General features: G+C 54.0%; 2 protein-coding genes across 2 annotated transcripts; both read left to right on the plus strand.

The window, feature by feature from the left end:
* The first annotated feature begins 20,609 nt into the window (after positions 1-20,609).
* CDC25B (cell division cycle 25B) lies at positions 20,610-41,437 on the plus strand. The gene is made up of 16 exons (XM_065404800.1): positions 20,610-20,794; positions 23,712-23,839; positions 25,630-25,681; positions 30,881-30,922; positions 31,776-31,812; positions 32,490-32,600; positions 33,153-33,272; positions 33,889-34,026; positions 34,577-34,651; positions 35,908-36,084; positions 37,347-37,442; positions 38,085-38,147; positions 38,658-38,756; positions 39,288-39,421; positions 40,296-40,407; positions 41,297-41,437. The coding sequence occupies exons 1-16, from the start codon at positions 20,610-20,612 to the stop codon at positions 41,435-41,437; spliced, it is 1,710 nt and encodes a 569-aa protein (XP_065260872.1).
* Positions 41,438-56,212: 14,775 nt separating this feature from the next.
* On the plus strand, positions 56,213-60,151 carry AP5S1 (adaptor related protein complex 5 subunit sigma 1). The gene is made up of 3 exons (XM_065405321.1): positions 56,213-56,250; positions 57,429-57,624; positions 59,345-60,151. The coding sequence occupies exons 2-3, from the start codon at positions 57,440-57,442 to the stop codon at positions 59,769-59,771; spliced, it is 612 nt and encodes a 203-aa protein (XP_065261393.1). The 5' UTR covers positions 56,213-56,250; positions 57,429-57,439; the 3' UTR covers positions 59,772-60,151.
* The last annotated feature ends 4,340 nt before the right edge of the window (positions 60,152-64,491 follow it).

The following is a 64,491-nucleotide window of genomic DNA, read 5'->3' on the forward strand; positions in this document are numbered from 1 at the left end:
TGCACACCCCTCTGTACATGCTCTTAGTTTTAGTTTTAAACGTGGCTTATTGCAGTTTAGCTTAAACTGATAAGAAAACAACATAAGCCAAATTGCCACAAAACACTTTGAAACCGCCATAGGAATTCCGCACACAATCCGCAGGGCTTTCACTCACCTGCTGATGCTTCACTCAATTCTTATCAAAATACTCCTAGAGCTAAATTGTTGCAAGTTTGGGCAGACCATCCCTGAGAGCCCCTAATCAGTTTCACGGTGAGGGTTTCTTGGTATTTTGTTTTGGTTTTTGGTGCACCCGCTCCATGGCTGGGTTGCAGAAGGCACAGGGGAATGGTTGTGTGTTTATATTAACAACTTCATCCATTGCAACTTAATCTTTTTTTTAAAAAAAAATCATGGAAATCCTTCTAGTGGTTTTCGGTTTTGTAAAAACTGATTTGAATAAACAAAAACTGCACTTCCACCAGCTCTGAAAGGCCTTTGTTATGCCTTGCACCCACCAGCTGCCTTTCCTGGAAATCAGCCCTTTTACATTCGACTAGGGCTCCTGCTGGGAAGCACAGTAAAATGGCAGCTGTTGCAGAGAGAAACCCCCAGCGCCACGGGCAATTGTGGCGAGAAACAGACAGGTGTTCTGAAAAGAAAAACTTCTGAAAAATGACTTTTCATAGTGTGTATCGGCACTGCCCTCTGCGGGATGGACTAAGAATGGCTCAGCTGTGTTTCATAGGTCCTATACTGCTAGTAGCTAATGGAGATTCTCTTTTAGCTCCAGCAGTAATGCAGGATCTGAGTTCTATTGTTGCTCTTTCTATGAAGTTCCAAGGGTGCAGCACAGCCATGAACACCTAGGATCTGTTGAAGTATCTTTTCTTAGGCTTGGTCGACATTTACAAGACTCAAGTATCAGAGGGGTAGGCGTGTTAGTCTGGATCTGTAAAAAGCAACAAAGGGTCCTGTGGCACCTTATAGACTAACAGATGTATTGGAGCATAAGCTTTCGTGGGTGAATACCCACTTCGTCAGACACAAGACTTGCTCACGTGGCTACATCAGTCAGGGGTGTGCTTTTTTACCCCACCCCTGTCCAACATGGCTAAACCAACAAATCCAGTAGTGTAGACACAGTTATAGCAACAAAAGGTCCCTTTGCTGGTACAGTTTACTCCAGGGGTAGGCAACCTATGGCACGTGCGCTGAAGGCGGCACGCGAGCTGATTTTCAGTGGCACTCACACTGTCCGGGGTCCTGGCCACCGGTCGGGGGGGCTCGGCGTTTTAATTTAATTTTAAATGAAGCTTCTTAAATATTTTAAAAACCTTATTTACTTTACATACAACAATAGTTTAGTTATATGTTATAGACTTATAGAAAGAGACCTTCTAAGAACGTTAAAATGTATGACTGGCACGTGAAACCTTAAATTAGAGTGAATAAATGAAGACTCGGCACACCACTTCTGAAAGGTTGCCGACCCCTGATTTACTCCATGCAGGGAACTGGTTTAAGATATACCGGCAAAAGAACTAATATATCCCTACTATGTCTCTAGTATAGCTCTATAAAGGCAAATAGTGTAGACATGGCCTTAGTAAATATCTAACTGCCTACAGTTTTATAACTAGTCCTGCAGTTTTCCTTTAAAAGAGCTTGAATGAGTCAGTTCAAAGGAAAGAGACCTGGTCTGCCAGGCACACATTCACCAGACAAAACAACCCCACTGCATTTGCCCCTGCTTAGCCCAGGAGCTCCGCCCAGTCCAGCCATCTGCCACTGTGATGTCTAGGCCCACACACACACACACACACTTCCCCTCAGCCCATTTCAAAGAAGCCCGAGGCTGTTTGAAATTCACATCAGGATGCCAGTGTGCGGGAAAGCCTCTGACCACACTCCCTGCAGTGCAACGGCCTTGCCACAGTGCCACAAAACGATGACACATCAGTGTCCCCCCAAAACACTCACACTCACACAACAGACTGAAAGCAACAGGGTCTTTCCAAATCGGGGGGTCTGTTTTCAGTGTGATGTGCGGAGCTCCAGGGACACTGGCAGCTGACGCAGGGCAGACTTTACTTTGGGGGAGTTGCGTGCTTGTATGGCCCATGGAGCAAACAGCAGGAGATCATTCTCCACACTCTGACCCAACTAAGATAGAAGGGGAGAAATTGTGATGCAATCAGAATGCAGATAACACACTAGGTCCTAGAGCCTGAAATAACGAGGCCTAACTCCCTGGATCCTCCTTATGGAGTCTTCTCCCAGCTTCCTCCTATGTAAAATGGTAACAATACTACATCCCACTTGTCAATATTATTATTTGTGTTCCAGTTGCACCCACAATGTGCTAGGTGCTGTCTGTATCTGAAGGGCCCTGCCCACAAGAGTTTGTAACCTTGAGCTACAGGAGAATCATTATTAGCACTCAGTAGTATAGGGCCATGGACTCATGGTTGAGCAGCTCCAGTTCCATCCAGTAGAGGGCGCTCGGAACACATATTCATCACCCAGCTCATGATTCTGGAGTGACGTGAGGGTAGATGGATTAATTAGTTAATGTCTGTAGAGTGCTTTGAAGATGGAAGGTACAATGCTCTGTAAGTGCTACTTATTCAATATCCTGCCAAGAGTGTGTCTGTTGGGTGTGATCATTGCATGGGCATTGGAAGAGAAAGTCCAGATAACAGAACACAGCATGCATGAGAATTTGCTCTCCTAGGGCTGGTCCACAGTAGAAAATTAGATTGACCCAGCTACGTTGCTCAGGGGTGTGGAAAATCCACCTCCCTGAGGGATGTAGGTAAGACAACCTAACCCCCAGTGTAGACAGCCCTAAAATTCTTCCTTCGACCTAGGTACCGCTCACAGGGAGGTGGATTAGCTACGGCGACGGGAGAACCCCTCCTGTTTGAGTGGGTCGTGTCTACGCTGAAGCACTGCAGCGGCTGTGCGCCATTTCAAATGTAGACAAGCCCCTGGTCTGCATGGGAACTGGAAAGTGAAACTGACTACAAACAAAAGTGAAGCTGACCAGTCTAGCTAGCAAAGGGCGCCCAGCAAACAAACGGCCCCTGTGCTTATAAAAGAAATGGGGATTTTCCCAATGATGGGAGCTGCACCAATGCGAGATATTCTCTGTAACTAGAGCAGGGACAGCTGTTGGCAAGGAACCGTTCGGCACATTCAGCCGCTTTTCCCATTTGTGGATCATCCAGTAACAAATTTAAAATTCACACATGGTGGAAGTAAAGTGATTTCAGCCTCCTGGGTCGCTCGCAAACAATTTACCAGGACTATTGCTCTGAATTGTCGCAGTCAGTAATGCACTATTCACATGGCCCACCTCAGTCACCCGGCATCGTTTCCATTCTCTGGTTGGATGACCCCCAAACCTACAAGGAGGCTTCAAACTGGCTGCCTGAAGACTTCCCACGTGAACACTCCTGAGAATACAGGTTTGCACAAGCATTGATGGGCGAAATGCATTTGCACAAGTATCCGCCGCACCGTCCCTTGCCTTGAAACAAATGTTTGCTTGTACCAACGTTCCTGGAAAGTGAAGGACCGGGGATCGCAATAGCAAATCTGTGGCCTTTATTAGTTTGCAGATCCTTTTGACAGTACTTGTTCGGCTCTGCAAACAAGGACATTTACTAGGAGAAAATACAGGATTTTTGCCCTGACAGTCTCAGCCACTGTCCTGCTGGGTGACCTTGAGCAAGTCACTTCACCACGGTGTGCCTCAGTTTCCCCATCTGTGAAATGGAGATAATGCTACTGACCTGCTTTGTGAAGTGCTTTGAGATCTGCTGATGACCCATGGTCTATAAGAGAGAGGCGTTCTTGTTGTTGTTAGTGGATATGCTGTTCAGCATGGCTGTGTTCATACAAAGGATCACTGTCTGTCTGTCTTTCTCTCCGTTTCTCCACCTCAGGGCCTGTTTGCCTAGGTTTCCATTAGCTCTCTGGGGCGGAGGGCAACCAGCAGGTGCTGAGGGAGCCTTCGCCGAGTGGCCATGTTGGTTTTGTTAAGATCCACGTGCTCAGAGTGGAGAGGATCTGGGTTTGATCTGAAAGACCCACCCACAGCACATGCCTGGTGATCCATTAGCCCAGAGTGGAGGAAGGCCCATCTGGGCTGGCACTGCCAGGATTTCAATCCATGTGGGTTCCTTACCTGGCAGTTCGACGACTGAGCCACCCCGTTTGGGAATGCGGCGGGATGAACCTTGCCCTAGTCTCTCCAGCCAGGTGCTGGGCTGGAAGGCAGCAAATATTCCCAGGGCCCCATCGCCATTAATTAAACTAATTGTTATGGCAGCTCTCCCAGCACAGCCATTAAAGTGAGACCAGCTCCCTCTGGACCGAGCCCCCTCCCTTCCCACTCAGCTGGCCGCCCTCCTGGGCTGCATTCCCCGAGGAGGGCAAGGGAGGGTTCTGCCCTGACCCCATGGGAAGGGATCTGGGTGCTGGGAGGGATGTAGTGGGAAGCTCAGGGTTGCTGCGTGGGGATCCACCCCACACTGTCGGCGGCCCACTCTGCCCCCAGCCCCATTTCAGCGAGGGCTGGGCGAGTGCTTCAGAAAATAACTTCAAACCCTACCCAGGGCTTGTTGGCTGATCCTGGTTCATGGCCCAGCGAGTGTCTGAGCTGGGCTGCAAGCTGCTTCGTGCTGGCTGAGAGAGCTCTGTGGGGCTGAGAACTGGAGGCCTCCCAGGCATGTCTCCCCCGTATCTCTGTCTTGCCCGGGGCATGGCCCAGTCTCCCCCTCCTCCCACTGAAGCTCCTCCATCCAGTCCTTTCTCAGCTGCACAGCCGAGTTCTGGACACACACAGGGTCTGTTCCCTACGCACACCCTGGGGCTGACCTGGTGCAGGGGTGCAGGCCTTTCCGGAGGCCCCTGGCTTCGCTCGAATCAATCCTGATCACACCCATCCCCAGCTGAGTCATCTATAAATCAGTCCTTTGCTCTAGGTCCTCATCTGGCCCCGAGTCAGTGTCACAGTATCTGAGCAGCTCGCAGGCGTTAGCGTATTTATCCTCATGTGCCTCCGGGAGGCAGGGATGGCCGTGCTGTTCGCCCTGATTTACAGATGGGGGACTGCGCCCCAGAGTGGTTACATGATTTGCCCCAGGTCACACAGGGCATCTGGGGCAGAACTAGGACCTGAGCCTTGCTCTCGCCAGCCGCGGGCTAGCACCCAAATCGCTGGACCAGCCTCGCTCCCTGACCGGGCCGGGTTTGAGTTCTTTGGACGCGAACATCGCAATGTGTGACACCACCACGGAGCAGCCCATCCCCGGGGAGCAGCCGGACGGGCAGCGACTGCTCTCCGGGAGCACATCCCCGGGACGCCAGGAGGGGAAGGTCCCCTCGTTTTGTGGTGGTTTATGGACACCAGGGAGCGGACTGGACCGAGACATCCCCCATCTCAGCTGGAGGCGGCGGAATCGCGGCTGGGCCGGGGCGGCTTTTGGTCCCTCCCGAGCAGCACCGGAAGTGGAAGCGGTGGCCTCCGGGCGAAGGCGCCTTCTCTCATCCCATCCCCCCATCAAGCTTTTGTTTATGAAACTGGAAGCAATTAAACCCCTCGCCAGCAGAACGAGACTGCAGCCAGCTGGCTCCAGCGAGTTTTCAGGACCCTGCGAGGCCTTAGCCCTGGCACGGCAGCCCCGCTGGGTGGGGCCAGGCCGCGCGCCGGGGAGAGAGCTCTGTTTGCTTGGCTCTGTGCTTTGACCACAGAAGGTCCCCCCCCCCCACCAATCCAAGGTGGCTCAGAGTCACCTCTGGTGGCCAGTGCTGCTTGGGAACGCAGCGGAGGGTCTGGCCCCCTGGGCTTTCTGGCTGGCTGGGTTACAAGGGGGGCCGATTGGGAAGGGCAGATGGGGGGGCTGGGCAGCATAATTCATCACATCCTGCTAAGTGCCCAAGCGTGCCTGGCCTTGTGCTAAACGAGGGCCGTGCGCCCCAGTGTCCGAGGGGCCCCCGACCAGTCGGTAAGTCAGTTCCCCTCCGGTCTTGCTGCTATCAGGAGCGATGAGCCACATCCCCACTGCCCGGGAGATGGCCCATGCTGGGGGACTACGGTACTTATGTTCCTCCCTCGCCAGGGCTGCTCCGGCTCCCACCAGCCGAGCAGAGCAGCCTTGGATTATACGGCGTAGCCTCCACCGACTCCACACTGGGGCTGCTCGGTGTCGAGTGGGGCTTCATCAGCGGCCCCGCTGCCTGTGACCACGGCAGAGCCTCGGAATAGGAAGCCTCCCTGTGATGTTCCCTGCTCGAGCGCAAACGCTCTTCCAGCGAGCCGGTGGAGAGCCACGATCGGGCACTCGCCAGTGCACGGATGGGGCAGGAAGCCGGGAGAGGACAAGACCAGGAGAAACCAGGGGTGCTGGGGAGGGGAGGGCGGAGGGGATCAGTGACAGCCTGACTCGTTCTGGGAATGGGGAAGGTGTTGGCGTATTACTGAATTTTAATATTCAAACCTAGGTCAATGTATTAGGTAAGTGAGGTGCCGTCCTCGTGTCCTGGCACACAGAGTCTGTCTGGCTCCAGCCCTGCTCCCAGGAGTAATAAAGAAACTGGGCCAGACTTCAGTGATGCTGGTGTCAATCCAAAGTGTCCCCCTGGACTTGAGTTTCTCTGGATTTAGGGCCGATCCCTGGCCCTATCCAAGTCAATGACTTGAGAGCAGAATCTGGCCTTTACCCCGTGTCCCTGATCGAATCTGGCCCGCTGTCTATTCCCCACGGAGCAAGTGATCTTACTGAACTCTCTGTCTCCTTCCAACCTCCCCCCACTCAGCTTGGTGAGCCGAGAGGTTCCCCTGTGGTCTGTCAACCCAGCCTGCTGTTCCCATCCTCCACTCCCCGCTCCCCACTCCCGGCCCCGGCACAAAGCAAGGCTCAGAGCTCCTGGGCAAAGGCAAAACAGATCCCGCCCCTCTGTCCCCCTTTGGGTCCCCCCTCCCCCCGAAAAGAAAGAATGAAGCCCTCCCTGACACTGGGTTGACAGGAATGCCACCCCCAGCCCTGGGGAGCCCTCGGAGAGCCGGGGTCAGGGGAGTGGAATGCTGATAACAGCTGCTTTGCATGAGAAAGCTGCACACCACTCAGCCCTGGAAACCTCCCAAGTCACACAAGCTCTGGCTGGCGTTGACAGGTGGAGCCCATCCACACTAAACCCAAAAGCTTTGCAAAAGATAAGGCTGCGTCTTCACTTAAACCGCAACAGCGGCAGCGCTGCAAGAATTATTCCGTCAGCCTGGCGCTGGCTGCACCGGGGTTTAGGTCGGCTTAACTCTGTTGCTCAGGGGTAGGGGGTTTTCACACCCCTGAGCGCCATAGCTGGCTTGACCTAACTTTTTAGTATAGCCCCAGCCTAACCCCGCTGCTTGGAAGGTCTTCGGCTTGCAGGAGGTCTGGGCCTGTCCTCACGCAGAGAGCATCAGAGGCATTTGGACATGGGATTGCCAGTCATATGGATGGCGTAAAGGGGTGTCCACTGAAAGTGAAGGGCAACAAACTCAGGCCCTGATCCTGAATTCGGATCCCTGTGGTTAGACCCCTGCCATGGGGCTCCACACAGGCCCGGGGTCCTCCTGCAGGGGTTCACCTGCGAGATTGATTGGGGCCACAGAACTGACAAAAGGAAACACTGCATTACATGCATCAGCCATTAGACTGTAAGATCTTCCAGGCAGGGATTGTCTCTTACTCTGTGTTTGTCCAGCAGCTAGCACAATGACTGAGACACAGATAACATTAATTAACAATAATTGTCCTGTGGAACCCATCGCCACAAGATATTCCTGAGACAAGAGCTTTGCAGGTGTCCAAAAAAGGTTGGATAGTGGGAACAGCCAGAGTCACGCTAGATGGGGTTACAAACTCTCCTACTCTGGGGTTGAAGCTACCCACTAGGGGCCCATCGATAAAGGGGTTTTTGCACCTGCGTAGTTCCCCCGGTGCGAACCCCTGGTGTAAAATGTGCTGCAGCTGGTGGAAAGCAGAGCTTGCAGAGATGCGTCCCACTCTGGTGTCAGAGCTGCACTGGGAAAGCTCAGTGTTAACAACATATCTAGATGAGGGGTTTGCACCAATATATCACTAGCACCACCATGTCGGTGCAGCTACACTCGTGTGAAAACACCCTGGATAGATGGGGCCTCATCGATGGGGGGTGAGGAAGAAATTTGCGGTTATTGTCCTCTTTCAAGCCTATAATGGGCCACAAATGCGTTTCTTGCACCTTCCTCTGAAGCGGCTGGGACTGGCTTGTGGCCTGATCTGATGCACGAGTTGCTCCGTTCTATGCTGATTGCACTCCTTGGCCTGCAATGGGATCGTTAGCTCAGGACTCACTCAACTGGTGTCATCTGCAACAGCTCCCCTTTTGTGGGGTCTGGATGCAGAAGAGCGGGTGCGGCACCAGGTCAGCCTGGCCAGGCCGCCCTGCTCCACTCCATGGCACAGTACTTTCTATTCTAGCCTAGGCAGGTTTTCGTACCACGCTCAGCACCATAGGATGAGCCTTGCAATCGTGTTCAGCCACATGACCACACATCGGTTGCGTGCTGTTTGTTCTCTCATCCTCTCCAGAGAGAGGATGCGTGTGCCGCGGAGTGTCTTGTTTTAGTAGAGTGTGTCTCTTGGCAATTTTTTAAAATATAAATATACCTGTTGCTACCTGTTGATAGTAGAGAGGGGAGGTCCAAGAAAGGTGACTTGCACTTGGAGCGGGAGGAGATGTGGTTCGTGATAGTCCTTCGTTCCTGGGGGAGTTCATGCCACAATCTCAGACCACCCCGGAGAAGGTTCTGTCTCCTGCACAGACAAGCTTTGCCCTCATGGGAAAGTTCCACTGAGCCAGAGGAGCAGAGCTGTCAACTACGGTCTTCATCCCAGACCTTTAGAAGAACCTTTAGGTATCCTGGGCCCAGGCCATGGAGCGCCTTGGAGATAAGGGCCGAGATCTTGAACTTGAGCAGAGGACAGGTCTGATGTGCCCACGGTAGCCCATGTTGCTGAGGAGACAAGCGGCAGTGTTCTGGTCTAGCTTGGAGTTTCCTAAGCACTGCGGGTTTCATGCCCAGGTATATCACGTTGCTGGAGCCCAGCTGCGAGGTGATGAAGGTATGAGTAACTGAGGCCAGGTCATTGTCCGCCAGGGTGGGATGGAGTCTCCTAGCAACCGGAGATGTTGTAAAGCGTAATTCGTGGATGCTGCTGTGCGCAAACTCAGCGTCAGCGAGGAATCCAAGAGTACTCCTAGACTGTGGACTGAACTGATCAATTCAGGGGGTGTATCTTCAGCAAGCTCTTCAAAATACTTCCCTCTACCCATCAGCATCGCCTCTGTCTTGCTCAGGTTCAGCTTCGGCCAGCTGTTCTTCAGCCAGGAGCTGGTCTCATGCAAGCACCAGGCTATCTTGGTGGCAGTGGCGTGGTCGGATGTGGTGCGCATCATCTGCATATAGCTGGCACGTTAGTCTGTGTCCTATAAGTAGTTCACCTAGTGGTTCCGTGTAGATGATGAATAGGACTGTGGAGAGAAAGAATCCTTGCGGGACTCCACAAGGGAGGGGGGTCCAGTGGTGGAGGTGCAGATTCTCATCACTTCTCTTTGGGTGTGTCCCTGCAAGAAGGACTCAACCTATTTTAACGCATGACCCTAGACTCCGGCCACCTCCCTCAGGCAGGTCAGCAGCGTCCAATGCTGCAGAGACGTCCAGCGGGGCAGGAATGGATGTCTGCCCTGTCCATTGAGAGCAGGAGAGCATCCCTCAGTGCCATGGAAGCCGTTTCGGTTCCGTGTCCTGGCCTGACTCCCGATTGTGCTGTGGCTAGATGTGGCTAGATGTTGGAAGTGTTTGGAGTTGGCCTTTCTGGCTTCTCCACGAGATTAGACACAGGGTGGCAGTGGCCTAGGACTGAAGTGTCCAGGGTGGGTTTCTCCAGTGGTATTTGGACGGTTGTGTGTTTGAAGAAGGAAGGGAGGAATGACTCCTTGGCTGTCCTGGTCAGGACCGGTACCAGTCGTTACGTGACTCTCTTTCACCAGCCAGGCAGGGCGTGCGTGGGAGGCGCAAGTCTTGGGTCAGGCCTCCTTTAGCGCCCGCAGAACTCCCTGAGGAGTGGGGTGCTGAGCTCTGGGAGCGCAGGCAGGCTGGTGGTTGGTGGGGAGAGTCAGGACGGATCCCAGCTGGTTGAGGTGGCTTCTCAAGCGTGCATGATCTTTTCCAGCATCTTTTCCTTAGCATTTGGGAACTCGCCTCCACAGCCCTGCTCTTGCCACTAGTGCTTGGCATTGTGGGATAGCTGCTGCAGGAGCCCCATGATGCACTGGGGCAGTCGCCCATGTTGGGGCCAGATTTGTACCTGTATTTTGGTGCCTGAAGAGGCAGTTTGGTGGGATTTTTAAAAGCCGCTGGGCGCCTAACTCCCCTGATTTCCCAGTTCACTGTGGTGAATGCCGCCATCCACAACTGAGCAGCGGAAGGGTGAGTGTCACAGCCAGCCGCGTCATGCAGCGTCCCTGTAGGCTTCCTCATTCAGGCCCGATCCCACGCGCATTGATGCTAATGGGAGCCTTGCCATTGACCTCGGTGGGCTTTGGATCAGGCCCTGGGTGCAGGCGTAGCCACACACAGATCACCCAGCACCCTCGGGACTGGACAGTGATACATCCCAGCTCAGACGCCACGGCAACGGACACGATAGAGATAGATAGCGGGGTGTGGATGGATGGATACAGACTCCGTTTTTAGCTCAGTCCTTACTCATTAAATACAATAATAATGAATAACACCTAGCTCTTATATAGCGATTTCCATCAGTAGATCTCAACGTGCCTTACGGGGGGAGGGGTCAGTATCATTAGCCCCATTTTACAGATGAGAAAACTGAGGCACTGGGAGGGGAAGCGACTTGCACAAGGCCACCCAGTGAGCCAGTTATAATTTATTGTTATTGTTAATTGTTATAATGTATTTGTATTACAGTAGCACCTATGAGCCTTGGTCATGGCCCAGGCCCCATTGTGCTAGGCGCTGTACAAACAGAATAAAAAGACAGTCCCTGCCTGGGGTCACCTGGCTCTCATCTCTTTATGTCCCTTGTCCCTGGATCCCCTCTGGAAACCCCAGTCCTGGGCACACTCACTGTTCCCTGAGAGAGCTGGGTTCACTCCGGTCTTTTCCCAGTCTAGTTACCTCCAGCCCTTGGGGCCACACCTCAAGTCCAGCTGCAGGGCACTGACCAAGCCGAGGTCCTGAGCCCCGCTCAGGGCTGCGGTGTACGTCTGCCCTACGCAAGGGAGGGAAGGCGAGTGGGCTGGGCTGGGCTCTCTGGCAGCCTCTCTTCCTGCGCAAACTTCTCTCCAACTCTGTGGCCAGCTTCACCGTCTCAAGCTCCCCTTCTCCAGACACAGCACGCTCTGCGGGTGCGCCAAATTGCCACGGCCGGAGTGCGAGGATGCTCCTTGGGCAGCTGGCTGTCAGGCACGGGGGCGTGTCCCACCGCGCTGCCCCCCAGCAGCTGACAAGCTAAGTACAAGACAAGAGGCGACAGATGGAGACAGGCAGACAGGGGAGTGCAAGGAAACCGGGAGACAATACAGCTCAGCATGATCAGCCGGGATCTCAGCACAGCCACAGCCTAACCGGGGCCAGTTTTTTTGCTGGCGTGGCGGCAAAGGAGAGTTTTAAGGAGGGATTTGGAGGGGGACGATTAGTGTTGTGGATGTTTACCGGGAGCTCCTCCCAAGCACCATGGGTCATGTGTGAGGAAGCATGAAGGGGCTTGTCTGAAAATTTTACAAGTGGGTGATGGAGGCCGATCAGAGGTGAGGATCCACAGCTTGACAGCGAATGAGGGATGATAGGTATGGTGAGAATAGACTGTGAAGTGCCCTGAAAGCATAGTCTCCTGTGACCTAGGTTCAGTGCCCTATCCACTAGGCTATACTGCCTATAAGAGAGTTTGCCTGTGTACTACAGGCTCTGACCCTATGGGGAGGAGAGGTGTCTACACTAGGCTTTTTGACCCCCCCCTCCAAAGTCCAACCACGGCTACCACCAAGTTCAGCTCCATTGGTGACTGCAATTGTGTGAGCCCTAGTGTAGACAGGTCTCCGGGTGGCCACCATTGTTTCAAGCACCATGCCGTTTAACCCCACTCAGACTAGGTCTACGCGATGCAGTGGTTCAAACACCAGCAGCCACCATCTATACTGGCACTCCCATCGCTGTTGCTGTCATGGGTGGAGTTGAACTGGTGGTAGCAATCGGGGGATATTCAAGCGAAGCTCTCCAAGTGCAGGAATGGCCTGGAGTTTTGTCTGAGTAAGGACTGGGTAAAAATGGAATGAGGACTCACTCCTAGTTTGTAGGACCTTGTCCTACGTTGCCCAGATATCAGTTATCAGTGCAGCTGCACTGGGGCATCCATCAGTGCAGACAGGCAAAGCCGCTATTTGCACACCTGCAGGACAGGTTACCCCCCTATTTCAAGAAGGACTAAGCACCATCAGTGCAAATAGTGGCTTTGCCTGTCTACACTGATGGTTGCACTAGGCCAGCGACACTGATAGCTGAAATCGGCGTAACCCCGTGTAGACAAGGCCTAAGTCAGGGTGCATAGGGTGCTGAGCCTTGTCAGAGGCTATAGAAATGTCCGGGGTCAGGCAGACTTGGACTCTGGTGACTAGCCCGAGACGCTGCCCAGGCCATAGTGTCCACACTGCTGTTAGCACACTGCCAGTCTGTCTACCCATGCTGGGAATTACACCTGCAAGCTGCAGCACAGACATGCCCTCTGTGCCCCATCCAAACCTCCCTGAAGTCAATGGGAGGCTTTCAATTGATTTCAGCAGGCAGTTGATCTAGTTCTCTGTCTGGACACTGCAATCACCCCAGCTCTGCATAACAGTCATAATTAGATCACTCTGCCCTGGGAGGCTTGGACCAGGGATCAGCCCAATTCTCTTCATAGGTTCAAGTCACAACTGGGCAGCCCTTGATTTGTGATAATGACATTTCTTAAGTGTTCATTCACTGGGCAACTGCCTCCAGTTTATGAGGAACGTAAATTTCCTGAAAACTGGTTGCAAAATGCAGCTTTTATCCCTCCAGATTCAATCTGCAGGCGCATTTGAGCAAAGATAAATTCAGGGGGATGGTGTGAAAACTTTCCAGTTGGACAAACCAAGTAGAAAGGCCATCTGTCTTCTGAGCTCCTTCATTAGAAAAATAATCTTCAGCCTTTCTATAGCACTTGCCATCAAAGCACTTCACACATGTTAATTAATCAGTCCCCAGATTCGCCCTGGGGGATGGGTCAGCATCATGTTCCCCATTTTACAGCTGGGGAAACTGAGGCAGAGTGCGAGGTGCCTGAGCTCCCCCAGCAGCTGGAACAGATAAACCCACCCATCAAAGGGGAAGTGGCATGAAACAACAAATCAGGCACAATTGCAGTCTAGGGTTTATCTTCTTTTAGACTATAAGCACTTCATGTCCTATATGTTTATACAGCACCCAGCACGCTGGGGCTCAGTACGGACAAAGCCCCTAGGCATTACTGTAATATACAATATATACAGTATTGACAATGTTAAAGGCTCAAAAATCATGAGCAAGGACCCCGCAAAATCAGATTTTTTACAAAAATGAACATTGGATCTTTTTATTTGCCTGCAGGTTTTTGAGCCTTTGGGGTCGGGGTGGGACTGGTCATGTTTTCGAGCTTTTATTTGCAGCCATGACTCCAGAAATTCACATTTTAAAAAGTAAAAGCTGAGACTCGGCTAACCCCATGACTCCAGGAGCTGGGGATTTAAGAAAACCAGGACAAGCCTTTGGAAAATGATTCAGAAAAAACATCCAGATATCATGGGAGTCACGACGAAATCCCAAGAGCTGCCGATGAGACAAACTCTGGCTCGAGCTGAATCCCAAAGGAGCGGAAGCACTGGAAAAATATCAGCAGTGTTGTGGCTGTGTGCACCATATTACATCCACACACACTCCCACTTTGTCACACGCACCCAGACTACCCACAGTAAATTGTTCAATGGGGCTTTTTTTTAAAAATCTGACATGTTTTAAAGCAAATTCACTCCCAACACAGCTGAGAACGCTAACAACCACTTGAGCATATTGCTACTAACTTTGAATGATGAGGGGTGTTTTCACCCTAGTTTTGTCTTTTGAAGACTAGAATTTGCCTTCACCATGCTTTTCCTAATCAAGATTACCTTCCCCCACACCCTCTCCCAAGATTCCTGTTTTGAGGAGGACAAACAAATAACTGAAATCAGGCATTGGAGAGAACATTACATTAACTGCATTTAAAATGTGCAGCCTCCTTTCTCCCCTGCCCTGCTGTGGCGTCTCCTTTCAAAGGAATCCAAACGCTCTGGGGTATAGCGCAGTACCTGAGCTCGGCATGAGTGATTTCAGTGTGACGCTTGCTCTGGCTAAAAGAGCTAACGTGATCCTCAAATGTATAGTAAGTAGAAAGAGGGAAGAGACCTTGCCTCTGTACACTGCGCTGGTAAGACCGCTACTAGAATACGGCGTCCAGTCCTGGTGTTCAGACTTGAAGAAGGATGGGGAGAGAGTTCAAAAGGAGAGCTGGAGAAATGATCACGGGGCTGGAAAAGAAGCCTTGCAGTGGTGGAGGGACTCCAGAGCGGTTGAGAGGTGATTTGATCCCTGGGTATATGGACTTGCACGTGGACAAGAGATCTGATAGCGGAGGGGCTTTGCAATCGTGTTGACAAAGGCATAACAAGATCCAATGGCTGGAAGCTGAAGTTAAACAAATTCAGCCTTGAAATAACATGCAATTTCCTAGCAGCGAGGGGTGATTAAACATTGGAACAGCTTATCAGGGGCGTTGGTGCACTCACCATTGCTTTGGGGTCTTTAAAACGCGATTGGATATCTTTCTAACAGATAGGCTTTAATCCAGCTCCGGGAAGGATTCTCTGGCCTGTGTGATGCAGGTTGGACTAGACAACCACAGTGCTCCGTTCTAGCTTTAGAATCTACGACCATTAGCTGAATGTTTCTGCTAAAGTCATCACTAGTGAAAAAGTACACGTTGACATTCAAATGGTCATCATTATGTTTCAGAGTCAACGCCCCAACTGATGTGAATGGGGGGGGGGGGGTAGATCACACTTCCCTTAGATTCCCTGGGACTGATGGTCCCCTAATTGATTGACCCTAATGTCAATCAGAAGTAACTCCACTGGAATTGCAATGCTATAAAATTGGCATAACTAAAAGGAGAATCAGACCTATAGACTCTGTCCTAAAACTCCAGTGGGTGCCAGAGACCTGTCTACACTAGCACTCCCACCATTGGTGTTCAAGGGTGGCCAAGATTGGAATTCTGGCAAAAAAGCCTTGTGTAGACAAAGCTCTCCACTAACAATCACCAAAGCGGACCAGCCCTCCTTGCTTAGCATGGGATAAATGGGAGAGCTGATGGGGTTTAAAGGGCAGCCTGGCACGTCTGGGCCCTGGCAGTTGACAGCAGTAGCTCCTGGGTGAAGCGCACACTTGCTGTGACTCTGCTGAAGTGGATGGAGTCGTCGCACCAGGGGAGGATATGACCCAGCGTAGTACTCCGCCCCTCCCCGCTCCAGCTGAGCCTCTCAAAGCACTTCTCGCCCATTCATGAATTTGTTCTGTGAAGTGAATCAACATCATCATTCCCAGGAGGGGAAACTGAGGTACAGAGAGAGGACGTGACTCAGCAGATCAGTGGCAGAGCCAGGAATAGACTGCAAGTCTCCGGACTCCCAATCCGTGTTGAATCCCCGCTACACTAACCCACTAGACCCCACGCCCCTTCCAGAACTGGGATTAGAACCCAGGAGTCCTGACTCCCAGCCCCTCTCTGCCCTAGCCACAAAAGTACACTTCCTCCCTAGAGCCCTTCCTGAAATAACACAGAGTAGATTTGTAGATTTCCTGTTTAAGAAACCACCGTGAAACAGACTTATGAAACAATTTAGGCTCCTGTGACCTCAGTCTGTGGCTGGTGCAACTCCCCAGAATACAACGGCCCTTACGCCGGGGTGAATTTGGCCCAGAACGCTCAGCTTAAATTAGAGGTGTTTTTCAGCTGTAAAGTAACTCATCCTAGGCCACAATCGGCCTCCCGCCCTCCACCGTTGCCTTCTTTGCTGTGCCATGCACAGCTGAATGGATAACCCTGGGACGGGCAAGGCCCTCTGGGTGCAAAATTCAGCCGGCCCAGGCTGGGAGTGAGTGAAAGGGGAGCAAATGCCCACTCGCAGGCCTGCTCCCTGATAACTCCTGATCCTGTAGGTGGGGCCCATTGCCTTCCACGGCATGATCCCCTGCACCCCCCAAGCCTGCAGCGATGCCAGGCTGAGCCTGTCCAACTGTTCGGGGAGTTTGCGTGGGATGGGGCTGTGGGGAGAGCCCCTAGGGACCTGAGAGGCAGGGTGGAGATGGCCCTGGCATGATCTTGGACGCTCTGAGGTTGTGGAGGGTTGAACCCATCGCTCGTTCCAGGCTGGAGCGGACGTGCCAGATTACAATGCAAACTAGAAACGAGAGGTAATTTTAACCAAGGAGGGTAACTTTACTGGAGATTGCCCGGGGTGTGGCGGAGTCTCCACACTCTCTCGCTCCAGCACAGGCGATGGGGCTGGACGCTGGAATCTCTGGGCATGGGTCTCTGCCCTGTGCTACGCAGGCAGTCAGACTGGATGCTTGTAACAGTCCCTGCTGGCCTCAACATCCTTGACTACAAAAGGACCCATGTCCAAAGGTCCAGCCACAACGTGCTACAACCTTAACCACGTTCTCGAACTGGGCCTGTGTGTCCAGAGCATGGCACAGCCATGTTCTTAGCGTGCCATCATCACGGGAGCCCCCCAACATGGCTGCTTTGAGGCTAATCTGAGTGTGAAGGAGCTGGGTGTTACAGGCAGGGGAGACAGCTAGGACACAGACGGGGGAGGCTGGATTGGGGGGATCCTGGGGGCGGGTCAGATGAGAAAGGGCTGGAACTGCAGGAGCATAACACAGGAAGATGAGTGGGGATTCCTGGAACTTCCACATGGGAACGTGGCTTCAGGGTGTCCACAGCAGTCCTGGCTATTTAGTGTTTCCCACAATCCATGCTGTCACGGTAAAACTACACACAGATGTTATTAGGATTTATTATTTGTATTACCACAGTGCCGAGGAGCCAGGACCCCACCGGACAAACACAGAACCAAAGGGCAGCCCTGTCTGCTTGTGAAGGTAAGGCCATCCGGTGAGTGCAGGTGGGGAGAAAGCCCAACACAATATCTCTAGGGAGAAGGTGTGAACCGACCCATTCAGTTCAATGGGGTGTTGGGGCAAAAATGACCATTTCAGTGTCAGCCTTGTTAACTCCCTCACTGCTAATTGGTCTCAGCGGAAACATCCACCTAATGTGAAGTGCTAACCCAGCAGGGGCTGGATAGACCATTCCACAAGGCGAAAAGAACAACTCTGAACGATGCAAATATTCTCTTGACTTCTAATAGGATTACTGGTGCAGCAGTGTGGGAGGAGCCCCATCCATGGCGCTAGCTGCTGTACAAACCTAGGACAAAAAATGGTCCCTGCCCTGAGGAGCTTCCAATCTGTAATAATTTGTTCTGGGTTTGTACAGCACCTAGCACAATCCTAATCCATGACTGGGGCTCCTATGTGCTACATCATACAAATAGCTAATCTAATCGATCTATCCCCGTACACCCCCTGTATCTGTCTATCTCATCTATTTCCATACACCCCTGTATCTATCTAATCTAATCTATCTCCATACACCCCCTCTATATATCTATCTCCATACACCCCATCTATCTATCTATCCCCGTACACCCCAACTATCTATCTATCCCCATACACCCCCTCTATCTATTTATCTATCTATCCCCGTACACCCCATCTATCTAGCTATCTATCCCCATACACCTCATCTATCTATCTATCTAATCTATCTATCCCCATACACCCCATCTGTCTATCTATCTATCTATCTATTCCCATACACCTCATCTATCTATCTATCTATCTATCTATCTATCTATCTATCTATCCCCATACACCCCCTCTATCTATCTATCTATCCCCGTACACCCCATCTATCTATCTATCTATCTATCTATCTATCTATCTATCTATCTATCTATCTATCTATCTATCTAATCTCCTTAAACTAGGAGCCTGAGAAGTACGACAAAACCTATCTTTAGGGGGGAGATCATTCTCAGGGACGTGGTGTGAGGGAGTTTTGATTTTTAACAAGACTGGGTGAAATAAAAAAGCAGCTTTTAAACAAACGACTAAGGAAAGTCACAAATAATGTCCGTATGCCATTTATAAGTGTTTTCAGATGTATTACAAGGGAATTGCCTTTGGGTGGGTGGGGAGGGGGAGGAATCTCACCGTTTCCCCAGGGAATCTGTGGAATAAATCCTTCAAACTATGCTAGAATATATCCTGGCTTTGTTTATGGCTGTGTGGAAATTCACCTTAGCATGTCTGAGTCTGAAAATTGCAGTGGTTTAATATTTAGGTTTTATGCGTGGAGACAAAAAGATAAAGAAAACGTTGGGACCTTTGTGAGCTTTGGATTGAACAGAAGAAAAAAAGGAAGAAAACCAGAATACAACCAAGGAGCAGAATTCCCCTTTCTCTGCACATGTAGGAACCCTGGGAAGGCCTCATGCTTTGAAATGTCACCTTTAACCTTGCTTCCTTTAGCTGTTTGCATCTGCTGTTACCTTCAGAATAGCTCTTCTAGCCGTAGTCTGTCCCCAAATACTTAGGGGCTCATTCTGCACCGAGGGGCTGCAGTCTCCAAAGGGTTAACGGACGGTGCGCTGGCGTATGAGTTCTTAATCCTGGCGGGTATCCACAGCAAAACCCCCATTGATTTCAATGGGGGCAGGGCTAGGCCTCCACTGCACAACTTCCTGGTTCATTTTTTGCTCGAGAAAATAAATAACCGGCTTTCTCAGCCACCGCGCGGGGGTCTGGCCCCCGACTCTGCACGGTCACGGAGCCCATGGACACTCCCCTAATTTTCCCTTGATCTGCCTGACCCAACTGGCCTCCTCGGATCCAGCCAGGAGCCTGGCTCCGTGGAGTGTTGGCTGGGTGGCTCGGAATGGTGCCCTTGTGCTAAATTCACCCTGGTGTGCAGGCCCCATGCAAGACCCTCTGCGTCCCACAAGCCCTGAGATGTGGCTTTGGGGGTGGCGGGAAAGAGGGGGCCTGGGCCCAGCAGATGCTCTCCGTGGCAAGCCCAAGTAGGCCGGCGCCGGGAGCTGCAAAGTTGGGCCACAGATTAGCGTTTAGGTGGAGCAGCCACCCAACCCCGTCACCCTGCAAATGGGGTGGGGTGGGGGCAGGATGGAGGAGGGGGACTGAGGCTGCTACTTTATCCCTTAAGCAATGGGGTGAACGGTAACATTTCAGGCCCAGAGCCTGTCAGCTGCTCCCTGCAGGCGGTGGGGGCTCCGGCAGCATGGACCTGCTGGCAGGATCAGGGTCTAAGATGTCCCCTCAGGCCCCATCACTGGCACCATTAAACCTGTCCCCACAGGAAGCTTCCCAACATGTCTCATTCTTTGCAATGAAAACAGGCCCTGCAGCTTTCACTTTTGCTCGGAGCCAGTTTCACAGTCAGCTTCTCCCAGCCCCGGTGGGGCCCACGCACCCCAAGAAACTGACCCCCTCCCCCCACCTCCGAGCTCCTTAGGATCAAGCCGCAAACATTGCGGGAAGGGGGGGTGGGCAGAGAGGATTTAATGCCAAGCAGCCTCCCCTGGGATTGCACCATTTAAATAAAAAGCCCTGCGAACATTTCTATCCACACGAGTCCTTGTCAACCCCCGGACGGGGGGGGGGCTGGCTTGGTGTCTCTGCCTGCGGAAATTCACCTCTCTGGGGCCGAAGCCGCAGGGGGCTTCGTATTTGGGTTGCGGATAAAGGAGCTGGGCGGGGGAGGGATCGGGACTTTTGGTGGCTCGATCCCCGTCGCAGGCGGTAGGAGAGGGCGTGGAGAAGGCTCGGATTGGGGGAGCAAAGATGGGGGGACCCCTGGGATGAGGCGAGGTGGCGCCCCCAAGCTCTGCGGGCTGCAAGTCCCCCCCGCTGCCGCTTGCTCCAGCGAGCCGCTTTCCCAGCACCCCCGCAGCCTGACCCCTCCCCGGCTGGGGCTGGCGGTCCCCCCCAGGCTGGCGGGGCTGGCTCTGCCGGGCGGCCCGTGCTATTGGCTGGCCGCTCGCCGCCCGCCCGTGTTATTTTTCGAATATAAATACGGGGCCCGGCGCTGGTGCGCGCTGACTCGGGCCAGGCGGAGCCGGAGAGAGCGAGAAGCGAGGGGCCCGGCTCAGCGCCCCGAGTCCTGCCCGGCGGGGAGCGCTTCCCCTCCGCCCCGCTGGATGCGCGCCCCGGCCCCGCATGCCCCGTCCCGCAGCGCCCGGCCCCGCACGCCCAGTCCCGCGGCGCTGAGCCGCTCTCCCGGGTCCCCGTAACAGCCCCGCTCCGTCCCGTAGCGCCCGCCCCGCTCCGCATGGACGGCCAGGGCATGCCGGGCGGCTCCAGCCCTGCCCGGAGCAGGAGCGCGGCGGTGAGACCGTCCCGGCTCCCCTGCGGCTTCCCCCGGGGGGCCAGCGGCCTCTTGCCGCCGGCGCCAGGGGTCCTGTCTCCGGTCACCAACCTGACCCTCAATCTGAACAACCTGGCCGGGCTGGGAAGGTGAGTGCCGCTGCGGCGTGCCAGGGTGGCGGCCTGCCATGCGGGGGGTGTCGGGGCACTGCGTGCACTGTGTGGGGGGATGATGTGGATGCGTTGTATGCGGAGGAGGGGAAGGAGAGGATTGCATGTATTGGGGGGCGCTGCGTTGCATTCATTCTGTGTGTATTGCATGCAGTGTGTGTGTGTATCGGTGCATGGCATGCACTATGTGTGTGGATGCATTGTATGCAGGGGGGGGGAAGGGGTGGATTGCATGTACTGTGTGTGTGTGTGTGGGGTGCATTGCATTCATTCTGCGTGGGTGATGTGGGTGCATCGTATACAGTGGGGGGGGGGAAAGAGGTGGATTGCATGTACTCTTTGTCAGTGTGTGTGTATGATGTGAGTGCATTCCGTGTACTGTGTGTGTGTGTGTATCACATGCAGACTATGTTGGTGTGAGGAGGAAGATGACCTGGCTGCTGGATCTGTGGCATGGGGGGGTCTATAACGTATTGGGGAGTGAGGGGCTGGGGTTGCCTCCTGTATTTCATATAACCCATGCAGAGGGTGCAGGATCAAAACCCCAAACTGCAAAATATTCCCTCCACCCCAAGAGCAGCCACTGGCCCTGATCCCCAGCGGGGCAGGCCTAAGGGCTTAGTTGGTGCATGTGTTCCCCTTCCCCACCCCCAAAGAGAGGGTTCCAGAACAGAGCGCAGGGCTGGGCTGTCAGCCCTACCTGCACTGGGGGAAGGGCAAATCGCCATGCGGCTCAGCCGGGAAGAGCGTGGCTGGGAAGTTAACTAAGCAGGCCTGATTCTGACCCTGCTCCAGAAGAAGTGAAGCTGCCCTGGTGTGTCTGAGGGCTGAGCCGGGGATGGCAGTGCCCAGCTGTGGCAGTGCACGCACAGGTCTGGTCTTACACCAGGGTGCACTCACAATCGAGCCCCACATAAGGGACCATTGCGATCATCTAGTCTGACCCTCTGCATTCCCCAGGCCGGAGATCATTCCCAGAGCAAACCATTTAGAACAGGGGTTCTCAGACTTTTGTACTGGTGACCCCTTTCACACAGCAAGCCTCTGAGTGCAACCCCCCTTATACATTAAAAACACTTTTTAAAAATATATTTAACACCATTATAAATGCTGGAGGCAAAGCAGGGTTTGGGGTGGAGGCTGACAGCTCGCGGCCCCCCCATGTAATAACCTTGCAACCCCCTGAGGGGTCCCGACCCCCAGTTTGAGAACCCCTGATTTAGAAAAACAGCTAATCTTCTTTTCTCTTGCTCAGTGTCCCAATTCTCCCGCTGGGGAGAACTATTTTAAGAGCCCGGCATAAATAACCAACCATCGCAGCCCTGCTGTGACGCACCCTAGGCCCTGCTTTTTCTGAGCTCAGGGGCAGTGTGAAATCTCCCTTGCACCCTGTACTGAGGCAATACCTTTCAGGATTTGGGCCTCGGGGAACAGATTTTTTTCCAAGCTGGCTTTGAAGCCAGGGCCGGGGAAGTTACATGCGGGGTAATGAATGTTATTTCCATGCCTTAGTTCAAGGCCCAAGTGCAGGGGGAACAGAGCTGCTTATGTTCCTTGCTGTAGAATAGCTGCTCATGTGGGCTCTGGGTGGGAACAGCCAGCTCAGAGTGACTCTAGGCAGGAAGCTGCAGGCTTTCTGCGAGCTGTGCCTGTCCTAGTTTCATTTTTCCTGTTTGCTTCCCTTCCAAGAGGGCTCGTGGGGGGACGGAGAGTATTTTGTTACCATCAGCTGCAGTCTTGACTGCACAGGGCGATGCTAAGGGGCCCGATCCTGCTCTCCCCAAAGGCATCGGCGCAAAGTTCCCCGTGGTTTCACTGTCAGACCGTGCAAGCTCTGTCCCCAAATCGATGAGTGAACTGAATTCTCTGTGCTGGGTTCCATGTGTGCAGTTGGTAGGGACGTACAGCCACATAACCGAGAGCAACCTTTGGCCCTTCTCCATAGAGCAGGCGGGCGGGTGTCGGGGATCCTGCTCCACACAGCAGAATTATTTTTTTCCCCTCCCAGGGGGTGGGGGAGTGTTCGGGGAATGAAGGGATGAGATCCTGGCCCTGTTGAAGCCGCTGGCAGTATTGCTTATGGGCTTCTGGATAACTGGTCAGGTCCAGGTCAGGCATTTCCAGGTGACAGGTGCTGGAAAAATGTTGGACTAGACCCTTCAGGGGGTATAAAGCAGCGTCCAGCTCCATGGACGTCTTTGACATCCAGTTTATGCAGCTGAGGATATGCCTTGTTGTTTTAATCCTCTGGAGATGGACGCTCTGCCACAGAGTCCTTCTCTGACTTTGAGCAAATCACTTCCTCTCTGCCCCCTCGGCTTCCCATATCTGTAAGTGGAGATAAGGGGCCTGCCCCAGGATTGTAAAACACTTGGAGGTCCCTGGAGGAACGGAGCTAAACACCATTATCTCTGGCTCATAGCTAACGATTCTTTCAAGCTAGCTCCCCCTCCTCCACCGCCTCCCTCTGCGGATCTCAGGGCTCCGCAGATGTAAGTGACCCAGCCTTCTCAGATCCCAGGCCGGCTGGCGATAGCGTTATGCCCATTTTACCAATGAGTGGGGCTGGTGTGTCCAAAATTTTCAAAAGTCGCCGCTGACTTTGGGTGCCTTAAATCTGTCTCGGGTTGGGCACCTCCTGAAAACCAAGCACTGAGTGTCTCAAGTTGGGCACCCAAAATCAGTGAACACCTCAGAAAACGTAGGCATGAGAGACTCGCCGAAGATCCAGTGGGTCCGTGGCAGGGTTAGCATAAGAGAAACCCAGGAGTCCTGAACCTTGGTGCCTTGCCGAACCGCTGTCCCCCCGCCTCCGCCTAGGTGGGTCACCATGCCTCTTGCTTGGCTTGCCTGCTGGCTTCTGAGTAATTGTGTTCTCTGCCCCCCCCCCTTCCAGTCCATATGACACCCCAAAGAGGAAGAAGCTGGGGATCGGCTTCAAGAGCGAATGGTCTCCGCTGTCGCAGGACTCCGTCTCGTCTGAGTCGTCGCAGGACTCCGGGTGGTCCGAGTCTTTGGATTCAGGTCAGTGCTGCTGTGGAACGGGGATGGGGGTGGGGCCACTCCCTTGGCTTTTGTCCCTGGACGCTGGGGCAGGGCCAGGTCTCCAAGTGCAATTGACTTTTGGAGAGTGTAGGGGGAGGTCTCCCATGTCTTTGTACCACTTACCCACCATGCAGTTTGCAGTGCTGGGCCTCTCAGGCAAAGCATGTCAAGGCCTGGAATAGCGTGGAGGGGGTACCGTGCTGCAGAACCGGTGTGAGGAGCCTTAACTGTTCCAGGAGTGGAATAGCAACTGGAACCGAGGGGCCTGGGCCCAGCTGTGTGTGGGGGAGGCCCAGGACTGGCACCGCAGGGGGCTGCAGGTCCGGGTTGAAGCATACATACACATTGCCTGCCTCTGGTCTGTGCTGTCCGCAGCTCACTTCCACGTGAACTAAATTCCCTCCCGTTTAAACAGATCCCGGCTGTGTCTGGGCTCGGCCTTTGCTGTCCCCGTCGTGGGGGGGAACGTTCGCTAAAGAGACACTTCCATTTGGCCCTCTCGTCTCCCTATGGGGAGAGCCTTCATTTCCCGTCGGGCGCTTCATAGAATCCTAGAATATCAGGGTTGGAAGGGACCTCAGGAGGTCATCTAGTCCAACCCCCTGCTCAAAGCAGGACCAACCCCCAACTAAATCATCCCAGCCAGGGCTTTGTCAAGCCTGACCTTAAAAACCTCTAAGGAAGGCGATTCCACCACCACCCTAGGTAATGCTTCCTAAGGTCCCGAGCGTTGCTAGGGTCCCAGGTCCCCAGCCAGCGCGGGAAGCCAGGGATGCTCTGAGTGGAGGGGAAAGGGTGCTAGGAATCCAATCCTTGCCTGATTGAATTCCGATGCATGGAATAGGGATGGACAGTTAATGGCCCTCTGGGCTGGGTTTTGTTTACACTATTATCACTAAAAATGATCTGGGTTGAGTGACCTGCCCCCTGGGTTGAAATCTGCTCTAAGGTCCCAGCTGCGTTTAAGCCATCTATCTGGAATGCTGCTTGCCGCTGGAGCGGTGTGGCGGGGAGAAATGAGGCTGACTTGCCTTTAAGTTATTGGCCATCTCCAGATAAGGGAAACCATTGATGTGGTGGAGGGGTGTGTGTGATTAAATCAATCCCTCTGGGAGAAGGCAGCTGCTCCTGGCGCCTCCTGCACTGTGGGCTCTGGGCAGAGCTGCAGTCCAGCCCCCTTGGCCCACGGGGGAGTTTGGGGCGGGCAGAGGTTGGAATCTAGGAAGCCTTCGTTCTGTACACTGGGGAAAGCGAGAGAGAGAGAGAAGCAGCCGTATGGAACAAGACTCTTATTCCCTGAGAGCTGCAGAGCACAGGACATCAGGACTCCGGGGTTCAATTGCTGTCTCTGGGAGGGAGTGGGTCTTGCGGCTGCAGCCATGGGGACTGGGAGATAGGACTCCGGAGTTCTGTTCTCAGCTTGCCACTGACTTGCTGTGTGGCTGTGGGCAGGTCGCTTCCCCTGTCTATAAAATGGAGATGACAGTTGACTAATTAACTGGGGGAGGCTTAATTAAACCTTTGAAAGAACGGCAAGGGCTAGTGCTCTTGTTTCCCCTAATTGCAATGAACTTTAAATCCATCTCGGCTTGGCTTGCGGGCAGCTTGGTGGAGAAGTCGGCAGACTTGGTAGCATCTGCCTTCACCCTGCTGTCATTCACCTCTCCCCAAGAGATGAAATGTATGTGAAGGAAGCTGAGGTTTTGCTGCTGCTGGGCCCCCACCTCCGCTTCCCTAGGGACTTACCCATGGGTGTTTCATTTGCACAGGAGTTGGGCTGGATTCCCCTGGACAGCTGGACCCAGAACCCTTTGAAGAAGTGTAAGTTAATGTCTCCTTTTCCTTGTCACTTGGCCTGTTGGATCCCACTTAACCCCTGGAAAAGAGGGAGCTACAGTATAGCTGGAGTTTTAAGGGTTAATGTAGGAGTTTGGGTACATATCCCTTGTGCTGTGATCCTGGGAAACCTTGCTAAGCAGGGACAGGCCAGGTTAATTCTTGGATGCGAGACACCCAAGTAAACCTAGATGCTGCCCAAGGTGGTGTTGGTGACTCAGGACTGGTGCCTGTCTCTGGAAGGCAGCACTAAATCAGTGCAGCACTAGGGGGTGCTATGCTGCTGGAAGTGCCTGTTGTCAAATCCAAGGTGAATTTGCCAGTGGCCTTTAAAGTCAGGGCACTTTTTGCAAACCCTGTTTTGAAGTCATTCCATTCTGCCTCCCTGTATTCCCCCCTCAATTCCTGTCCCAAACTGTAGTGTGAAGTGTTGCTGAGTGCTGTTCAACAGCTTCTGTGCTCCACCCCAGAAGTGGCTGCATTTCAGTAGTGGGGGACTCCTGTCATCCAGTATAAAGTGAAGTTGTAATTGGATCTACTTTTCCAACGATTGTTCACATGTCAGCGTAATCCATTTTGGGGGGGGGGGGGGGGGAGGAAGGAGTGGACATCAACCTAGCTACCGCCTCTCCGAGAGGTGGATTAACCACAGCGATGGAAGAACCCTCCTGGTGCTGAAGAAAGTGTCTCTGCGGCCGCAGTGCAGCTGCACCACTGGTAGTGTTCCTAGTGTAGACATACCCGCAGACAGAACTGGTGTTGTCTTCACTTCTGATGCTGCATCCCCAGGCCTTGCTGCAAACTCTCCTGGGGCTGATAGCTGGTGGCCAGGGTATCCATGCACAGCCGAGGCCGCGGCAAGTCCGTAAAGGGACGACTGGCATCTCTCCAAAGCCAGCTGGCACCTGCGGTTTAAAACGCTGCATTGGCACAGCTGGGCTGCTGCGGCACTGTAATGAAGACGCTCTACGCCGATGGGAGAGCGTAGTTAACCCACCTCCTCGAGAGGCGGTAGCTGTGTTGGTGGGAGAAGCTCTCCGATCCACATAGCGCTGTCTACAAGGGGGGGGTAACTACATTGCTCAGGGGGGTGGATTTTTCACATCCCTGAGTGATCTAGATATACCGATATTGGTCTGTAGTGTAGAGCGGACCAAAGGGGCTCCCGGGCACTGATGAACCTGGAGCTCGGGCTTTCAATAGATGTATGTGGGCAGAGGGTTCTTTCTAGTCCCTTTGAGATTTGAGCCTGGAAATCGGCGTTCGTTATTCCGTTCTGGACATAAGCTTTTGTTTTCAAGTTAAGCTTAAAGATCTCTGTGCCGGATTGTCCTCTGTTACTTCACTGGAGTTGCATCAGTTTAATACTGGGATTAAGGTATCGAGCAATTAGGCCCTCTGGGCTGTGGCTGTTGGAGTCTGAAATCTTTCTTGGAGTTCAGAAACCAGCTAGCTGTAGAAAGATCATGGGCCAAGTTCATCCCTTGTGCAACTCACCCAACAGTCTGTGTCGGGCTCTGCTTCAAACAGAACTCAGAGGCGGAATCAATTGCACACAGGAAATCGAAGGGAGCACTCACGTAGGTGCTTTATGGCACCGTCGCTGGGCCAGAGTCTGGTTACACGGGGGTAAATGTGGAGTAACTGCTCTCCCTGGTGACATCCAGAGTCCTGGACAGCATCTCCAAAATTCCTCCCCGGTTAGGTTCAGGTGTGAAGGCAGTAAAATTGGGAGGGGATCTTAACTCATCACTCCAGCCAGATCAAGGAGGTATGGTGGTCACTGTGGTCTGCCCTTTCTCACACACTGCAGTTTGCTGCTGCGTGTGGCTGCCTGAGTTCCTGTTGACAATTGTCTTGGGGGTGGGGAGCCGCCGAAGATTCGTGGTAGTTCTGCATTTGCTCTTGAAAGTCCCTCCTCTTGAATGGCTCAGGATTCCTGTTGTGAATGGAGGCCGTTCTGAACGGGGTCACTGCGTTATGCTTAAACAGAGCACACGAGGGAAAAGGCAACATGCCGCATTTATTGAGAATATAGCAATTAGCATATGCTTTTTAGTTCTATATATATATATATATATATATATATATATATATATATATATATATATATATATATATATATATATACACATACATTATGCACATAGTTTTGCTAGTTGATGTTTATAGTGATTAGTTTGAAGTTTGGATTAATTTAGTGGCCAGCCAGATTGGTTGCAGAGGGGAGCCGGGCTTTGTTGGTTGCGATTTGATGCTTTTGGAGTAGTGGCAAGATGAACCCAAAGTTTTATGGCAAAACATTTTGGTTTTATAGGGTTTTTTTTTTTGTTTTTTTTTTAAGTTTATGGATTTTGCTGTGTTAGTTTGTGATTGGTTATTTTTTAATTGGTGTTGTTTTTTGATGGCTTAAAATATTTTTGAGACGGTTATTTTGTTTGGTTTTGATTTAATTAATTATTTTGTGTTTTAAGGGTGCTAGTTTTTATCTTGAGGTCATCAGTCTGCCCCTCCTCAGTCATGGATGTGCGTTGGTGTTTTGAGTCTTTTTAGTTTTTTTACTTTTTTTATTTTTATTTTTTTTGGCCATCTGGCTTCAAAAATGGCCTTTACACCTTATTTTTCCCTGATGCATACATTCCTCATTCACATAAACAGTTCTTTGCAAAGACCTTCAAAACGTAACACGTAGCAGTGTTTTATGTTAAACAAAAAAGGCATCATAAATTAGACCTTACTAAATTTTGTAACTGTCCTTTCCCACATTGGAGCCTGGGCCTCTGAAATTTTTCTAATTTAATTAACATAGACTCAGACAAAATCCTGTTTGTTACTTACAAGGCATAAAAAGAAAATCATAGAATATCAGGGTTAGAAGGGACCTCAGGAGGTATCTAGTCCAACCCCCCCTGCTCAAAGCAGGACCAACCCCCAACTAAATCATCCCAGCCAGGGCTTTGTCAAGCCTGATCTTAAAAACCTCCAAGGAAGGAGATTCCACCACCGCCCTAGGTAACCCATTCCAGTGCTTCACCACCCTCCTAGTGAAAAAGTTTTTCCTAATATCCAACCTAAACCTCCCCCGCTGCAACTTGAGACCATTGCTCCTTGTTCTGTCATCTGGTACCCCTGAGAACAGTCTAGATCCAAATGGCTAATACTAGTATTTACTATTCTATTTATTTGTTTTAATACCTTAATTTTTACTATAAAACCTACACTATATATGGCCAAACCATAACCAATGAGCTAGCACAGTACCCATGGTCCAACAACTGGAGATCTGGCAGTGAACGCGAGATGCTGCGTGCAGATGTTAGATCTGGGGATGGGGGGTTTAGTCCAAGTGTTTCACTCTGAAACTGCTTCACACTGGCGTCAACAGCTGCACACGCTGCAGGGCCCGGGCGAGTCAGGCAGAGCCGAGCCGGGTGATCGGGGACCCTCCTGGGCCCTTGGAAGCTCTATTGTCTATTTTGATTGACATCTGACATTTTAAAAAAAGGCTGCTGCATCTGGCCGAGCAGCTGCTCTCCTCCCGCGATCCCTCACTTACCCTTTCCCCCTCACACCTGCTCTGACGGTTTGGGAGGAGTTCTTCCCCCCCCCGCCCCGACAGATGTGCTGGAGAATGTGTAACTTTGGGGTGGAGGTGAACAGATGGTTTGTGGGCCGGCTCTGCCCACATGCCTGCACTCCCCAGTTCCTTTCCAGCCAGCGGGAGCCCCCTAGGTTACCAGGTGATCCAGCGGTTGCTAGGCAGGCTGGAGGATTGAATTCCACAAGGGAGAGAGTCCAAAGGTTGCAGACCCCCCTCCTCCTGTCCTGAATGAATTGGGGCTGGGCACATTGGCCTGGGGGGGCCCCCCTCCCCCACATGCTGAGTGGCAGCCCTCTCCCATTGTGCCGCCACACTTCACCCCTCCCGACCAGCTGCTCAGGTCAGGCCTGGGGCCTTGATCTGACAGATGCTCCCCTCCCACCATGGCGCCCATTTACATACAGGTGGAAAGCAGCCGCTTCAGGCCAGTTGCTATAGAAATGCCCCCGCTATCCGGAGCCTGGCTCTGCAGCCCGGCTCACAAAAGGCGCTTTTATTGGCTTCCTTTCTGGGAGAGCTTTGTCCCCGGCTGGCTTCAGAGAGCCCCCGCCCGCGCCCAGCCCAGCTTTGATTTAACTTCATGTGAATCAGAACTAGGTCAGCAGCCGCCACGGCGGCTTCTTGGATTGTTTTTTTTCCAAGCCCACCTGGTTGTTCAGAGGGCGTTTAATTAATCCGTGCTCCTTAACTCTAGTGGCCCGACACGGCTCGTGCACGCAGGGAGCCAGCGTCCCTTTAAGGACCTGCCCCCACAAGGGTTTAAACCTGGCTGACATCAGCTGTATTCAAACATGGCTTAACCCCACATGCGGCCAGGGCCCTCGTCTGTATGCTGGGGCTTTACAATCTTGCAGGCTGACAGGCACAATGCGGAAAGTGGCCTCAAATTCTGCGGGCTTCTGTTTTTAGGATGTGCAACTTGTGACAGCTTAGGCCTGAATTTTTTTTTTTTCCCATATAAATATGCAAACAGTCTTTGGGATGCCTGATTTTCCCCTCCCCTCAACTCCATCTGAAGTCAGTGGGTGCACAGCACCCCGCAGGCCCAGATTCAGAGACGCCCGAAATCAATAGCCCCTCAACAACCTTGGCTGTTATGACCTCGAGCAGCGCTGGGACTGGAACCCAGGCATCCGGCCTGTGCCGTACTCTAAACCCATCACCATCCTTCTGTTACGCAGCTTCCCTGGCTGGATTGTGGGGCAGGAGGCATTAGAGGGGATGACGGGAAGCAGGGAGAGGGAGTTCTGACCCATGGACCAGATCGCTTCTCGGTTGCTTTTTGGAGCTGTCCGGCATGACCGGAGACGCACCGTCCCCTCTCCTTTCACCAGCTGGGAAGCCGTGTTGGGCCAGATGGCTTAGGCACGGGGCGCGTGGAGTACGGCACTGCTCCCCGGGCTCCTGCTTGTGGAGTGAGCGGCGCAGTGTGAGGAAGGGTGGCGGAATTGGGCCCGGGAGTTCAAACCCCTCCTTAACCTCCCCCTGGGCAGTCAGGAGCACTGTAATTTGGCTCAGACGCGGGCCCTTTGCTTGTGTGAACATGAACGTAACACCTGGCTCTCCTCCCTCTCTTCCTGCAGCTTCGAGAAAGCAATTCTGGAATCGGGAAGAGTTGTCAAAGGGTAAGTGCACTGACCTGTCTTTCCCCCCCTCCTCGTGGTAAAAATGTGTAAAGCCTGATTTTTATCCTCCGCAATCTCTCCTCGCTGTGCTGCACCCCTACGTGCATGCTGAGCCCAGGGGAAGGGAAGAGCCCAGCTCCTCCGTGCGGATCAGGCCGTTCGGATTTGATTTCCCGCTTGGGGCAGGGTTGATCGGGTCCCTTACAAACCTCTGGCAGCGTCCAGCCGCCGACGTCCAGCCCACATCCATTGCTGTCCTGCCTGCGTGGCAGGAGGCAGCGGCTGTTTGCCCTCTCGAGAGCTTTTTCTCCCATCATGCCGTGTTCAGAGCGTTGATCGCTAAAGGGAAAGGCTTTAATGCCGTGTCCAGACCGCTGAGTGGGCAGGGGAGCGGAGCTGCGCTCACAAAGGCAGTGCCGTCAGGACGGAGTCTGGTTCTCATTCATGCTAAGGCACTTTCCACCGCGCCCCTCACGGAAAAACTGAGCGTGACGGGAATCCCGTTCCGGTCTGAGAGCCCTTACGCTGCCGGATTGGTGTGAAGCAGCCTTCATTCGTGCATCGGAGAATCAAATCCATCTATGTATATTTCCCCCGACCGCTGCTCCTCCTGTATAGCAACCTGCCACAGAAATTTGCTTCCCCTGCCCTCACTTGTAAGTTATGGGAGGGTCACTTGTGAGAGCTGGTTAGCTGGGGAGTTGCCTGCACCGGTCAGTTCTTGCAGGGTCTCTTGGTGGCTTTTGGGGCCTGGGCGGGTTCAGGACACAGCCTCTGGCAGGGGTCTGCAGAAGGACCACTCCGCCACCTCGCTGACCACCACCCAACACCTTTTCCTGCTTTGTCTTTTTAGCAAAAGATTCCCCGTCCGGAGGATCCACTCCCTGCCGGTGAGTCCCCGTCTCCCCTCTGCGGATCTGACTGCACGGCCGGAAGCGCCGGCTTCGGGGAAACCCAAGGGCGACAGCTTCTGACCCGCTGCCCAGGGTGACTGGTGCTGGCTGGCTGCTGTGCTGGCCAAGGAGATCTGGCCTGGGAGGAGTCCACGGCTGCTGGCCCATGACAGAGGGGAGGGATTCAGGGTTTGGGGGGGTGCAGCTCATCCCTTAGGGGGTGAGCGCATTGCTACTTCCCCTACCCCCCTTTCCTGTCTCTGGGCTAGAAGCGGCCATGATGGGCTCTGAAGGGAGCAACATCCAGCACACACAATGGGTCAGTCCCCAGTCACGTGCTTGGGTGGGGCTAGAAAGAGCCCCCAGGGGCTGCGTTGAGGTGGGGAAATAGGTGACCCACTGATGGCAAACCTGTGTCAGAACTAGGGCCCCTGGAGAGACCATAAGAATGGCCAGACTGGGGCAAAGCAATGGTCCATCAAGCCCAGTATTCTGGCTTTTGACAGTGGTCAATGCCAGGTGCCCCAGAGGGAATGAACAGAACAAGGCAATTACCGAGTGATCCATCCCCTGTCCCCCAGTCTCAGCTTCTGGGGCAGGGCCCTGTGGCCCCTGAGTGGTGGCGGGAGCCTGTGTGGCAGAAGGTTTGACGATCTCTCCCTCCTCCCTTCCAGGAGAGGCTCCTGGGCACCAGCCCTGCCCTGAAAAACATTTCCAACGCCCAGGAGTTCAGCAGCCCGGAGACCCACGAACGGCCCTCGCGCCGGAAAGAGAACAAGGAGAATGTGAGTCGGGAGGCAGAGAAGGGACGGACAGGGGATGTGACGGGGGAGCAGATTCCAAGCGCTGTCCCAGCCCCACCACTGAAGGAAGGAGCAGGGTGGGCTTGTCCCTTACAGGCCGTTCCTTGGGGCCGCGGCCCATCTAGTTCCCGCTGAAGTATGAAGGGGTCTCGCCTTCTGGAGATGGTCCCAGATACTCAGCCTGAATTCTCTGCTCAGTTTCATCCCAAGCCTCTTAGCTCCACCCCCTTCAGCCCTCCAGCGGCAGCCCCTTTCTGATCAGCCTGACCCTCCCATCTCGCGAGCCCAGAAAAGGGCTGGTCTCAGGCACGTGGGACTTAGCCCTGGGCTCGTATAGCCTCTGTCCTCGGCGAACCATTGTGCCCTGGCCCGGGGTTGGCGACTGAGTCATGTCCACTCAAGCCAGGGCTGTGTCCTGCTCCGATGGCGTGTTACTGGTGAGCACTCAGAGCCGTGGGTGGCCCAGAAGGGTTGGCGAAATGCCCGTGGAGTGCGTCCCTGGTCGGGTAACGTTCAGTCCTTTTGCCTTTGCAGGCAGGGTTTGTATTTAAGATCCCGCTGAGGCCCACCAATCACAGCCGGCTTCACCCCTTCGATGGGAGCAGCGAGAAGGACCCTTTTGCACAGAGACCAAACTCCGCTCCGGACCTCTTGGTGAGCGCAGGCCTGGGGTGGGGGTGGGATAGGGTGTTTGGGGGGGGGTGCCTGGCCGTAATGGGGAGGCCTGAAGCATAGCAAAGGGAGGCATCACCTCCAGTGATACCAGCTGCACTTAACACCTGCTGTTCATGTGGTGATGCCTGCACCTGTGAAGCTGATGCAGGGTCCCTCTTCGGATTAATCCCCATCATCTCCATAACACCCGTGCTGCCTTATGGACCGGGGTGGAGATGTGTAAATACAGGAACTACCCATGGCTGAAATGCAGCTGCTTCTGGGGCAGGGTACAGTCCACGTCTAATAGTGACCGTCTGGGACGGGAGGTGAAGGAGGTACCAGGCCAGGATCCGTCCCTTGCTCCAGCGGGCAGCAAGCTAGCTCCATGCTTTGGGATCCCTAATTGCTGCAGGTGGCTGAGACTTTGGGTCCACGTCTCAGGCCTTGGCTTTTCACTTCCCGGTGGCTTGTCCCCCAGTCGCACGCCTCCTTTGTCAGAGGAGGCCTCCCTCAGAGCCCAGCGTCACGGCAGGTCCCACGGCCAGACGGCTCCTGCTCAGTCTGCGGCCCCCAGGCCCGCGCTAACCCCTCCCCCTCGCTGTGTGCTCCCCAGTGTGGCACCCCCGAGAAGGAGAACATGGGGGTGGAAGCCGAGAGCCCAGTGTTCCTACGCCGCTCCTCCCTCACCTCCTTCGTGACTGACGAAGAGGACGATGGGTTTATGGAGATCCTGGACGAGGAGGAGCTGAAGGTACAGCGTGCGCGGATCGTCCCTCGCGGCCCCCTAACATCCTGCGCCCCGGCTGCTCCTGCGGGCCGCTGGATCGTAGCTTGGGGAGCTCTGGCTTCGGGAGCTAACCTTGAGCCTGTGCTCCCATCCTGCTCCGAAATGGAGCACAGCCCCATCCCCCTGGCTCACGCGTACCACCCAGCCCCTCGCTCCTGCCTGGCCACCCTCGGGCAGGGGCTGTCTGAAGATCCACCACACTCCGTCTGGATGACCTGCCAGTCCCTCCCCTGTAGCTGGGGTGGTCTCTAACTCTAGAATCGCAAATGAATGTTAATGGGGCAAATATAGCTACGATCTGCGGAGAGCAGGTTTTAGGAAAACCCTCGGGCCCCTGCTGAGAGCCAGAGAGAACCACAGGGTCTGTCTGGCTCCTGCAGCCCCTCAGTAGCTGGTGATTTGCCAGCTCCTGTCTCGTGCTCCCTGCCAAGAGGGGAGGATGGGATGGGGCTGGTGGGAATCCATTGCCTCATGCGCTCGCTTTCTCTCTCTGATCCCGCTGCCTCTTCCTCAGAACGACGCGGACGTGCCGCCGGGGATGGAGAACCTGCTGACTGCCCCACTGGTGAAAAAGGAAGGCGCTGATCTGGTATGTGGGAGCCTGGCGCAGGGTTGGGCCCTCTCCTTCCAAAGAGCTGGCAGGGGGTGAAAGGTGCCAGGCAAGCCAGCCTGGAGACTGTGCTCCCCTTGTTCTGAAGGGGCCCCCGTGTGCTCTCTGCTGACGTGCTGGGGTCAGTCTGAGGACACCTCACCACAGGCAACTGGATTGTGACTCCTGGCACCTTCCTCCCCCCCATGGCCACCGGATGGTGTGACCTGAGGTCACTACTAGCCTGGCCCAGATGGGAATTGTGACCAGGAGGGGGGGTGTGCGTGCAAGACACTGACCATAGTGACATGTTGGAGTCTAAGGCAGGGGTGGTCAACCTGTGGCTCCGGAGCCACATGCGGCTCTTTAGAGGTTAATATGCGGCTCCTTTTCTAGGCACCAACTCCGGGGCTGGAGCTACAGGAGCCAACTTTCCAATGTGCCGGGGGGGGGGGGGGGGGGAGGGGGTTGCTCACTGCTCAACCCCTGGCTCTGCCACAGGCCCTGCCTCCACTCCACCCCTTCCCATCCCCTCCCCTGAGCCTGCCGTACCCTTGCTCCTCTCCCTCCCCCCCAGAGCCTCCTGCACGCCATGAAACAGCTGATCGGGAGGTGCGGAGAGGGAGGGGGAGGCGCTGATTAGTGAAGCTGCCGGTGGGCAGGAGGTGCTGGGAGCGGGGTGGCGGGGAGCTGATGGGAGGCTGCTGACGTATTACTGTGGCTCTTTGGCAATGTTCATTGGTAAATTCTGGCTCCTTCTCAGGCTCAGGTTGGCCACCCCTGGTCTGAGATCTCTCAGGCTACTGTTGTGTTTGCGGAGAGGGCGGGGGAGTATTTTGTTTTCACACCCTGTGCTGAGAGCTAGGTTAGGAGACCCCACCCCTCACACACCCCCCCGACCCGGTGGGAGGCCGCTCTGTAAAGGCAATTGGTGTGCATGGAGCACAGGGCCAAGTGGTGGGGGGCTGGGTTCTGCACCTCAGTCTCCTGCCTGAGTCCCACTGACACCAAGTCGGAGTCGCTCCCCCGCACGGGTGTGGCTGGGAGCAGAATTGGGCCAGTGGCCTTTTGGCGTCTCCTAAACAGAGCGTGAAGCCAAAATCGGCGTGTTTGGGTCAAACTGCCACCCCCGTGAATGTGAAATGGGGCAGACAAGACCTGCCCCTCCCAGGCCGTGGCAAACGACTGCTCCGTGCCCATGGGCAAGCAAGGGGCCAGAATGAGGCTCTAACCACGGCTCGCTCTCGTCCGTACAGAGGTCGGTGAGACACAGCAAATGTCGCCAGCTCTTCAGGTCCCCCTCCATGCCCAGCAGCGTGATCCGGCCCATCCTGAAGCGGCTGGACAGGCCGCAGGACAAAGACACTCCGGTCAAAACCAAGAGGCGGAAGAGCGTAGCTGGCACCCCGATCGAGGAGAAGGCGGAGGAGCCGGTAGGTGATACGGAGACGGACTTGGGGCCAGGGAGATCTCCCTCTCCATTCCCTGGCTCCAGAACCTCCCAGCCCAGGGATGGCTGTCTACTAGACATACTGGGGTATGCTTCGAGACCTCCCTTCCCCCTAAAGCCTTCAGCAGCTAGGGCTGTACAGTAGGCATCTGGAATGGCCCAGCCGGCCATCTGGAAATCAGTGGGTGGTAGGGGGAAGCCTCTTGGCTAGCCCCGCCATGTCGTACGTCCTTCTCCCCCAGCACTGGAGCATGGGCCCCAGCGCTTCAGAAATCGAAGGGTGCTGCCTCCTTAAATGGGGGGTGTTTTCCCCACGTCCTGCTCCTCCCAAATCGGTTTTTCTTCATTCTTCCCTCCTCCTGCCGTCCTGGGAGGAGCAAGCGATTCTCTGCTGTAACCCAACTGGAATCTCCGACCTCCGCTTAGCTTGCGTGCGCGCTGGCCTGTCGCCCGCAGACAGCAACAAGGAGCAGCTACGAAAACGGGGCCGGTGAGATCTAAGAGCTACAGCTGAGACGAGTGGCTGTCAATACTTGGCTGCCGGGTGTCCTCCCTGGCACTCCCGCGAAGCGGCTGTGAGATGCTCCTGTATCAGAACCCTGCGCTCCTGCTGCCTTCCCTGTCTCTCACTCGTGGTGCACGAGTCGAAGGAACTACACAACATTCAAGGCACTGGAGGGGAGCGATCCAGACCCACTGACTTCTATGGGGCTGATCACATGAGTTGAAGGCTGCAGGCTTCTTGCCTCTTTAGATTCTGGCACCCCCATGTGATTAAAACCAGGATAGACCAAACTGAATTAACCATATAGCTGCAAAATCTGGCAAGGATTGGTGGTGATCCATTTATCTGTGCTGGGAGCATAAACGTCTGTGACCGTTGTATCTCTTCAACCTGATTTCCCAGTCTTTAGGGCCACATGGAACAATTTACCCAGGGTCGTGGTGGATTTTCCATCCCTGACAATTTTTGAATCAAGACGGGCTGTTTGTCTAAAAGCTCGGCTCTAGGGATTACTGTGGGGCAGGTCTCTGGCCTGGGCGAGGCAGGAGGTCAGACTAGATGGTCACAATGGTCCCTTCTGGCCTTGCAATCTGCGGGAGTATTCTGATCGTCTTGTCTGACCTCCTGCCTAGCCCAGGCCAGACCCTCCACCCCGGGGTTCCTCCGCCCAGAACTGCTGGCTGCGTTCTTGTAGAAGGCTCTCAGTGTTGATTTGACACCCAGTCTCGGTTTCCTCCTAGAAATCTAGGCTGTTGCGCTCCAGGTCCTTCTGCCATGATGAGATCGAGAACATCTTGGATAACGATCACCGAGAACTCATCGGAGACTTCTCAAAGGTATTGGGGGGGAAAGAAGGAAAATCCCTTCGTACTAAATCGACCAAAATGAACCTCCCTCCCCCACCCCCAAAAGTTATTGAAACCTTCCCTACCTAGGCTGTGTCGGAAACCCAGTAGCCGCCTGCCCTTGCATGGGCCATGAAACAGACTAGACGTTGAGGTGAAACAGATGAGTCTAATGTCATTGTCCCAATGGAAAGAAATGCCTGTTTGTGAGTCGTGCCTGGCATTTTACAGACAAGACAAGGGCGGTGGATTCTCCCGTTTTGCCCCTTCCTTTACACCCATGCCAACGTTATAAAAGCTACCAGATCAAAATGGTGCCAGCTCCACCCCAATTGTACAATTACAACAGGAGAGAGGGCAGAATTGGTCCCATTTTGGGATTTCAAACCCACAGATGAACGTTTGGTTTGAAACAGCTGTCTGCCTCGGAGTGGTAAAGGAATTTCTTTTGGTCTTAATGAGTTTAACTCTTCTAAAAATGGAAACTTGAATTGATAGTGCCCCTTTATAAAGTTCTGATCTAAGGTATTGTTAATAAGGCTGGGAAATGCTCTAAAAACCGTCACCCCAGCTCTGGCTAAATCCCAGGAGGAAAGCGCTTAACTTGGGTTGCTAACTGCCCCTTTGTTGTAGGCTTATCTTCTACAGACTGTGGAAGGGAGACATCAGGACTTGAAATACATCTCCCCAGAAATGGTAAGGAGGCGACTGATTGTGACTAGGGCTGCAGGTTTATCACAGTGCAGTAAAAAGTTCCAGACACGGCGATTTCTTGTTTTGTCTGACTTACTTCCTGCAGGAAGGCTCGGAGTGGGTCCCCTCCCCAGTGTGGAGGGGAGCCCCTGGGGCGTGGGACAGATGGGCGACAAGCCCTGCTCCACTGTGTCCTGCTTTCCGGCCTCTCCCTCCCCTCCCCAACAGGCTGGGATTAGGGTAACGGCGCCGGGGCTGGCTGGTGCCCCCTCATTTGCAATGAGCGGCCATTATACCCGTGACTTGTACTAAATCTGCTCTGTGACTTCGCCGTGACACCCTGCAGCCCTCACTGTGACCACCACGGGCTTGGGCCTGATTCTGCAGCTCCAGCTGTTTAGCCCGAGCGGTGGCAGTAGGGCCAGGCCCCGGGGGAGCAGGGGCTCGTGTACGCTAGTGGAACGGCACAGTCCCGCGTCAAGCGACCGCGCCCTTTTCTTCTCTCCGCTGCAGATGGTGGCCGTGCTGAACGGCCAGTTCAACAGCCTCATTGAGAACTGTGTGATCGTGGACTGCCGGTATCCCTACGAATATGAAGGGGGTCACATCAAGGTCAGAACCGCCGGCTTGTTTCTCGCTGTTTAACCTTGAGAGGCAGCATGGCCTAGTGGTGTGAGCCCAGGAGCCAGTGCTGGGGAGTTCCGCTCTCCTCCGTGACCCGGGGTCAGTCCTTCAAGCAAAATCGCTGAAACACGGGTGCCAAACTCTAGGCACCCAAACAATGGGCTGATTCTCTTCACGATGCTGAGCTCCTGCGAATTCCCTTCACTGGACTGGGGGTACAGGTGCTTAGTGGGTTTGTGGGCACTGGACAGCGATCCCAGGGGCAGATAACAATGGTGGATGTGAACACTGCCCTTGGCAAAGCGTGGGGGAGGGGAAATGCCGGTTGTGCAGCATTGTTCACCCATTGCACAGGCTGAGTGATGAGCAGTGGCGCGGGGAATCAGGCCCTTCAGCCCTCGCGATTTCTTAGACCTCAGTGGTCCTGTAGGGTTTTACACCTCCTGCTGCTTCTCGGTCAGTGGGAAAGGGGAGGGTCTTTCCTGCCGCCTCTGACAGGGAAATGCCCTTTTCCTCCAGGGGGCTGTGAACCTGCCGCTGGAGCAGGACATTGAGGACTTCCTGCTGAGGAACCCCATCGTCCCGTTGGACGTGCAGAAGAGGGTGATCGTGATATTCCACTGTGAATTTTCTTCGGAGAGGGGTCCCAGAATGTAAGTGGGCCACAAGCTGCGTGGGTGCTACATGTCCTCCCAACCCCCTCGTCTACCGGCCACGGGAGCGGGGCTCTGTTTAGACACTGGTGTACTTAAAAGAGCTTGAAATGATGTGGCTGCAGGGGGTTGTTTAAGGACCCAGTTTGACCGTACCAGTCAGGACTTGTCTGAACGATCCCTGGCATAGTGACGCCATCCCACCAAGTTACAGATCCCAAGATGTTGGGACGGGTATAAAGCGGCTAATCCCTGAGCCGTTGGGTCCCCAAGAAACTTGTGTGTTGACAGATCAACCTACAAGACTAAACGATAGAGAATTGCCTCTTGGATCTAGGCTTCTGGAGGACTCGGTTGTCCATTGGCTCGCTCTGTCTGGCTTGTGGTCCCGTAAGCGCTTGCTGTCTGAATGGAATAGCCTGTCTTGGTGGGAGAGAACCGAAAGAATCGGAGCTCTCGACCACTCATGGCCTGGGGGAATCCCAACTCTAAGATTCTCCCTGCAGCTTCCACATCAGGCTAAATCCTCACTTCCAGACACTGGGCCTGATCCTCCTCAAACCAGCATAGACCCAGAGCGATGCCACTGAAGTCTGTAGCTGAATGAGGGAAGAACTGAAGGGGTTGTGTAGTGCTGCTGTCACATTCCACCCCAGAGGTGGCTGCATTTCACAGCCCGAATGTATTTGGGTCAAAGGTGCTGTGGGCCAGATCCTTAGCTCAACGTACATTGGCCCAGCTCTGACTTCAGAGCAGCTAGCTAAGGATCTGGCCCAATCATTCCATGGCCCAATGGCATTCAACGCAGACCCTTGTGTGCGCAAAATTAAACCGGGTCAGATGATCTTTAACCTCATGCATCTGTGTCTTGAAGGTGCCGGTTTGTCAGGGAAAAAGATCGGGCACGCAATGAGTACCCCAACCTGCACTATCCCGAACTGTACATCTTGAAAGGAGGATACAAAGAATTCTTCCCGCAGTACCAAGTAAGTCATGGCGGAGTCTTCCCGTCAGTGAAGTGTGTGTGTGTCTGTCCATCCCAGAAGCACTGCCCTCGTCTGCTGGGGGCACCCACTGGTGCTACGGGAAGCATAGCTGAGTGTGTGTGACTAAGGCTTGTGCTACCTTCTCCGAGGTTGGCAGATGCCAGGTGGCGATAGCGTGCACCAAAATACCTTCCCTGCACTGGCACATTCACCCTCTGGAATGGGGACAGCCGGTATCCTGGAAGCAAGAGGTTCCAGGGTCTGTTTAAAACTTCCAGACTTTGAGCCAGTGCAGAGCCTGCGGCTGAGTGCTGCGGAATAAGGGGACCCGGAGAGCGGGACGGGTTTTAAAGTGAGACTTGGAGAAGGGAAACGACTCATTGTACAGAGACTGGGGGAGCTGGAGACACAAGAGGTGCCGCATTTCCCCTCCCCAGGAACTGGGGCATTACGGCGTGTGAGGTCGTGGTTGAAGGAGAGGCCTTATGAGCGGGGCTGGTGGTGACCGAGTCCATGGCGAGTTTAAAAACCAAAGAGGGTGATTTCCAGGTGGCTACAGGAAGCCAGCAAAGGAGCCAGCGTCTCTGAGGCTAGTTGATTAGCCTGTGAGGGGGAGCGAGGATGGGGCCAAGAGCAGTCTGGCTGCAGTGCCTTGGGACCCCTGGCGATCGAGAAAGGGGCTTGGGGAGATATCCGGCCTCCTGGCATTGTCACCGGTTTTAAACACTGCTGTACGTGTGGCTGCTCCTTAGCAGGTAAACCAACGGCTGTTCCAAAGGGCTTTTGACTGTAGCGGAGTTGTGGGTGGGAAGGGCTCGGCCCCTGCTTGGGGTCACCCTGCGGGAGGTTGGCCATTCTGTTAACACAAGCCCTGTGCATCTGTCCCCAGGCACATTGTGAACCTCGGGACTATCGTCCCATGCATCACGAGGACTTCAAGGAGGACCTGCGGAAGTTCCGCCAGAAGAGCCGCACGTGGGCAGGAGAGAAGAGCAAGCGGGAGCTATACAGCCGCCTCAAGAACTTCTAAAGGGGCCCGGGGAAGCTAGGGCGGGGTGGGGGGGCCACAGGGCAACTGCCACGTGCATTGAAGAGAGACTTGACACACCTTGCCGCAAGGCTGGGGCTGGTTCCCGAGGTGAGAATCGTTCTGCTGAGCCAGTTTCTTTGGACACGGTTGGAGATCCATCTACTCCTTGGCCAGGAAGCCATGGGACAGAGTAACACACGCACATACCTCCCGTAACCGCACATACCTCCCGTAACAACAGAACTGTGTGGCGCTCAAGGGCTTCCGAATCCCCTGGGCTCGTTGCCGTCTCCATGCTGTGAAACTCCTGCCCGGGGTAGGATTTGTAGCTCTGAGGTTGACCCAGCTCCTCCATGAACGGGTGGTTGCACTGGACATGGGAGCGAGGCTGGATGTTTCAGGTACCATGGAAGGGTCGGGTTGAAGCTGTCCAAGTCTGCGTGTTTCAAATGGCGACTGTTCTCTGACCTGATTGGTGGGATCATCTTTCAGCATCTGCAGTGGCACCTGCACGGCCTTGAGGAGGTGAAAACCAGGACGCTGTCGAGCATCCACCAATTGCTGCAAGAGGTGTGAGTGTTGCATCCTGCCCCCCTGCAAGCTGTGCTGGGGGTGGATGTGTGTCCACAAGCTGTTGTGCCTTCAGTCTCTTGAAAGGTTGAACAAATCAAATGCAATCTGAAGCTGACTCGGGGGAAGGTCGTGCTTGACTGAGATCTTCATTTCTGCCCAGTTCAGTCTTCTAGGGCCTCCTGGAGCCTCATGGCCCTTGGGTGCAGCGTGGATTGCTGTCTTAGCAAGGGATGTTTGTCCTTTTAATCTTACATATGTTATTGAAATCATGGCCAAGAGCAGGAATGCTCCGGGGGCAGGGTGAGGGGGCTAAAAAGACAGGCCTCAGGGACTGGGGAAAAGCTCCAGGATTTGCCAAATTCAGTGCTGAAAAAAGCTCTGCTAGACAGAGGAGCCCCAGTGCCTTTTCAAATCCCATCTCTTCCAGTCGTCAGGGCCGGAACCAAAGGCCCATATCCAGCTCCCCCTCGAGCCGGCTCCACATTCGCTTGGGCTTGGATGGGAGGCGGGTGGGGAATTTCCAGCTCCCAGTGACCAATCTTCCAGATCCCCTCGGCTCTGCCACTGGCAGATCTTAGAACCGTCCCCTGCCAATTGCCAGCTCACTTCCCCCCTGCCCCCATGTCAGCAGCCACCGTCTCCAACAGCTACAGCGACAACCCAGCACTCTAGAGCCCTGGCGTCCCCTAAAGCATTCGCCTCTGACTCTAGCCGTGAATAAGCCTGGCTGTTAACGCCATTGGCGTCGATTTAAGTGGAGAGCGAGGGACGGGGGGCTAGCGACCTTGCTGGGAGTGGCTCAGACCTCACGATGACAGGAACAGGCTAAGAATGTGAACAGGGTGGAGGGGCACCACCAGCAGAACAAACCAGGGCATTAAGATGTGCACGGGCCTCGCTGAGTGATCTTAATATAGCCACTCTGTCATGGCTACCCCACTGCACCCCGACAGCCAGTCTGTTCGTGACCCTCATTTAAAAGCCCCCCCCTCTTCTGGGCAGTAACTTGTTTTGTGAAGTGACTAATATGGGGGTGTTGGGGGGAGACAGAGGCAGGGCTCAAAACTGGAGAAGCAAGATGGTAATCAGAGCGATGTGACTTGGAAGGTGAATTATCTGACTTTGCAAGACTGAAAAAAGTAGAGGTCGGCACCAGATGCTCACGGTGCCTTTCCAAGCCCTGGCCCTGGGGTGGTGACGAGAAGAGAGTTCGATTCCTCTCGTCCTATTCAGAGGGGAGGATTTAGGAAACGGATAAAACCAGTTGGGGGTGAGCAGAATGGCTTGGACTCGGCTGGAGCCAGCTCTTATTTTATCTGCTCTTGAGGTCAGAAGCAGTTCCCTTAACCTGCAAGGTCACACCCAGAGTGCCTGTTTGTGGCACAAGGTGGAAACACCAACTTCTGCCTGAGGCAATGCCGCTGTGCAAGATGTGTGACCGGACTGAAAGCAAATCCCATGAGGCGCCTAGATCAGAGGGTAGCGAAGCATCAAACCTCTGGACAGCGGCCGTCCTGCTAGGCTGCAAAATTGCTCGCTTCAGAGGGCCTTGGTTAGCCCAAACCAGCCACCTTATCTTCCCCATAGGGGAGGTGGGGATGCTCTGCCGCCTTAGGATTGGCTCTGCTTCCTCCCTCTACATCACACTGCTGAGTTCAGGGAGGCAGCGGAGTGAGGTGGTTAGAGCCAAGCCTGGGGAAGTCAGGGCCAGCTTGGTTTTGTTCTTGGGTTAGGCTCTGGGCCTGAGTCTCCTTTTAATTACAGGTGTAAAAACCCAGTTTAGCTCCATTGACTCCAGTGGGGTCAATCCAGATTTGCATCAGGGTACATTTAGATCTGAATTAGGGCTTTAACCTCTTGCTGCCTCAGTTTCCCCATCTCTGTGTTGTAGGATTTTTTGACACTGCTGCCCATCACTGTAGTATCTGACCGCCTTCCACAAATACTGACCCGTCTCTGCACCAGTGGGTGAGGGGTAAAAACGCCGTCCGGGGAGCTTGTCGTGCAAATGTATCTTTTGTGGGCTTGTGTTCTCTATGACCAGTGGAATTCTGGGGCCAGATTCACCATTGCGATGCTCAGTGAGTGTAATTGCATTGAAACAGTAGGAACCTGACGTCAGGGCTATCCCACGGGTGTATCTAATCAGTAATAACTAGTGTGAATTGGCCCAATGAAAAACAGGCTGTGAAATAGAGAATCTTACAGCCTCTCCGAATAGCCATGAACTAAAACCACCTGGGAGAAACTCTTCAATCCCGTGTTCTGTGATCATCCTGGGGCAGCTAGGGCTGGGTTGGTCCCTCTGGCGCGTCCTAAGTATTGAATCTAACTTAATAGCAAGAAACTAGAAGCACTGGGGTGCCCACACTGGGCCTCAGCAGCAATGTGGGAAAAGCACTTAAACTGAGTTTGCCCCCAAAGAGCAAGACCAGCTGTAGCTTTGTGCCTGCGTAAGGGCCCACTGCTCTGCTTGCTCCGGCGTAAATCAGGAGTGACTGCCTTGGAGTCAGAGGGAGGATGGTGTCCTGTGAAAGGTGAGGCAGGATCAGGCCGTGCCTCCTGCACCAATCTGAGTTCTGAATCATTGGGAACATTAACTCTTCGATTGCATCTGACGCCGGGGTGTGTGTTGTTGTTTTTTAATTATTTAACAGATTTTGTATTTTAATAATGCTATTTCCAAATATGTTAAGCGATGTTTTTATGTAGTGGGCGGGGAGGGTTCCAGGGTTATCTTTCATGTATATTTATGACCCCAAAATTTCCAATGTCGAGTTGTACAAATGATCAAATCAGTCACTCGTGGATGCAACGAGAATAAAACCCCCGATGGAGGTGGAGGCTTCAATGACACAGTGGGCTGGATTCTGATCCCGCATCTTCCAGCGTAAGTATGAAGCAATGCCATTGACTCGCGCTTTAAACCGATCTGGCCCACACCATGGAAACGCTACCCGATCCGCATTTACACCGGTGTGAATGACACCATGAGGTGCAAGGCAGCTTGGCGTTTCCTAAACTACCCTCCAGTGGAAATGTCCTGCCTTTAACAGAGGGGTGCTCTGCCCCGACCGATCAGGTGGATGCTACCTGTGTTGTACAGGAGACTCATTGGACTGAAGCTGATTGCAGGGTGTTGGGTATTGTGAGCTGTGTGATTGCTTTTGTTTTCTTTGTCTGTACATTTGTGTTAAAAGATTTACACCCCCTTCATGACTTATTTTTCTATGTCTGGGGAGAGGAGATCTCTCCTGGTTTCCGATGTGGTGATGTGTAACCAAGAGAAAAATAAACGTCTGGGTCAAAGGTACTCCTTGGGGGTCAGTGTCTCCAGCATCTTTGAGCTTTAATTGTATCCACTACCCAGGGAAGAGGCGTGTCGGGTCAGGCTCCCTGAGTTTGTTCTTCAATCCATGTAAGTCCATTGACTTTGCTGGCTTTATACCAGGAGAATCTGGCTCCACATGTACGAACTCTTGTGAAATCATCTGCACAGGTGCAAAACCGCACTGATGTAGCTACACCCAGAGCAAACTTACAATACAGCCCTGCTGGGCGGGCACAGAATCGCTTGCTGGGGTAAGGCCCTGCTGTTCTGAACTGGTAGCACTTCATATCCACTTTCACACACCCAGTGCAAACAATTGCATGAACCTTCAGGCTGCCGTTTATTTCTGCAGTGCTCCAGGGCGCTTTATGGTCTAGGGAGGCGTAGCAGCCTCAAGCCTGTGAATTCCTGGCAATCCTGCAACGCTGCAGGGAGGCAGAGACCATAAAAGGTTCCAACATACTTCCCAAGCTCCACACAGCACTTCCCCACCACAATTTGGGATGGGCAGGGCCCCCCAGGAAGGGAATTCTGGGCAAGGATAATGGGGCCCTGGGCCATTCCTTTAAGGGGAATTTGCAAAGGATCCGGCTAGGTGTACCTGCACGGATTGCGAGCTGGGGTTGTAACTCCGCTCCCTTTGTACATGCAATGGCCCAGGTGGCAGGTGCAAACCCATCCGAGCTCAGCGGGCCCAAGAGTCAGTGGGAAGGTCTCCACCAGGTAACGGTGGAATGACATTTGTACAGCTGGGTGTAGATTCACTGTAGCCCCAGGGCCAACGCAAGGGGTTGAGATAGTGCCTGGGCTTTGTGCTGGGCTTCAGAGGGGGGATGCGAGAAATCTGAAACCTGCTGCTGTAAGGGCCTCGGCTTCCAGTGCAGATCGAACTAAAGGCACAGGAGTGATCTCAAACGTCCGGGCTATTTAAGGCCTGATTCGCACCCACCCTGACTTAGCGACTCCCTGTCTTCATACAAACTCCGAGACGCTTGGATTCCTGGTCTGTAATGTTTAAAAGATATAAGGGGGATGGGGGAATTCCTGCCTAGCTTTAATGTGGAGGCAGCGACGTTAAATCCCAGCTCTTGAGTAATTTTTTTGAAAAGTTTTAAATCACAGCAGCAAGCCAACTACTTGTAAATTCCTTGGCCCCATTGCATCTCGGCTTGTGTCTCTTACGTCCGTAGCCAAATGAGCCAAGATTTCACGTGGCTCCATGAACCAGCCCCACCCATCACGCGTATGGTTTTGGCTTCCTCAAAGTGGTGAGAAAAACGAAACTCTCTCTCCACTCCCCGGGGCCCATTTTGGAAGCGACGTGCTAATGTCTGGGAAAGCTCCACCCTGCTGCCCACTTGAGTGCGCCAGCACGTGCATGGGAGGGGCTGGCCTGGCAAGCACTTCGCAGGCTGCTCACGTGGCAGCCGAGGTTAAAATAACCCTGGCAGAGCCCCTTGGAGCTCAGCGCTTCTGGTGTGCGGCGTTTCCGGCCTGGGCTCGGCAAGGCGTGAGGCTCAGAAACGGGGCTGAGAAAACATGCTGGGTTTCCTGTTCGCCAATTCTCAATGCGGCTGCGTGGCTGCTAGCTTCGCCCCAGAGGTGGCTGTGCTTCGCCCCAGAGGTGGCTGCATTGCGTGGTGGCTGTGCTTCGCCCCAGAGGTGGCTGCATTGCGTGGTGGCTGTGCTTCGCCCCAGAGGTGGCTGCATTGCAGCACCGGGTGAAGCACTGGGTTTGAGTAAACGTTCTCACCTATAACGGGAAAGATTGGAACCCTTGGCCCATCTCAAGCGCTCTCCTGAGCATTTTGGATCACTTTTGCAAACCATCGCCGAGCGCCCTCTTCCCCCCGCAGCGCTGAGATGGGGAAACTGAGGCACACAGTGGCAAACCCCGTTAAAACAAACCGTTCAGTGGCTGCCTAGCCTTAACTCCGTTCTCAAAGAGGGCTTTGAGAGCTGGCCCTGCTGCAGCTGCTCAGCGGTTCGTGCAGCGCTGGCCCATTTCTGTGATTGGTTCAGGACAATGCCATTGAGATGGGTGCCCTGGCTATGCCTCTGCCACTGGTTTGGCCTGGCCTCCTTCCTCCCAGCATTCTGGGCGGTGGAGCTCGGGAGGGCGTCGTTCTCTGGGGATTTTCCACTGGGAGGAAGAGGCAGCAGGGCAGATGGACTCACACCCAGCGTGGCTGTTGTGCGAACAGGCACCTCTCACCGGCGTTGGTTGTAATAGGGCCGATGAGAGTGTCATGGGTGTGTGTGTGTGTGTGGTCTAGATAACACAGCTTAGCGCTCCATCGCAGATCTGCAAGTCCTTCGCCAGGGTGGGGAATGTCACTAGCCCCCATTCTAGAGGCGCGAGGGGACGTGACCTACCCAAGGGCACCCGGCAGAGCCAGGAACAGAACCCAGGGCACCACGTTGGCCCATGCTGCAGGGATCATGCAAACCTGCCCCACTGCGATTTCTCCTCCGCCGCCCACCCAGCCTGGACTCTGGGCCTCCTTGCAGCAGGTCGCAGCGTGACGTGGAATCCGCACGCGGCAACCGTGAGCCAAAACTGGATTTCGGCAAGTTTGTCTTTAACGTGCAAACACCTCTGTCAGCCCCCGAGCTGGCACGGGTCTTAATGTCACCTGAGCTGGGTTTCTAACTGTCCAGAGTGTGTTCCCTGGCCTGGCCTAACAGCCCCGGGTCACTGCCTGCCATGCCAGTGCTTCCTAACCGCCCGTTGTCTCCTCCCTCCGCCCTTGGCTTCCTGCCACCCCACCTCGCCCTTCTGCTAAAGGAAGACTGGCTGTGATTACACACAGGCCTGGACTGCAGGAGATCTGCCATCAGTTCCCGGCTCGGCGACAGCCTCCCTGTGCGTGACCCTGGGCACGTCACTTACTCGATCCGTGCCTCAGTTTCCCATCCATAAAATGGGGGTAAAATTATTTTCCACCTCACAGATTCTGCTCTTAACATAATCGACTCACCTGTGCGCTCAGCCTGAAAGGAATGAGCCCCACTTTTTGCTCATGGTCCCCCTGCATGGCCCGCCTGGCTTTGGGGAGGGAACCAGGGTCTATCCCTGTTAGCCCGGCAGGTCCAGCCTGGCTCTGGGGGAAGGCCGGGGTCTGTCCCCGTTAGCCCTGCTGGGCCACGTTGGCTCCCTCTTTAATGTTTGTGAAGTGCTGCGAGGTGTGATAGTTGGCGAGGTGTGATAGTTGTGTACACACACCCTCCCTCTCCTCACACATTCCACAGGCAGATGTGTGTCCCAGGGAACATTCCTGCCCCAGGGAACAAGGGAGCTGATGTTTTAACTACCAGGGAGTGCTTTGAGATGAGACTCGGGAAGTGGGGGCTCTGGCCTGGCCCGTCTGTGGTACTGAGCGGCCAGGCCTGCCCCAGTGGGCGTTTGGCCATTGATTTCAATGGAAGTGAGATGGCAGGTGGGCGGGCGTCTAACTGTATGCAGCGCAGGGATGGGACTGTGTCGTGCTTTATCCACCCACCCACCTCAGGATTTTCTGGTGAGCCTAGCGCTGGCTGGGTCTGATCCTGCACCTCTTCCTCCTATGGGTAAAGCACTGGCTTGGTGGGTCTGAGAGGGTGAGCCAGGTCTCCAGGGGCTGCCCAGGGAGAGGCTAAGGTAGCATCCCTTTAGTTCCGAGGTGACCTCACTGACTCTCACCCGTACGAGCTTGCAGGCCGTAACCATCTTTGCCGCTTCTCAGGTGCAGCCCTTCACCCAGCGCATCCATCCAGCTACTTAGAGACCCCCAGCCCCTGAGTCCGCCCCCACCCCTGGGAGGGGAGGGGTATTACCATGGACTGTGGTCGGGTTATTGTGAAAGTGACTGTGCTCACCTAGCAACATAGGCAGTGCCGGGCTGGACCAGACCCGCGGGCCGTCCAATCTCGTATCCTGTCTCTGACTGGGGCCTGCACCAGATTCTGCAGAGGAAGGAGCAGGGACCCTGCTCTTGGGGAAGGATAACTCAGTGGTTTGAGCATTGGCCTGCTAAACCCAGGGTTGGGAGTTCAATCCTTGAGGGGGCCACTTAGGGATCTGGGGCAAAATCAGTACTTGCTCCTGCTAGTGAAGGCGGGGGCTGGACTTGATGACCTTTCAAGGTCCCTTCCAGTTCTATGAGATAGGTATATCTCCATATATTATTATTTTATTTATTATTAGGTAGGGGATAATCTGCTCCCCACCCCTCCATGAAGGTCTCAGCCGAGGGCATTTCTTTTGGGGATGTCACAGAGGCAGCTGTTGACATTCAAAAAGCAGCAGCCCTTCCCCTACGGGCACGGACAGAGCGGGGCCATCCAGCTTGGTCACTGGGGCCTCCCATGTGCGCGGCCCCTCTCCATGCAAACGCTGCCAAGGCAGGAGTCCGCGTGCTCTGTCTCTCCCATGGCACCGCAGGAGTCGTGGAACCGACTGGCTGCCAACTATTTCTGAGCGTGAGTCACCGTGTTGCTGAATTCTATTATCCCACTTGGCCCAGAGAAGGGAATGTCGATTTCACATGGCCGGGCCCCGTGACTGCTCCACCCCCTTTGCTCCCAGCCACGCCCGCTCCGGGTTTCCTCTGGGCAGCCGGAGCTGTGTGCTGTTTAAAATTACGAATCACATTCCATGACAAGCCCAGCCCCCACCCACCTTGAGTTCTCCTGCACGTGTTTGCACTGTCCGGCTACGCGTCCCATGCCGGAGCGGATGCAAAGGCAAAGAATGACAAAAACGGCACAGGCTTTTCTCAGGGCGTGGATTGCTTTTTAAAACCCAAGCTCTAGGGCTAGAATTTATGGAGGGCGATGGGAAGCTGGGGGGAAAGATTTAATTTTTCAAGAAGAATTTGGGCTAGATTCACTGGGCTGCTCCAGCTGTTTTGCTGGACCGGCCCAAAGCAGCCGGAACATGCTGATGAATGTAGCTCAAATGCTACTATTCTTTGTAACGCTCACCTTAAAGACAACGGCTAAATGGAGGGCTACAGTGGGGCTGTGCCCTTCTTTTAATCCTTCTTGATGGCATATAAAAACACCCAGATTTTTCAAAAATATTCATGTTGCTTTTTATTGATCTCGCCTTATCCAAAGGGCTAATAAAGGATGAATAGATGTTTCAGTGAATGGTGGATCGATTGTTAAAGTGTCCATTACTATGGCTTATTATAACACCTTCTAATGATGTGCTTTATTAATCGAATCCCATAGCAGCCGCTCCATTATCTTGCCCAGGATCGATGTCAGACTAACAGGCCTATAATTACCCAAGACATCCTGTTTAATCTTTAAATACTGGCACAACATAAGCTTCCTTCAAATCTGCTGGATCTTCCCCAGTGTTTCAAGGAGTAAGAACTATAGTATTAGGCTCAGTTATTTTATACGTCTGTCACAACTGTCAGCTAGTTGTATCCCACGCTTTACCATTTGTAAAATCTCACGAACACTCATTACAGAAGCTGTAGCAGTGCCAGCCTATTAAGGTACCTTAATCACATCAAACATTACTGAAATGCAGCCTCCTCTGGGGTGAAATGCAACAGCTGTTTAACAGCCCACAGCAACACTACACAGTTTAGAATAATATACACACACACACAAATCACTCTTGGGGAAGGAGGTGGCCATGGAGGGGCCAGACTGCTGGGGTTCTACCCTCCCATGTCACCCAAAATCTCACTTCTGCAGGCTTTATGCTGCGTGTCTGATTTCTCCCTCCCCTCCCCCCCAGATGCCTGAGTGTGACAGATGATTTATCCACCATGGTATTGACTGCAAATGCTTGCCTTTGGGCATTCAGGACAGGAATCATTAAGGCTGACAAGGCAGGCTACATTTACTATTGAGGGGTTTGCTTTACACTGTGGAATTGCTGTTATCACTATTAGTATTGCGCGAAGTGCTGTGCAAGCCACAAAAATGAGGAGATCTGTGCCCAGGAGCGCTTACAGGCTAGCCATGAGAAGGCAGGATACAAGGGGGGAGCCCGGAGGAAGGAAGAATTAAGGCTTTATGTAGACTAGGAAATGTGTAGTGGTGTAATGACTTGGATGCAGTTGCCAGCTGCACTGCAATGCGAATGCACTGGAGGGTTGCACTGATGCAGCTATCCTGGTGCCAAAGACCCCAGTACAGCCAGGCTCCTAGGGCTTGTCTACACAGACAAACCGGACAGTCTCTACGTAAAAGAATAAATGGACACAAATCAGACGTCAAGAATTATAACATTCAAAAACCAGTTGGAGAACACTTCAACTTCCCTGGCCACCCGATTACAGACCTAAAAGTCACAATATTACAACAACAAAACTTCAAAAACAGACTCCAACGAGAGACTGCTGAATTGGAATTAATTTGCAAATTGGACACCATTAAATTAGATTTGAATAAAGACTGGGAGTGGATGGGCCATTACACAAAGCAAAACTATTTCCCCATGCTTATCTTCCCCCCCCTACAGTTCCTTATATTTCCTTGTCAAGTGCTGGAAATGGGCCATTTTCATTACCGCCACAAACAGTTATTTTTCTCTCCTGCTGACAACAGCTCACCTTAACTGATCACTCTCCTTATAATGTGTGGTAAGACCCATTGTTTCATGTTCCCTGTGTATATACATCTTCCTTCTGTATTTTCCACTACATGCATCTGATGAAGTGGGCTGTAGTCCACGAAAGCTTATGCTACAATAAATTTGTTAGTCTCTAAAGTGCCACAAGTACTCCTGTTCTTTTTGCGGATACAGACTAACACGGCTACTGCTCTGAAACCTGTCTACACAGAGTTACTCTGGAATAGCGATTCTGCTTTACATTCACACCCTGTCTTCACCTGAATTAGCTTTCAAGAGCAGACAAGCCCTCTGGCCGAGAGGGGCAGCTTCATTACCTTCGGAAAACATGGCTGTGCAGACAACCCCTAAGTGGAGATGCAGCTGGGTCAACCCCCAAGTGGAGACACAGCTAGGTCAACAGAAGAATGCTTCCGTGGCGCCAGCTACCTTGCCTGGGGCAGCAGTGTCGCTTTCCATCGGGAAACCAGCTGTGTCTACGCTTCGGAGTTATGCCAGCGTAGCGAGGGTGCCATAGCTGCGCCGGTCAAGACCCCAGAGGGTAGCCAGCCCCTATGATGGTTTTGATCCATCTCCACTAATTCCCAACACAAGCCTAGTTCACTAGGGAGTTTTAAAGTGAATGTATTTAGTGCTGGTGAAAAGTGCCAGGTAGCAGCCCTGGAAACTGAAGTCCTCAGATTTCCCACACAACAGGCAGCGGCAGGGCAAGCCAAGTGCACAGTGACCCAGCCTTAAGCTGGAGGACAGCTCGGCTCAGTTTCCAGGGCCCATTCTGGCCTTGCCCTCTACTGAGGCTGCCAATAGAGTGGCCCTTGTTATGCTGCTGGGGTTTTTTTTGGATGCAAACACCTGCCAGCTAAGGGACTAGGCTGAGACCCACCCAACTCATGTCAGGCAGGCCACCAACCAGTCAAGAGAGGGGATCAGCTGCCGCCAATCCAGGCTGCATTCCAGAGGCGACAGGCTCTGTGGCCCAACACCCTCAGCCAAAAGCAGCACTAGCCGAGGAACAAAGGAGTTAAAACCCCATCCCTGCCTTGGGGCTGCGGAAGGGCGGGGCTGGGCTGGAATGGGCCACCCAGTAGCACTGGCTAGGGAGAGTCTCGAAATTCAAATGCTGCAGTGATTGCGTGGGTGGATTGTTCAAGCCCACTGTGCTGTGTTGTGTTTGGTGTCTATTTCTGATCACACCCAGACATAGTGCATTTCAGGGAGATGACCAGGCTACTGATGTGGGGGCAGCTGGGGGAAACAGTCCTGCTCCTATGGCATGGGGCTGGGTTAAACGATTCTCTGGTACAAGCCCCCTGATATCAGTGTTACACCAGGAACAGCCCTGCTCTCGGTGTGTTTCTGTAGGACTAGCAAACTGCGTTCAATAAGGGAAAAACTGACCCAAACTCTCACACCAAGCCACAAAGTTGTGCCAAATTTTTACAAACTGGGGATGTTTTGGTAATTTGCACTCCCTCCTGGCCTTTCTCCTCTTGTGGGGATATAGGAGTGGAAGGGACATCCTGAGTCTTCTGCTACATCACCCTGTCTCCTCTCGGAGCAAAAGAATTAATTAGTATATTGGGTATTGACTGGTTTTATTGACCCTCATTAAGGTACAGGCAGGACACGTGTTCTTTGCACTGCACAGAATGTACCCAAGAGCTAAAGGAGGAATTCTGTTAGCTTGGGTCAGTAACAGCTTGTTATCTAGTTCCCAGGGCTGGCGAGATGAGTGCAGAGATGTAGCCAGGATCACCGAGCAGGGTTTCTGTGAACACACGCTCTCTAGTGGTTAACTCAGAGGGCTGGGAGTCAGGAACTCCTGGTTTTATCCCTGGCTCTGTGCAATCTTTGGCAAGGCTCTCCCTGTGTGCCTCACTTTTCCTATCTGCAACACGAGGATAAAAAGGCTCTGAGGGGAACAGGAGGCTTAATTCCTGGATGACTATGAAGTGTTTGGAGATCCTTGGATGAAACCTTGCAAAACAACCCAGACTGAAATACAGAGAGAAAGGCCTGGTTTCTCCAACACAGCAGAAAGCAGGAGACCGTGGGAATCTGGTCAGAAAGCCCCATCTCCTCAAAGGCTGGGAGCTTCAGACAGACACCAGGACTTTCTGGCCACTTCTCCCAGTTGTCTTAAGATTCCCCCATCATCACTCAGCAGCAGTATCTTTACATTCAAACTTTAGATTGGAGCTCCCTCTGCTGGCTGAATAGAAGAGCTCTCAGGCAGGAAGCATGCCTGGGTTTAGCTAAGGCAGGGGTGGGCAAACTTTTTGGCCCGAGGGCAACATCTGGGTGGGGAAATTGCATCCAGGCCATGAATGTAGGGCTGGAGCAGGGGGTTGGGGTGTGGGAGGGGGTGCGGTGTGCAGGAAGGGGCTCAGGGCAAGGGGTTAGGGCGGAGGAAGGGTGTGGGATGTATGAGGGGGCTTAGGGAAGGGGGCTGGGGTGCAGGAGGGGTTCCGGGTGCAGGCTCTAGCCCGGGGCTGCTTACCTGGAGTGGCTCCGGGGTGGCAGCGGCACGCAGTGGGGCTAAGGCCGGCTCCCTGCCTGCCTTGGCCCCATGCCGCTCCGGCACCAGATCCCTGCGGCCCCTGGGGGGAGAGGGGACAGAGGGCTCCGTGCGCAGCCCTCACCTGCGGGTACCTCCCCCAAAGCTCCCATTGGCTGTGATTCCCCATTCCCGGCCAATTGGAGCTGCGGGGGGCGGTGCCTGCAGGCGAGGGCAGCGCGTGGAACTCTCTGCCCCCCCACCTCTCCCCAGGGGCCACGGTGCCGGGCGCTTCCGGGAGCTGTGCGGGGCCCGCAGCACCATTGGGGTGGCAATCCCGCAGGCCGGATCCAAAGCCCTGAGGGGCCGGATCCAGCCCACGGGTTGTAGTTTGCCCACCCCTGAGCTAAGGCCACCTGGCCAGGGTAGGTTGACAGCCATACTGTGGTCAGTGTGGAAACTGGAAACCTGGGGCTGAATTCGGAGGCGAGTTGCTGTAATTTACACCTTGTTCCAGCCCCACAGCACGTGCGTGACACCAAATCGGACGTATACGGAAACAAGCGGGACGGCGGGTACTCCACTCCGCTTCCACGGCCCGCCGGGTACATCCATTGGCAGCTGCTCCCGGAGGCCTGAGTCCAGTTGTGTGCCTGGTACGGTTCCCAAACTGTCCCTTTTGCGGGGCGAGGGGAACCCCGGCACACCTCTGTTAGGGTGCGTCAGGCTGCTGCCCCCCCTCTTCCGGCTCCTTCACAACCGCTACTGAGGCTCTGGCTGCGTTTCTCCCCACAGCTCCTGATTGAGGAACACCCCAGCCCCGGCCCCACGAAGTCAGGGCACCTCTTCCCCGGCACGCTCCTGGCGCCGACCAACGGGGCCACCCCCCGGTACCCGCCGGAGGAAGCTGGACGGTGGGGTGCTCTGTGACCATGGGGCCTATTCCCAGTCCCTTGTTCAGGCCCATCTCCGGGCCGTGTCCAGGGACGGGCCACCTGTCGGGAGCAGCAGGCGCTGTCGGGGGGGGGGGGGGGGGGGGGGCTGTCCACACGGCGCGAGCCCGGCAGGGGCGGCGCTGGGTGACGGGCGGGGGAGTCACACCTGGCGAGCGGGTGGGGCTCTCGGTCACGCGCACGCGTGGAGGGACACAGACACCCGTGGAGCGCAGCAGCGCAGGCGCGGCTTTACCGCCAGCCCGCCGGGGACCCCGAGTTCAAAGCGGCGCCAGACCCCGCGCGCTTCTCGGGGGAGGGGCTTAATCCGGTTTCACTCCGGATTGACCGGAGCCAGCCGGGGTGAAACCGGAGCCGAAGCGGGCGCGCGGGGCCTGCAGTGACACCCCCGGCTGCGGAGCCCGGTGCCCCCACCTGAGACCAGCCACTTCGGCTCCACCAACCCCGCACTGCCCTCGGGCAGGCCAGTCCCCCGCTCCTCGCCCCGCCCCCAAGGCATCCAGCCAAGGGCTGTGCTGTGAGCTGGCCCCGCCCCTCCTAGATAGCCAATTACCGCAGGGCTCTTCCCCGCCCCTCCTAGAGATATCCAATCCTCACAGAGCTCTGGCCCGCCCCTTTGCAGGCGGTAGCCAATCCCCGGAGAGCTTTTCCCCGCCCCTCCCAGTGATAGCCAATCCCCGCAGAGCTCTTCCCCGCCCCTCCCAGTGATAGCCAATCCCCGCAGAGCTCTGCTCGCCCCTTTGCCGGCGGTAGCCAATCCCCGGAGGGCTCTCCCGTCTGGTTTCCCCAGGCCCCGCCCAGCTCAGCGGCTCTAGGTCCTGCCCCTGCGGGGCCTGCGCCGTGCGCGGGCTCGCGGCGCCGGGTGCGAGGAGAGCGGCGGTGAGTGCGGGCGGGGGGCTCCCGGCCCCGCGCCGCCACCGGACTACATTTCCCAGCAGGCACCAGGGCGGGCCCAGACTCCCGTCGTCGCGCGCCCGTGCGGCCCGAGCGCTCCTGGGTCCTCTCCGTGCAGCAGCCTCGAGTCTGCCGTGCGCCGCGGAGCCGCCCGGGTCCCGGTGCCGCCCCCCGCCCCTGACTCTCAGCAGGGCCCCCCCTGTGCCCCACGCGCCCTGGGCCTGTGTCCACCCTCTGCACCCCCCAATCTTAGCGCCACCCCCTGCACCTCCCCCCCACCCGGGTACCCCGCCACCCACCCACCCACTGAGCGCCCGCGGCGGCCCTCGGGCACCTGCGATGCGGGACGGAGCTGTGCGCCCGCCCGTCAGACAGCCGCGCTCCGGCAGCTCTGCCTGGCCAGGGTCCGAGCCGCCCCAGGCGCCTGCCCTGCTCGGCGGGTGAAGCCCCGTGTCCGGGGGCGTCGGGGTCCACCCAGATTTCCCTTCCTAGCTACGCCACTGCCCCCCCCATGGGCCTCGGTGCCTTCCCTGCACCCTCCCTGAATCTCTGTACGCTCCTGGGCCCTTTGACACCCTGCACCCTCCTTCAGCTGCTCCATCGTTCCTGCCCCCGGGACACCCCCTGTGACTTCCCTTACATCACACCTGAGACCTCCACCATACTAACCCAGCATAGCCACAGTGCCCTGGCCCTGCCCCGCGCCCCCGCTGGGCCATGTCTTGCTCCCACCCCATCCTGCAGGGCAGTCGGGTCGCCAGCACGTGCGTCTCTGGCGACTCCACGCCATCCCCGTCCCACGTGAGCCTGTCACGCCTGGCCGCAGGGGGCTGTCGTGCCACATCAGCCTGGTCAGCCCACATCTTCCTTTCCAGCCTCAACTGCCCCTCCCGGGGATGGGGAGCGGAGCCCCACCCCCAAGTGCTCTGCTCTGAGGGGTGTGGGGAGTGAGAGGCGAGGCTGGCTCAGCCTCTTTGGGCAGCAGGGAGAACCGGGCTTGGGGTTCATGGTGCCTCTCCTTTCCCCCCCTCTTCCTGTTATTCCAAAGCTTTGGGAAGAGGGGAATGCCCCGCCCAGCTGGCTGTAGAGGGGCCCTGGCACCCCTGAGCCGCACGCTCCGATACCCTGTGATGATCACTCACCGCTTGCGTGTCCTTCCTTAGGATGCAGCATCATGGTTCATGCGTTCCTCATCCATACGCTGCACCCTCGGCCCGGGGAAGAGGCTGGGCTCTGCCGGGTGTTGTATTCCAGGGTCTTTGGCTCTGAGAGGCTGGACCAGTCACCGGAGGAGCCCGGGCCGCATGATCTCGAGAAGGAGAGGCTGGGCAGGAAGGAGCAGATTTTGGCTGTGGCGAGGTAAAAGATTCACCCCCATCTGAATGTGACTGTGCTGCAGGGCCCAGCACAGGGGGGTGGAGTTAGTGTTTTAGAATCTAAGGGTACATCTACACTGCAGAGAAAAAGGATCTGCGGCAGCAAGACTCCGAGCCCAGGACAATTGAATTGGGCTCATGCTACCAGGCTAAAAATAGCAGTGGAGACCTTCGGGTGAGCAGAGAGGAAAGTTAGGAACCATTAGGAAAGGGATAGAGAATAAGACAAAATATCATATGCCTCTATATAAATCCATGGTACGCCCATGCCTTGAATACTGTGTGCAGTTCTGGTCATCCCATCTCAAAACAGATGTATTAGAATTGGAAAAGGGGCATGGAACAGCTTCTGTATGAGGAGAAATGAAAAAAACTGGGACTGTTTAGCTTGGAAAGAGATGACTAAGGGGGGATATGACAGGTCTATACAAATCATGACTGGCGTGGAGAAAGTGAATAAGGAAGTGTTATTCCTCATAACACAAGAATCAGGGGTCAGCCAATGAAATTACTAGGCAGTAGATTTAAAACAAACCAAAGGAAGTATTTCTTCACATAACGCACAGTCACCCGTGGAACTTGTGCCAGGGGATGATGTGAAGGCCAAAAGTATAACTGGATTCAAAAGTTCATGGAGGATGGGTCCACCAATGGCTATTAGCCAAGATTATCAGGGATGCAACCCCATGCTCTGCGTGTCCCTAGCCTCTGTTTGCCAGAAGCTGGGACTGGGTGACGGGATAGATCACTCACTAATTGCCCTGTTCTGTTCATTCCTTCTGAAGCACCTGGCATTGGCCACTGTCGGTAGCTGGATGGACCTTTGGTCTGACCCAGTCTGGCCGTTCTTATGTCTTAGAGCCCTGGCTCCAGCCCAGCCTGAATGTCTGAGCTACTATTTTTAGCCTCGTAGCGTGAGCCCCGTGAGCCTGAGTCAGCTGACCCGGCTTCTGAGACTTGCTGCCCTGGGTCTTTTTTGGTAGGGTAGACGTACCCTTAGACTCTAGAACAGGGCACGTTTTGGGTCCCTTATCCCCCACTGGGGAGAGGAGCAAATGTGAACGTTCCAGGGAGCTCTTTATAAAGTAAAATACCCCAGCTGTTCTCTGTGCTTCATCCCAGAGGGAAAGGCTTGGTATGTCCCTTCCAGCCCACCGTGCCCCAGAGCAGGCTTGTTCTGCAGGGCTTTGTTTTGTCTTTTTTTAAACTTCCCAAGCAATGGGGCTCTCACATGTTCCCCTTGAGGGATGAATCTGCAGCAGGGGTCGGCAACCTTTCAGAAGTGGTGTACCGAGTCTTCATTTATTCACTCTAATTTAAGGTTTCGTGTGCCAGTAATACTTGTTAACATTTTTAGAAGGTCTCTTTCTATAAGTCTATAATATATAACTAAACTATTGTTGTATGTAAAGTATATAAGGTTTTAAAAATGTTTAAGAAGCTTCATTTAAAATTAAATTAACATGCAGAGCCCCCCGGACTGGTGGCCAGGACCCGGGCAGTGTGAGTGCCACTGAAAATCAGCTCACGTGCCGCCTTCGGCACAGGTGCCATAGGTTGCCTACCCCTGATCTGCAGCCTGCGTCATCTTGCTTTCAGGCAGACCTTCCAGAGATGTTCAGGTCCTGTTTCCTTTTCTTAATCCCATCCTCTTATAAAATGACTGTAATTCTGTCTCTCCCTCTGTTTCTGGCCTTTCCCAGGCAGGTGGATTCAACATGTAAACTGCTGCACCAGGTGTCAGGGCGACCTGCCTCTGACTTCCCCATCCAGCTGCCCGACGAGCCCATTTCCCTCCAGGATGCCCCATCCGGGGTGTTCCGCCTCCCTCCCGGGGATCCCTTCTGTGAGAACAAGACGGTGCTCTGGCTGGGGGTCCTGTCTCTGGGCTTCGCTCTGGTGTGCGACCCCCAGGAGAACCTGACGCTGGCCGAGAACACCCTGCGGCTGGTGGTAAAGTATCTCCTGGAGCATCTGAAGTTGCTGAACCAGGGCAGCGACGTGGTCCTCAAGGCAGACAAGACCGAGATCATCCTGAGCAAGTTTCTGCCCCATGGGCAGTTGTTCTTCCTGAATGATCAGTTTGTCCAGGGACTAGAAAAGGAGCTGGGTGCCTGTCTGGCCAAGTAGAAGGCTCTTAGTGGAGTGTGCCATCGGCTCATCTGCTGGGCAAACCCTCTGCCTGGGTCAGTCGGCAGGCAGCATGAACGTTTGGGGGGGGCGGGGGTGGAGGGTGCACTGTCGTTTAAAGGAGACACATCAAGGTTGGTAGCTGTGGCCCTACTAGGTTTTATTATCATCGTTCTGGCCATGCAGCACGTCCCTCTGGCTGCATCCTCCCACCGAAATCTCCTGTCCCACAGCGGAGGCGGTGGCAGCCGTTAGAGGAAGGGGGAGTTGTGTGTGCGGTTGGGGGATCTGCACTTGTCACCCGCTTGAAACGATTGCTCAGTTCCTATTCTCAATAAACTTCGCTTGGCTGGGAGAAACCCGCCTGCGCCATCCACTGCTCAAGGGTGCCCTGTTTCCTCCTCAGTGTGAGTTGAGGGCTGGGGCGAGGAGCCGGCCTCTTGGATCTTTGGCGGATGGGTGGAGCTCCACCCTCGGGATCAATAGCCACCTCCTCCAAAGGGCAGTGGGGGATGTCTTGGGGCAAATGTAAAGCAGGGCTAGGAGTGAAGTCAGCTAAGGTGGGACGCCTGACAGAGCACCCCAAACAACGCTCGCTGCTCTGAGAGGATGGGGAGGGAGCAGTGGATGCTGCCCAGAGGTGCTCAGGGCAGACTGGGACTCAGAAAAAGGCCTCATGATCCCTGAGCACCTCCTCATCCATTTCCTCCTGCCTGGACAGATGGGTGGCCATCTTGGCCAGCACTAAGAAGAGGTGGCTGTGGAGGCCTCTGGCCTTAGTGGAGCTGCAGATCTGGGGGAGGGGGGTGGGCGGGGTAGAAGGCAGGAAATGGCTGCAGCCAGCCTGGGCCACTGCAAACGGGCAACGGGGTCTCCCTCTCGTCACCAGGGGCGGGTGGCGGAGGAATTGGTGAACGTGTCACCATTGTATCCATCCCCACAGCTTTAAACCAGTTCTTGGAGAGGTTCAGTCATGGCTTTGAAATCTACTTCCGATGTGGGAGGCTCCGAGCTGTGTGGTCCTCCTCTCCTCTGGCCAGGACCCACCGCGCACCAGCCGCTGTGCACCGGTCACTCATGGCTAGGAAGGAATGATCCCCACAGACGCTGACCCATTGACTACAATGGGCTGGAGAGGCCTGTCAGCCAGGGATCTGTCGTTTTATGAGACACGCTTTACACCATTTTAAAGTGGGCCAAATCCTCCCACTGGAGCAAAGCTGCTGCACCAATTTACAGCAGGTGAAGAGCTGGTGCCTGTGCCTTCTCTGTCCTGACAACACAACTGTCCCTAGAGGGGGAGAGCGACAGTGGGACAAGACGATGATGATCAATGCACGGCTCAGTCAGTGGCGCTATAAGGATCTCTGGGATGTTCGATCACTGGGAGGCGTTCATGGATAGAGGTCTGTTCTTATGGGACGGACTCCGGCTGGGTAGGGAGCGAAATAGATTCTGGGATGGAGGGTGGCACAACCGATTAAAAGAGCTTTAAAGAAGGAATTCAGGGGAGATGGGAGATGCTCATGTAATCTCCAGCCCTGACTTTAACATTGAGTGGGAGGAAAATCAAGTAAGAGCGGATAGAGCAATGGAGAAGGGGACAGCAGAAGGTAGGAGAAGGAACAACAAGAGGAAAGATAGTGCCCATAGGAATGACACTAACAGTCACGGGGGCGATACTGGCAGTAAAGTGACTGTACCTAATCGGGTGAGGAATCTGGGCGAAGCCGAGCAGAAACAATTAAGATGTCTGTACACCAAGGCAAGGAGCTTGGGGAACAAAATGGAGGAACTAGATCTACTGGTGCAGGAAGTGAAACCAGATGTTACAGGGATAACAGGAACATGGTGGAATAGTAGGCAGGACTGGAGTACAGGTATTGAAGGATAAGTGCTGTTCAGGAAAGACAGAAATAAAAGGAAAGGTGGTGCAGTCGGTAGGGCCCACACTTTCCTAGCTGTGAGAGCTGACAGATTTCTTTACCAAATAGTCACCAAACCAAGAGGTGATGTCATTTTAGATTGAGTGTTGGTGAGTAGGGAGGACGTCCAGACAAGAGCTGGTTGTAGGGGACAACCTTGGTTTGCATGATCATGAGCTAATTCAGTTTCAACTAAATGAAAGAATAAACAAAACTAGGTCTGCAAGTAGGGCCTTGATTTCAAAGTTGCAGAAGCTCTCTGAAGCCTGCATCACAAGCAAGGGGAAAACCTTCCTAGGGAAGGGTTGCGGTCCAGGCTGGATGAACAAGCGTCACACACAGGTGATTGAGAGAAAGCAGAAAGCCTACAAGGAATGGAAGATGGGATGGATCAGTAAGAAAAGCTACCTCTTGGAGTCAGAAAGTGCAGGGATAAACTGAACTGTCAGTAGCCAAGCACAGTCGGACCTTGCAAAGGGAATTAAAACCAACAGTAAATGGTTCTATAGCCATATAAACAAAAAGGGACTGCCAAACACGGAAGATGTGTTGGAGATTAAAGATAATCTAGGCATGGCCCAACACCTAAAGAAATACTTTGCATCAGATTTTAATAAGGGAAATGAGTTTCGGGGTAGTGGCAGGGTGGCTAATGGAAATGGGGATATGGAACTAGAAATTACCACCTTTGAGTTGGAAGTCAAATGGGACCTAATCGGGGGGGTCCAAATAATCCCCATACAAGACTATTAAAGGACCTTCCAATTGCAAGCCCAACAGCAAGGATTTTTAATGAATCCATAAATGCGGGGGTTGTGCCCTGTGACTGGAGAATTGCTAACATCACCTATTTTTAAGAAAAGGAAAAAAGTGACCCAGGAAACTACAGGCCTGTTAGTCGGATCTCAGTTGTATGAATGGTCTTGGAAGAAATTTGGAAGGAGAAAGTAGTTAGGCACATAGAGGTAAACAGTCATTGGGATAAAATACAACACGGTTTTACAAAAGGTAGATCATGCCAAACCAACCTGATCTCTTTCTTTGAGACGATAACTGATTTTTTAGGGAAAGGCAATGCAGCAGATCTCATCTATCTGGATTTCAGTGGCATTTGATACAGTTCCACATGAGGAGTTATGAGTCAAATTGGAGAAGATGGGGATTAATGTTGTTGTTAGTCCCTAAGTGCATGACCTTGCATGTGCACTATTGAATTTCATCCCAGCGAGCTCTGCAATGGGCAGATAAAGGGGCAGAACGTTTTGCCACATTGTTTCTGCGGATCTTGGTCCCCTGCTCACAACAGAGTCTCTGCAGTAGAACTGAGCTCAGAAAGTGGCTTTGATTCTCCACTGAGATAATAACATTCTTTTATCTGGGAAATATGGTCACCCGACTCCAAATACAACCAATTTCCAATCTAATTCCTGGCCCTTTAAGGAAACTAGCCCCAGGGCTGCCCGGGAGGGGGGGGGGAGTGGGAAAATTTGCCCCAGGCCCTGCAGGTGCCCCCACGAGATTATAGTATTCTATAGTACTGCAACTTTTTTTTATGGAAGGGGCCCCTGAAATTGCTTTGCCCCAGGCCCCCCGAATCCTCTGGGCGGCCCTGACTAGTCCCTCCCATGTCCCGAAGGAAAGCAGTTACCGCTGCAGCTCTCAGCACATCCTCAAGGAAGAAGAATTTCCAAGGGATGCAGAAGACTCACTCTGCTGTCAAGACACAGTCGTGCTGGCTTTGGCACTGGGCTATTACTTTGAAAAGCAAGGGCCGGGTTCTGTTCTCACACCAGTCTCATTCTATTGTCTTGAGTTACTCCTGTGTCTGAGAGACCAGAATCCGACCCCCAGCGTATAAACCCAGCTCAGGATTCTTTCCCCATGTAATTGCATCCTGGCCTGAGGGTTGCAGCCTTAAGAAGTGTGTCATGACATTGTCCCTTCCAGAAATCGTGGGGATGCTTTTAATGGCCTGCTGGCTATTGGGGCAGGTTCTGGGCAGGTTGGGCGTAGCTGGGATGAGCGTCGGCCCCATTTAGAGTAACTTTTTTCCTTTCAAACGTGTCTGAAATGGGCAATTCTTTGTTTATTGGGCAGTTTTTGGTACCTGTGCTGTCTACTTCACTGGCTGTTCTGTTTTCCTTTCATATGGACACAATAGCAGAAATATGTGAGTATTTTAAAGAACTCTGACCCCCTGTCTGTCATCTCAGAGCTTAGTTAATGCTGAATATGGAGAAGCAATTAACCATTGGAACAACTTACTGAGGAATGTGGTGGATTCTCCATCTCTTGACGTCTTTAAATCAAGATTGGATGGCTCTTTAGAATTTGTGCTGTAGCTCAACCACAAGCTATGGGCTCTATGGATGGGTCACTGGGTGACAGTCTCTGGCTGGTGTTATACAGGAGGACAGACTAGATGATCACAATGGTCCCTTCTAGCCTTGGAATATATATAACACAATTTACCAATAGCAGGGTCACTAACCGAGGGCCAGGCTGACTTGGGCAAGTGGTAACTGGCTGGTAATGGCTGAAGGTTGTTGCCAGCTGGTTGCTGTTCATCATCTTCTGTGGAAAGAATCTCATGGTTCCGGTAGACAGGTGCCCCCAAGCCACCGTTATTGGTAGCTTATTGGTTAAGAACTGGGTGGGTCTCAGAGATGGAGCTACCCCATCTCCAGTGAGGGGAGGGGTGTTGGTAGAGGTCCATCGGCAGAGCTACTTGCTGTAGACATCAATCCTCAGGGCTGTCATCTTTCTCCCAGTACTAAATGCCCTTGGAAATAACT

The sequence above is a fragment of the Emys orbicularis genome, chromosome 5 (genome assembly GCF_028017835.1).
Source record: "Emys orbicularis isolate rEmyOrb1 chromosome 5, rEmyOrb1.hap1, whole genome shotgun sequence".
NCBI lineage: Eukaryota > Metazoa > Chordata > Testudines > Emydidae > Emys > Emys orbicularis.

Coding starts and splice junctions, on each gene's coding strand:
- CDC25B (XM_065404800.1), top strand. CDS start 20,610: ATGGACGGCCAGGGCATGCCGGGCGGCTCCAGCCCTGCCCGGAGCAGG. Junction 23,840..25,629: donor GTCCGAGTCTTTGGATTCAG/GTCAGTGCTGCT, acceptor TCATTTGCACAG/GAGTTGGGCTGGATTCCCCT. Junction 39,422..40,295: donor TCGGAGAGGGGTCCCAGAAT/GTAAGTGGGCCA, acceptor TGTGTCTTGAAG/GTGCCGGTTTGTCAGGGAAA.
- AP5S1 (XM_065405321.1), top strand. CDS start 57,440: ATGGTTCATGCGTTCCTCATCCATACGCTGCACCCTCGGCCCGGGGAA. Junction 57,625..59,344: donor CAGATTTTGGCTGTGGCGAG/GTAAAAGATTCA, acceptor GGCCTTTCCCAG/GCAGGTGGATTCAACATGTA.